This window comes from Dendrobium catenatum, unplaced genomic scaffold, assembly GCF_001605985.2.
Source record: "Dendrobium catenatum unplaced genomic scaffold, ASM160598v2 fragScaff_scaffold_161, whole genome shotgun sequence".
NCBI classification, from domain to species: Eukaryota; Viridiplantae; Streptophyta; class Magnoliopsida; order Asparagales; family Orchidaceae; genus Dendrobium; species Dendrobium catenatum.
In genome coordinates, this window is record NW_021318623.1 from 145,842 (window position 1) to 217,930 (window position 72,089).

Sequence of the window (72,089 nt, forward strand, 5' to 3'; positions counted from 1 at the left end):
AGATTCTTAGCACATAAAAATGAGTCTTTTGAGGAATTTAAGGTTTTATCCACATGGATTCAACGGAAATTAGGTTTTAAAATCTCAACGATTCATAGCGATCATGGTGGAGAATTTCAAAATGATAGTTTTTAATCATTCTGTCAAGAGCTAGGAATATAACATAACTTCTCAGCCCTAGAACTCTACAACAAAATGGTATAGAAGAAAGGAAGAATATAACCTTGGTAGAAGCCTCTAGGCAATGTTAGCGGAGTACACCCTTCCTAGATACTTTTGGGCAGAAGCAGTCAACACAGCATGTTATGTTTTAAATAGGGTAAACATTAGATCTAAGCTGAAAAAAACTTTTTATGAACTCCTTAAGGGTAGGACATCAAACCTTTCACACTTACATGTCTTTGAGTGTAAGTACTTCATCTTGAATAATGGTAAACATCCCTTAGGAAAATTCGATCTCAAGTCTGATGAGGGTATCTTCTTAGGTTATTCATCTGTTGGTAAGGCCTATAGAATTTTTAATAAGAGAACTCTTGTAGTATAAGAGTCCACCCATGTAGTATTTGATGAATCAGATAAGCCCCCTGAATCTAAAATTGAAGATGATGAAATAGAGGCAATTCAAGTAGAGACTATGACCCTAGGAGAAAGGGTAGAACCTCAGGAAGATTTGCCTAAAGAATGGAGATATTCTTCTAGTCATCCTAAAGAGTTAATTTTAAGAGACCCTTCAGAAGGTGTAAGAATTAGGCATGGACTTAGGAAGGAGGTTAGTCATTCAGCATTCATCTCTATGATAGAACCTACAATTATAGATCAAGCCTTAGGAGATGAATTTTGGATTCTAGCAATGCAAGAAGATGCTGACATTACCAGAATGATGTTTGGGGTAGTCAAGAGACTAAAAGACAAAGTGTTGTTGGGACAAATGGGTTTATGAATAAGGTAATGATTCAGGATATAATAAGGAATAAAGCAGGACGTAGCTATGGGGTCAACCAAATTGAGGAATAGACTTTGAAGACCTTTGCCCTATTGATAATAGAGCAAGAGTGCTCTTAGCTTTTGCTTGCTTCAAAACTTTAAAGTTATAAATGGATGTAAAGAGTGCATTTTGAATGGGTGATTAAGGAAGATGTTATGTTGAGCAACCCAGATTTGAAAGTTACAATTTCAAATTACGTTTCAATTAAAAAAAGCACTCTATGGATTAAAGAAGCACTAGAGCTGGTATGAAAGATTAGCTCATTCTATTGGATAGAGGATTTGAGAAGGGTAGTGTAGATACACATCTTTTTACAAAAGGTCAAAGAAGAAATTCTCATTGTTCAAATTACGTGGATGACATTCTATTTTGGATCTTCAGATAAAAATGTTATGTGATGAATTTTCAAAAAATAGAAGTAATGAGTTTGAAATGAGATGAATGGGAGAACTTAATTACTTTCTGTCTTTAGTGTAAAATAAATGGATAACGGAACTTTTCTTAGCAAACAAAGTAATTAAGGATATCTTGAAAAATATGAATGGATAGTGGTAAAACCATGAACACTCCAATGAGCTCAATAATTCAATAGACAAAGATTCAGTGGAAAATCAGTAGATCAGAAAAATATAGAGGATGATTGGGTCCTTCTGTACTATACAGTAGACGGACATAATTTTTTGATGTGGCCTCTGTGTCGTTTTCAGGCTGATCTAAAGAGTCTCACTTAACTGCTATCAAAGAATCTTTATATATCTACTAGGCACCAACTTAGGAATTTGGTATTCTAGCGCACAACACTTCCTTTGAAATTTAGCTGCTTCTGCCAAAAGTATCTAGGAAGGTGTTACTCCGCTAACATTGTCTAGAGGCTTTCTTAAGTTTTTAAATAGGTAAACATTAGATCTAAGCTGAAAAAAACTCTTATGAACTCCTAAGGGTAGGACATAACCTTTCACACTTACATGTCTTTGGGTGTAAGTACTTCATCTTGAATATGGTACATCTAGGAAAATTCGATCTCAAGTTGATGAGGGATCTTCTTAGGTTATTCATCTGTTGGTAGGCCTATAGAATTTTTAATAGAGACTCTTGTAGTATAAGAGTCCACCATGTAGTATTTGATGAATCAATAAGCCCCTGAATCTAAAATTGAAGATGATGAATAGAGGTTTCAAGGAGTAGAGACTATGACCCTAGAAGAAAGGTAGAACCTCAGGAAGATTTGCTAAAGAATGAAGATATTCTTCTAGTCATCCTAAAGAGTTAATTTTAGAGACCTTTCAGAAGGTGTAAAATAGGCATGGACTTAGGAGGAGGTTAGTCATTCAGCATTCATCTCTATGATAGAACCTACAATTATAGATAAAGCCTTAGGAGATGGAATTTTGGATTCTAGCAATGCAAGAAGAGTGAACCAATTCACAGTAATGATGTTTGGGAGTTAGTCAAGAGACCTAAAGAACAAAGTGTTGTTGGGAAAATGGGTCTTTAAGAATAAGGTGAATGATTCAGGAACAATAATAAGGAATAAAGCAAGACTAGTAGCTAAGGGTACAAAAATTGAGGGAATAGACTTTGAGAAACCTTTGCCCCTATTGCTAGATTAGAAGCCATAAGAGTGCTCTTAGCTTTTGCTTGTTCAAGAACTTTAAGTTCTATAAAATGGATGTAAAGAGTGCATTTATGAATGGGGTGTTAAGGAAGATGTCTATGTTGAGCAACCCCTAGATTTGAAAGTCACAATTTCCAATTACGTATTCAAATTAAAAAAGACTCTATGGATTAAGCAAGCACTAGAGCCTGGTTAAAGACTTAGCTCATTCCTATTGGATAGAGGATTGAAAAGGTAGTGTAGATACTAAAACTCTTTTTAAAAAGGTCAAAGAAGAATTCTCATTGTTCAAATTTACGTGGATGACATTCTATTTGGATCTTCAGATAAAATGTTATGTGATAGATTTTCAAAGTAATGAGTATGAGTTTTGAAATGAGCATGATGGGAGAATTATTACTTTCTTGTGTTAGTGAAAATAAATGGATAACGAAACTTTTCTTGCCAAACAAATATATTAAGGATATTTGAAAAAATATGAAATGGATAGTGGTAAAACATGAACACTCAATGAGCTAATAATTAATTAGCAAAGATCCTAGGGAAAATCAGTAGATCAGAAAAAAATATAGAGGAATGATTGGGTCCTTCTGTACTAACTGCCAGTAGACGGACATAATTTTTGATGTGTGCCTCTGCGTTCGTTTTCAAGCTGATCCTAAAGAGTCTCACTTAACTGCTATCAAGAGAATTCTTATATATCTACTAGGCACCCCAAACTTAGGAATTTGTATCTAGCAAACACTTCTTTGATAATCTAGGTTACTCTATGATTCTGACTTTACAGGATGTAGGATAGAAAAAGAATCTCTGGTACCTGCCAATTCATAGGACAATAATTAGTTTTTTGGTCTAGTAAGAAGCAAAACTCAGTTGGACTTTCCACAGCCGAGGCAAAATATATTGCAGTAGGAAGTTGTGTTGCACAAGTACTATGGCTAAAACAACAAATTCTTGATCTTGGACTATCTGTAGGATCAATTTCAATTATGTGTGACAACATAAGTACAATTTGCATCTCTAAAAACCCAATTCAGCACTCTCGAACAAAACACATAGACATTAGACATCACTTCATTAGAGATCACGTTGCTAAGGGAGATATAGAATTGCATCACATCACTACAGGAGATCAATTGGCTGACATATTCACAAAACCTCTAGCATTCAACACCTTTAGCACCTTGAGGAGTAGATTAAGTGTTATAGATTTCTGTAGTTTGCGTACTGTGCATCATTTCTTATAGATATTGTAATAAAAATTGAAGGAGAAGAATCATTGTAGCAGAAAATAATCACCAATAAACAAAAATTTAATACCTAAAACTTCTAGGTAGAACTATTGAAGAAGGGTAATGGAAAATAAACTTATAGGCATGTGTAAATAAGGGCTGGAGATGTACTTATAAGACAAGAAAAAATTAATATAGAAGGATTGTTAGGATAAAAAAGGGAATAGGTTTAATTCACTAGTAATTTTTGCAAAAGATGTCAACAAAAAAGAAATAATATGTTATACAACTCTAAACATCATGAACGGAGAATGATGATTCATGAATTATGCTTCATAAAAAGGACAAGTAGTTTAGTGTGCAAAAAAATGCCCTACAGTCACTAAAGCATGTTAATGTTATACATGTTCAATAGGCCAATGGTCAGTTTGAAATTACTCGATGCATCAAGAGGAGGTGAATTAGAGGATTAAAAACTTCTTTAATGAAAAGAAATATCTTTCTATGACTTTGTGCGGAAGTGAATTTCTTTCACAATAAAAAGATAGATAATCAATTTCATCCACACAATTAATTACAATAAAAATCAATGCGGAAATAAAGTGTAAAAAAATAAAGGAAAGAATGCACCAATTTATAGTGGTTCGGTTAAACCATGACCTATGTCCACTCCCCGGAGGCACCCTCCGAGTATTACACTAAACCTTTAGTAATTCTCCTTTAGCCCCCATAGCTAGGCGGAGAAGCCCTTACACAATCACTTCCACCTTCCCCGGTGCGGTAGAGGAGCCGGGTCCTTTGACACCAATGAGATCTTCTTCTTCCCAAAACTTCCTTCAAGACGAACCATGAATCCAATGGTACTAAGGTGCAAGCTCGCCGGAGCAACCGTGTGAAATCTCCTTCACACTCCCTTGAAACCCCCTCCAAGGTTCTTCTTCCTCTCTCAAACTCCATCCTTTCCTCTCTCCCTTTCAAGTCCTCTCTTCAAGTTTTCTCTAGAAAAATGAAGCCACAATGACTGCTAAAAGACTCTTACAAAGTCTTATAAGAGTGATTAAATAGAGGGCTCAAAAAACCCTAAAAATACTCAATTCAACCGTCAAATATCATATCGTACGATCACAAGATCGTCTAATACGATGTGCAGAAATTGACCTGTTAGTACTGTACGATCCAGTTAGTACAGTACGATATAGTTCGTACAGTACGATCCAAATGACAAATTTTAGCCGTTTTGATTGCTTAATCTCACGTTTAACTTAGGCAATATTTTAAACATCGTACATTATGATTATGATCGTATAGTACGATTATACAACTTTTCAAATTCAAATTTTTGCCTAATTTAGTGGACGGCGGGCTTTCTAATTATAACAGATCGTATAGTACGATGTGATGATTGTACCGTACAATTAGTTATATTCAAAAACAAATTTTCCAGGAAAAATAAAATATTTTAATTTATTTCTGTTACACCAGATCATACAGTACGAAATAAATTTGTATAATACAATTAACAGAAAAGTTAAAATATTTATAATCATTTTTTGCTCCCTCTATGTGTGTGCATGATCAACATACTAACATAAATCATTACAAGACTTCACTCAGTAAATAAAAATTACAGACTCATTTAATACAACCAATTCTACACAATCTTGAGCCTTCAATCTTCAAAGAACGGTGCCTGATGTACCTGAAATATTAGTCAACATAGAAAGAAATATGCACTGCAAATACCAGGAGAAATAAAAGATTAATAAATATTATTTGGTATCATCAAAATCATAAACTCGGAAGTCCGAGTTGCAACACGGTTTAGTATGGTCTTCCCCATACATAACATGATCCAGGTTTTGATCTCGGTTGCATAGAAACTTCAAAGAACAGTATGTCTGTGCCAATGACATAGAAGCATCTAACACATCCCGACATTATCAGACATATTTGATATTTTTTTTTAAAATTAGAGTCATGCATAGTCAAAAAACAACCCAACATGGTTTGGGCACGCATTGACATGGATAGAAGGATAAGCACAAGTCATTTTTGGTCTAGTGAATTTGCATTTAAGGTTGAATGATATAATGTTAAAATTGATATTGATAAAATCATTTATGTTGATTGCTTTTAATATTGGTGTGTGTTTTGACAATCAAGTACAATAGAATTTTTTAAAAAATTAATTGTAATTAAATCTGTTAAATTCAGAAAATTGGAGAGGGAAAAGGATTATTATTTTTGCACAAAACTATCATTATTTATAGATCTATACAATATATCTTAACTAAGAAACAAATAATTACAAAATCATGCATAATTTCTCTAATATAATCCTTCTTAAAGTAGCCAACTAAATATGGAAGGAGATCGGTGAAATTCAGGTGAGCTTCCCACAGATTCCCATCCTAGCCGTGGGATTAAAATGCTAAGGGATGATTGGGATTTAACAGGTAAGCCTCCCACAGATTTCCCGTCCTAGCCGAGGGATCTAAATACTAAGGGATAGCTAGGATTTAACACTCCCCCTCAAGTTGAGAATACATATCTGTCATTCCCAGCTTGATAATCAGTCCCAAAAAGATAAAGTTATTGAATCCCTTGGTAAAAATATCTGCAAGCTGATCTTTTGATGAGACTTCATCGATACATATAAGACTACTGTCTAATTTCTCCTTTATGAAATGTTTGTCCACATCTACATCCTTGATCCTATCATGATGAACCGGATTATGAGCTATGATGATTGTTGATTTGTTGTCACAATGTAGCTTCATGGGTCCTTCCAACTTAATACTTAGGTCTTCTAGAATCATCTTGATCCATAGTAGCTCACATATTCCTAAGGCCATAGCTCTGTATTTTGCTTCTACACTAGACCTTCTCACTACATTCTATTTCTCGCTCCTCCATATAATAAGGTTTCCTCTAATGAATATGTAGTATCCTGAGGTAGATCATCTATCAAATGGTGATCCTATATAATCTGCATCAGTATATGCTTCTGGGATTATTCCACAGTCTCTTTCAAAGAGAATCCCTTTACCTCTATTCCACTTACGGTGGTGTAGTATTCTGTCTAGAGCTTGCATGTGAGTCTACTTTGGATTTTTCATGAACTGGCTTACCATGCTTATAGCAAATGCTATATCTAGTCTGGAGTGGGAAAGGTAGATTAATTTCCCCACAAGTCTCTCCTTTATCAAATTTTAGATCTTTTTTAGCTTCCCCCAATTTGTGAGTTGGCTAAACTACAAGATCTTTGATCTCAAATTCCTTGGCAAGATATTTTTTTAAGATCACTTTCTCCTTTTCATCATTTCCAGTCAAGATGATATCATTCACATGAACTAATAGAATTGAGACTTCCCCTGTGTCTGAGTGCTTAAATAATAATGTATGGTCCCCTTGGCTTTGTCGATAACCATTAAGTAGTATAACTTTTGAGAAACTTCCAAACCAAGCTCTAGGTGACTGCTTTAGCCCATATAGATGTTGAGTCTAGTAATTAGGTTGTTAAGCCTAAGTTAATGTCCCAAGGCTACCAAGAGGGGGGGTGAATTGGTAGTTTAAAAATTTTAAGCCTTCTTTTAAAAATATGTTGAACCGAAATGAAAATGTTTCTTTTAAGTTTTTATAGAAAATGTTTTTCAACCACAGAGTTTTAAAACTAAAAATTAAATGCGAAAACATAAAAACAGTAAAGTAAATGACACCAGATTTATAGTGGTTCGGTCTAAAACCAGACATACATTCACTCCCTAGAGGCACCCTCTGAGTATTGCACTAATACCAATAGTGACTCTCCTTTTGCACCCACAGTAAGGCGGAGAAGCCTTTACAACACACTCTTTTCACCACTCTCCAGTGCGGCAGAGAACCATCGTCCTTTTACACAATCCCAGTGTTGGCAAAGAACTGTCCGTCCTTTCACACAATCCCAAGTGTTGGCAAAGAACCGTCCGTCCTTTCACACTATCCCCAGTGTTGGTAGAGAACCGTCATCCTTTCACACTCTCCTAGTATGGGCAGAGAACCCTTCGGCTGTTCACACTCTCCAAGTGTAGGCAGAGAACCCTTCATCTATTCACACTCTCCAAGTGTAGGCAGCGAACCCTTCGGATATTCACACTCTCCAAGTGTAGGAAGCGAACCCTTCGGCTATTCACACTCTCCAAGTGTAGGCAGCGAACCCTTCGGCTATTCACACTCTCCAAGTGTAGGCATCGAACCCTTCATCTATTCACACTTTCCAAGTGTCGGCAGAGAACCGGATCTCCTTGACAGATCTTCTCACAAGAATCTAAAAAGGAAGAAGGAAAAGAGTGAAGTAATCCCAATTCACAAGTAGAGATTCTTACCTTTGAACTTCCAAGTGAAGCCTTCACGCTCCAGTGGAACGATTACTATAAGGTCGGTTCTAGAAACTAATAAAAACCGTTCTAAGTCGGTTAATCGTTTGGACGAAAATTTGTTCGTCTGGACGAAATTTTTACAGAGGATCGATTGCCCTGGATGATTTTTAATTTCGTCTGGACGAAAATTTTACAGAGGACCAATCGTCATGAACGATAATTTAATTTCGTCTAGACGGAAATTTTATAGAGACCAGATCATCCTGGATGATATTTAATTTTGTCTGGACAAAAATTTTATAGAGGACCAATCGTCATGAATGATAATTTAATTTCGTCTAGATGAAAATTTTACAGAGGCCAGATCATCCTGGACGATAATTAATTTCATCCTAGACGAATAGGACTAAGAAAATTTTTTCAAGCTATTTCCTATTCGTTCCATGTGCTCAATAGGAGATAACTGTCTGATCGTCCAGTACGAACTGATATCTTCTCGTACGATCAGTATAAATTTTATATGATCTCCTTATGTGTGTGTGTATGTTTTTATTCACTCAAATTACAATCACTCCCTTTCAATTTAATTTCAAAGAAAAGTGCAAGTTTCAAATTTCACAAAGTATCTCATGCTGAATTTGATTTGAAGTCTTCGTAGTCTGGAGTTTGATTTTCCTGAAATGTTAGTACACACAAGAGCAAATACAAATCTTCTAAAATTGTTAGGAGATAACTACACATTTGAACAATAATGTTTGGAATCATCAAAACTATATAAGTTGCAAAAATATAAAGCATGCAAATAGCAACTATCTTAACAACAGAGTCTTTTTTAACCTGCACACTTCGTTACCCCTAGATTTCTCCTTGAATCCTAGTGGAATCTCCATAAATATTTATTCCTCCAAGTTCCCTAGTTGTTTTAGATGCTAGTTAGAATTAGCTGCTAGTGAGAGCAGGATCCTTATGGTGTAACTATTAGCCACATGTGAAAAAATTTCTTGGTAGTCAATGTTGAACGTCTGAGTGTACTCTTTTGCCACTAGTCTTATCATATACCTCTCCAATGTACCATTAGCTTTGTATTTCACAGAGAACACCCAATTGCAGCCGACTATTTTTTTTTCTATTAATAGGTCAGTGATCTCACATGTGTTGTTCTTCTCCAGGGCCTGCATTTCATCTTTCATGGCAGTTTTCCAATTTTTATTAGATAATGCTTAAAAAATATCATTAAGAATATGAATATTATTTTATGTAACCAAAAAAAAAATCTATGAGAAGGTGAAAGTTATGGTTGGATACAAAATTGGTTATAGGAAATAATGGAGATTTTTTTTGTGAACTTGTGTTTACCTCAATTTCAGGTGACGATCTAGATTCTTGGATCTACTCTGGAGCAAATTTTGAATTTGTACGTCTGAAATATACTTGCCCAAACCTCCTGCTATCCATAATAACTTTGTTCTCCATTTCTCTAGCTTTGATTTTAGGTTTTTGTGGATTGATTTGAGGAGCTAGAAGGTCAAGAGGGGCAATCTCAGTTTCCTCAGTCTTCCTCAATTTCAGTCTTCCTCTGAAATTGAGGTTTGGTGAAATCTAATTTTTATTCATTAATAGTAATGTCAACATATACAAGAGTTTTCTTGGTGGAGGGATGATAACACTTACAACCTTTGGGGTGGATGAATATCAAACAAAGATACATTTGAGTGCTCTTAGATATAATTTTTCTCTATTATGGTTATGAATGTGAACATAGGTAGTACACCCAAAGATTCTTGGTATAAAGTTATTACGGGTTAGGAATTTCAGGTAAAAAGATGATAGAATATCTATTGATGTTTTTAGTCCCAAGATTTTTAAAGGTAGACGATTTATGAGATATGTGGCAGTCGGATGAGCTTCCCCACTAGTAGGATTTGGGTACATTATGGTGGAATAAAATTTCACTGGTGGAGGCTAGAAGGTGACCTTTTTTTTTCTGCAACCCCATTTTGTTATGTGGTGAGAATGCAAGAAGACTCGTGAAAGATACCTTCATTTTAAAAGTAGGAGGATAGGATTTGGTTAAAGTAATCTTTAGCATTGTCTGAATGAAATTTTCTTATTTTTACCCCAAATTGGTTCTGGATCATGATATTGGAAATAGGGAGAATAGTGCTAACATGGGATTTATTTAAAGGATAATGATCCAAGAGATTCAAGTGCAGTCATCAATGAAGGATACAAACCATTGGGTTTCTGAGATGTTAGGGATTTTTTAGGGTCCCTAATTATCATTATGAATAAGGTAAAAGGGAGTACTACATCTCTCATGTTTGTTTGAAAAAGAAACTTGTTTATGTTTGCCTAACTCATAGGTTTCACAATGAAAAGATTCATTTTCCAACTTATAAAAAAGTTTTTCTGTACATATTTATTAAGAGATCAAAAGGTAGATGTCCTAATCTAAATTGGTGAAGCCATATAGTAGATTTTTTGATCAAATAGTGATAACATAGAATAATTATTATTGATAATATTAGATTACTTTAGCTCTTCTAAGTAGTGCAGTCAATCTCTCTTCTTAGCAAATCCAATCTTCTTCCCTGATCTTTGGTCCTGAAATAAGCAACAAGTAGGGTTAAAAAAGACTTGACAATTTTGGTCAGTTGTATGTTTTTGTATAGAGATTAGGTTTGTGGATAATTGAGGTCACTACAACAAATCAGCCCAAGTGCCGATATATCTCCTTGGCTTGTTACTGAACCATACGAGAGGGTGAAGAATCATTTTACGTCCTTCCACCTTGAGGACAAGGTGGCTCTTTGGAATGGGAGTATTGATAAACCCGTCCAAAGACCAGTCTAATTTTATAAGAGGCAGAATAGAGAAGTTCTGCCGCCCATGCTTGTCGCCCTTGATGGTGGGGGTCCAATTGCTTGATTAAGAGGAAATTAATGAGGATTTAGGCAGGAAAATTCAATTATAAGGGGTTATTTTGAGATTTGACCAAATTTTGTATGCTTAAGTATGTTTGGAGGCTAAGATTAGGTTTTTTTATCCATGTTTTGTTGTAATTTCCTGGATCTTAGTTTTCATTTGAGCTCTAGCAGTGTCTAGAGATTTGTGAGAGCTGAATCTTCTTCTCCAATAGAAGATCCATTGCATCTTGTTGTGTTCCTTCATCTATTATCAATTAAAGAAGTTTGATTCTAGTTTTCCTTCCAAGTTCTTCTCAAGTTCTATTTTGCAAAGTGCTGAAATTAAATTTCAGCAATGGTGACTCTTGTTTCCTACAATTGTATCATAACAGATTATTTTCCTATTATTTCTACAATAGAAATTATTGATGTTTATGCGAGATTTATTCAATAATTTACAGGTCATTCTTAAAACATAATTCATATTAATAATCCTAAAAGTGCAATATTTTTAGGCTAAAATAGTACCAAAGTCGAATCTTATACTAATGCAATATATTCTTGCTATCACCTGCACTTATTCTTAACTTGTTCTTGCTATCACGTTTGTTGAATTGGACCTATAAGGTTCTACTGTCAAACATTCTAAGTTTATAATTCAATTAATAATGAACAATAAAGAAAAGGGGTTAAAAAAAAACCCAATTCTTCTATTCAGCTACTATTCATCCACAAAGAAAAAAGGATTAGGAAAAATAACCCAATTGTTTTGTTAGCAAGAAAATGAACATTTCATGCCAATAATAGTCAATTTCTCACCTTCAAATCACCCTGAAATTTCTTATAAACTAAGCAATACAGAGTAGTCTACTTGTTTCAAAAATGGTAGCAAAGATTTGATAAGTTTCTTCTCCAGTTTCATCTCTTAATAATATCTTTAAAGGCAATTTGTGATGGGAGATGTACTATTTAATGAAAGAATTGATTATTAGGTATGAAATAATTTTAGCTCTACTCTTGTAAAAGTGTGTTTGCAATAACTTTCCCAAGCTATTTTGTGTTGCCAAAGCTATTCATATTGAGCATTGAATGTAGTATAAATGTTATTTTGTACAATTCTATATGGACAACTTCTATGAATGCCAAAGTAGGTCTAATGGGCGAATTATTTCTCATTATATATGTATGCCTAAACTACCTAACTTGAAATGAGAAATGACACCAAAGGCAATAATAATGCTCTACAAATACAAAAATATCATGCAGGTATGTAGGGCCAAGAATTAAAAATTTAAAATCATTGAATAAAAAAAAACAAAGTGAAATCCTATTGATATTGATAGTAAAGAACAAAGAATAGAATATCACCCACATTTGACATTGCCTTTGCCAATCTGCTATTTCAATTGAAATATAACTCGAGGCTCATTTGTTCCCTGATGTTAATAGCACAAAGTAAATTTAATTATTAAACAACAATTATAAATGAAATTGCTTCTTGGAATTAAGATGTTTACTTATCAATTTCACCAAACTCAAAAGAACAAATTTTAATCAATAAATAAAATGTTCAAAAGCCAAGAATAATTTAAATGATAAATAAAAAAATATAATGTTTAAGCTTAATAATATGCTTATTACAAAACACTACTTTGGGTTCATCATCTCGTATCTCAAATACAAGATTAGGTAGCAAAAATCAATTTTAATTTTCTAAACACATCAAAATTAAGGTGTTCCCAGTGAAGCAATCAATTCCCAATATTCGATCAACGGGTGTGGTGATTCCACAAATACAATAATAACAAGGTGCAAATGTGGGATCCAAAAATTCAGTTTTGGCCTCCCCTGTTGCTTTTCGGGAGAGTTTTAATGGATTAAGTTCTTGGTAAATTTTAGAAAGGCATATTCAGATTGTAGATAAAACAATACCCAGAGATTTTGCCCTCATTTTGTGAGGACTTTTTTATCTGAGTTCTGGTTTCCTATAGGCGCAAGCCCCTATAGTTATTTACCCCTCTTGATCACAAGAGAACTTTTGATTAAGGCTAGTCATCAATCTATACATAGAAATACATGTTATCTGGCACATAGTAGCAGCATGAGTTTAGGCATATGGAAATTGATATTTAAAATTTGAAATTTTCACCATCTTGCACTTAAAGTGCATGGTGGGGGAATGGATGATGGACCTGATCAAGATTCCATGGTTCCTTCATCCAAGGCCATCAGGGTCCCTGGTCTACTTAGTCAGAAGAGGTAGTCGACCCAACTTGACAGAAGGATCCTTGTAGGCATCCATGGGATGCTTCGTCCAAGGGTACCTTGTAGACCTGGGGTGAGTATTTGTCTAAGGGGGTAAATTTAAATCCACCTTAGCTAATAGAGGGATTTGTGCCTTATCAATCATATCCTATTGATTCATATCTTAAGAATTTGATGCCACTAAGGAACATATTATCTCTGGCCATAATTATAATTTAGTGGTGTCATTTGGCATCAAAACCACTAGGTTCAGAGAACCCCGGGTCATAATTGTTTATCCTGCGGTGCCATTTGGCAGCAAAATTACCGGTCAGATGTGTAACTCCCCAAGATCTAACTTGAAAAAAATTATTCAATCAATCCTTTAAGTCAATCTTCTGCCAGAGCTATTTATAGTCCTCAATAAGTGATAAACAGACTAACAAAATCTATAATTTAAAACATCATGTAAACATTTATATTCATTCCCAAAAGTTTATTTACAATACTCAGGATCTACACATTAATCACATATAATCCATCCTGTCTTGAGTACAAAAAGAATCACTATAACAAAAGGATAAAAACTTGAAGATTCCTGATCAACCTCAATCTCCTGCTCCCTTACCCTAACCTGAAAATATTAACCACATATAATGAGCTTCAAAAAGCCCAACAGGTCACCAAAAACCTATAATTGAAATCAAAGCATGATACAGAAGTAATATACATGTCAATCAGTCATATCATAGCAGTCACTTACACATGATCATTGAGTCAATGCATAAACAGAAATCAATACGTAAGTAGTAATCCGTAAAATAACAAGAATCAATACATGAACGTGTGAAACTATCACTATTAGTTGAAGAATCAATAAACGGTATAAAAGTTTGTAAAGCTCAATGAATCATTACGTGTGTCAAATTATACAGTAGTAGTCGTATCAATAACACCAGTCAATTCCGTAGACAAAACTTCATATCTAAAATCTCAGTTAAATCATTAAAGAAATCTTCGCATCGGTAATATCAATTCAATCAGTCAATAATATTAATCATATAAAAAGAACTCATTGATTCAATAATATCAGTCGGTATAAAATATCAAATCAAAACTATTGTTCGTGACTATTGAAATCAAATCAAAGAAATAAAATCATAACATCGTTTAAAACAGTTGGAATCAATCAATGTCGTAGAATCATATCAAGATGTACGCTTGCAATTCAGTTATCTATATTACGTGTTCAGTGAATCACATGTCACTTACACAGTATATCACGTTCATAATATTAATAAAGTGAATCAGTAGTATCAGTGCCTGTATTAGTATGAGTAACAATCCAGTGACATGAACAGTAATGCTATAATAGTAAAATGATGCATTAACTATAAAGTCTTACAGTAACGATAAATTCGTACAATAACGATAAGAACAATGATTAAACACATGTATTTCAATAATTAATAATCATACTCACAACATACTCAACAAGTAAAAGCCCTGGCTATTACGATGTTTTTCAGTCTTATATCATATATCTTGTATATTATCCGTTAGCTCAATGAAAAGAGTCATCACTCTTTGCCCGTCACTACAGTAATCATCTCCTTATAACTGCCTTCAGTAATCACGTGATCAGTAGAGGATAACACCAAACCATATTTAAAGGAAAGCCCATCAGCCCACCATCCTGTACAGGTCGATCAGTCTCTAACCAACAGTTCAACCAATCTTTACTTGTCTTTCACACACACAGTAGTATCACAGTAACATCATAATAATTTCAATTATATAACCACGTTCATCATTATCATCAATGCATTACAACCAATCAACATGATTTGGCTTAATTTAGAAAACCCCTTAAAATATCATATAGTTGGCACAGGTTGTTGTATAATGCACAGTTTTAGAAAATTATCAAATTATTAAAAATCGTGTAAAACAGCGTTTCAAGACTTTACTTGTACTGAATCAATATTTTTCAACATCTGGATAATTTTCTATTCGATAAAAAATTACACATAACTCAAAATATTCGGTAAAACTTTCCAGACAATATTCAATTCGTACAAAAATATCATTTCTATAACATACCAAAAGTTACGCGGTAAAAGTTTCGTTAATACAAAGATATTCACATTTTTCGATAACGGAAACATAAAATTGAGCAGAAAAATACCAAAACTCAAAATCTTCAAAATCAGAAATAGGATTTGGATTCCTTACTGCGAGATAAATAATTTTTCTAATAGTGGCTATAGATGAAAAGTGCTCCGCAGCCTCCGAATAAAGCCTTCCTCTTCTCTTTCCTTCTCTTTCTCTCTCCAGCTTTCTCTCTCTTCACAAAAATATCTCAATCCAATATCAATCCAATATATACACATGCAGATCATCCTGGACGAAGTGTATTCGTCCCAGGTTGATTTTCCCTCTTGACGAATTTCATATAGACGAACCAAATTTTGTACTAGGACGAATTGCTCTTTGGACAAATTTCATCCCGACGGTTTGTACAAGGTCATACAGGTTCGTACAGATGAACCATACAAATTTTCATAATTTTCTTCAGTTCATCCCGTACTAAAGTCAGTTCGTACGGACTAACAGCACTAAAAAAAATTGAAAACCTGAGGGGTTTTACAAGATGACACATACAATATCCTTACTGGCAGAAGATTATTTGAGAATGGATCCTAGTGATATTTTTGATTAGGCATTAGAAGTAAATTTTAATTTGTCCACCAAGGCAAACTGTTACAGAGGGTGGATAGGTTTTGCTTTAAGTGGTTGATGGTTGAATTTGAATTTAAAATTTTTAATCCTAGGATTTTGGGATTTTTGTGGTCTTCGAATTTTGTGGGTATTTAAGAGGTATTTTTATTGTAGAGTATTTGGAATTGACCCCTTCGCTTGAGATATACGTTCAACATGGCCATCATCGGAGTGTGAGTGGTCATTCATGTTTTTATGTTTTGTAGAAATTTAAGAGCATTTGAGAAGGTAGGATCCCCTCCGGTTGAGATATACGTGCAGCACAACCATCATTGTGTGATTACGAGCCGTGTCAACTTCTTTCTACCCATAAAGAAGGATTGGGCTCGAACTTGAGTTTATTGTTTGACCCTTACATCATCCCTAGAAATCACATGTATACTCATAACACGCTCGTCGGGGCCCATATGGGTGTTTGATTGCATATACATTTCTTTGTATTTGTGATTACACATTATGGTGCATATGCGGGGGTGTCTATGTAATATTTAATTTTGATCAGCTTTATGGTCAACTGTCATTTGAATGTTGCACTTGATTTGGGGGCTTGTGCACACCTTTTGTTCGCTCGTATGAAAGTTGCAAATTCGGTGACATGGCGTAACAGCTTGTAGTTATTTGTCTGTTTCATTATACAGGTATACTATCGTGTACTACTTGTCGCTTTGTGCATGTAGATTATTGTGCACTAATGAATCTCTTGCTAGTTATTCGTAGGTAACTGCATTCGCCACAGGCTTGATGCCTCTCTTTTTGTTGGTAGGTTGCTTTGCATAGAAATCTTTTAGCGTTGCCCGTAAGCATTTGGATTTGCTACAGTTCATCTGCATTTTCTTGTAGGTAGCATCTAGTGTATATGATGGACCTTCTACAATGACTTGAATGAGTTATCATTTATTATATATCAAATTCCTTTATTTTTATGAAACTTACACATTTACTGGATATTTATTTCGCATTGGTCATGAAGGTACTACAGTATTCATCACCTCCTGTTTCAATAGTCTATAGGTATTTTGCATATTCGAATGGTTTCATACAATGACTCGTAGGATCTCGCATCTATCATCTATCTCTCCCTATATATTGAATGTAAGAACATTTATGTAGGTATTGCATGCTACTATTTCTTTATTTGTACGAAACTTACACATTTACTGGATATTTATTTGGCATTGGTCATGAAGGTACTGCAATATTCATCACCTCCTGTTATAATAGTCTATAGGTATTTTGCATATGCGAGAGGTTACCTACAATAGCTCATAGGAGCTCGCACCTATCATTTATCTCTCCCTACATGTTGAATGTAAGAACATTTATATAGTTATTGCATGCTACCATTGCTGAGGATTGGAGTATTTGCTTGTGCCTCTTCTAATTCATGTTGCAACTACCACTTGTATTTTCAAGATACTACAAGTTTCTGTCAGTGCTACCAAGTGAATGTATATTCTTATATTTTTGACGTTGTATACAGTGTATTGTTATGTTCGTCACTAACTTTCCCATGCAAACTAGTCAGTGGGCTATTATATCTTTTGTACATTGACTCTTAATATTTGTAAAGAATTGTGATCTTCAATTGCTAATCAATCACAACCATTTGAATGGATATTATAATATTCACTATGTGTCAACTTCCTTCACCCATAAGGAACTTGTAGACTTGCTAAACCCCACTTGGTTGGTAAGGACATCTTTGCAGTCATTGTATGCCTACCATCGTCACTTGCAAGTGCTTATTGCACTTGCATGTAGCTGAGTGGCATTGTCTGTTTGTAGACTACTACATTTGCTACACATCTTCCACATTCTATATATAAGCATATCACAGTGTACTCTCTTATTACTACTCACATGCAACTTGTTGTATATCATCCTGTATTTGTTGTGATCTCTAGTCCTTGCTTATGAACGACATGCTATATGTTCACGAGGGATCTCTCATCCTTGTAGTATATCTATTACTTCTACTTGCAAGTTAGCCACATTTGTCGTGCTCCTTTTTGTATTGTATTTGTAAATAGACGGTCTCTTGCAGCAACTCATGTGTAGATGCATTTGCCACAAATCATCAGCCATTATACATAAGTAGTTCATGTTCATTATAACTCTCTTATTTATGGCTATCACAACAAGTCATTAAATTCCATGAACATTCTTCATGACTTCCCAAAGATGATTCATTACACTCTTGTTATGGGTCTTTCGTCGTCTCCATGGGTTCTCATTCGTTTCAATAATAGACTGTGCATAAGTTTTTAGTTCACCACAAGTCTCACATTCATCCATTAGTGTTCATTTGCATGCTTTAGACCATCACTTAGCTTTTTGTATTTCCAAACTTTTTTGTATGTTTGCTGAATCAAAGTCTGATTCATTGCTTTAAATTTTTTCCCCTGTGGTTCGAATCATATACAAGTTTAATTCATTCAATTTTTGGCTTCTTGCATTTTAGTTTAGATTCAATTCACATTCACTTGAGTCCACTCTGTTCAATCAAGTTCAAGTTCCCTGTTGTTCAAAATTTTGTAAGTTTGGTGCCTTGTTTTTTTTTTTCGTCAAAGTCCTGTACATTTTTAGATGGAATTTCAACAGCCTCCCGGCATCTTCTCTATTCAGGGGAAATTTCAGGAGTCTGGGCCTCCCGCAATGCTAGAGAAAAGAGTGCACGGTCGGTGTCGGATAACACCACGGCCAAAAATCTTTAATCCCACCACGTCAGAGAAAGGTGTGTATGGGTCTTTAGACACTTGTTGAAAATGTGTAGTTTTATATTCATCCCTGTCATGCTAGAAAAAAGCATGTACGGGGTTTACCCGCCTTGCCGTAGGTGTCGCATAGGGTTCCCTTCCCAGTAGGCTAAAAAAAGTGTGCATGGGAAATTTTCCAGTGTCTCACTAACGGCGAAAAGGAGGTTTTGAGTTAGAAAGGTTATACCAGCACGTAAAGAATTGGCGACGATGGCGACGAAAATGATATGAAAAAATTCTTTTCCAATTCTCTTTTTTTTTTTTGAAACCTACTCTTCTCTTTTTTTTTTGAGTTCTTCTCATCTCTCTCTATCCTTTTTATTTATTTTCTTCTCTTTCCCCTTCTTTCTATTTTTTTTTTTGTTTTGAATCTCCCCCATCTTCTTCCTCTTCTTTTTTAAATATATCTTATATATATATATATATAATGGAATTATTATTATCATTATTATTGATAATGCTAATATTGTCATTAATAAGAATATTATTGTTAACAATAATATTAATAGTAATAAATAACTAATGTTAAAATTAAAATCAATGGTAATAACTATAATAATAATATAACAATAACAATAATAAATCATAATCATTAGTATCAATAGTAATACATATAATAAGAAAAAAAGTTCTAATATACTCTAGGGGTGTAAACGAGTCGAGTTGAGTCGAGTCGAGTATCTAGCTTATCAAGCCTGGCTCGTTTAACCTCAATGAGCTCGAACTCGAGCTCGAATTTGAGCTCGATTAATAAGCTCGAGCTCGACTCGTTTAAAAAACACGAAGCTCGAGATCGACTCAAAAACTCGAGCTCGAATCAAAAGCTCGAGCTCGTTTGAAAAGCTCGAGCTCGAATCAAAATTTTAGTTTTCTTTTAAATTTATAACAGTTAATTAAAATTTATTTTAAAATGTGAAATAAATAAATATATAATGTAGATGAAATAAATATATAATGAAGAAATTTATTTCTTACACAACTTTAACTTTTAATTTCTTAAAAAAAAATAATTGTAGAAGAAATAAATATATAATGAGCAATCATCAAATTTCATAACCTCCATTTTTTCACTTATTTTTTCCTTATAAATGTAATAATATATTAACATAATTTTCTCAAAGACCATATTCTCCTTTATTTTAAAAAAAAAAATCTTTAAAAAAAGATTAATATCAAGTACAATTTTTATGTAATTAAATACAATTAAAACTTGATAAAAATGAAAAAAAGCATTAATATCAAAGTTAAACCAAACTGCTTATCATCAGTCATCACATCATTACAAATAAAATGATAAACTAAAAAAAGGCGGAACTATTTTTTAGCTCCAAAAGAAGTTTCAAGATATAATAAAAATTAAAACTCAACAAAAGGTAGAACTATTTTTCCTTTTTCTATCTGATAATCCAAATGCTTCAAACTCTTCCATATCTACTCTTTAGTAAAAATATAATGCAGCAAACCTGAAAAATAAATGCTTCAAAATCTTTAAACTCTTCCAACTCAGCACGGTTCTCTGCGCTTCAGCAACACATTTAAGAGAGGAAAAGGTATGATGAAAATAGGAGACATGAAGATTCATGACCGGGTCTATCCGAAGCCGTGATTATGAAAAAATGCTTACAGGTTAGAATTATATTCACCCATCTGAAGACCCTATGCAAACAGGAGACATGAAGATGCATGAAGAATATTGAACATTATAAAAAGAAAGACATAATATGAAGATACATCAGTAATCATAAAGAGACATGAAGATGCATGAAGAATATTGAACATTATAAAAATAAAGACATAATATGAAGAGACATGAAGATACATCAGTAATTATGAAAAAAAGGCTTATAGGTCATTACTTTTAAATGCAGGATTGCAGATACATCAGTAACTATGAAAAAATACAAACAGGTCTAATGCAGAATAAAGAGCCATGAAGAATATATTTCTAACCTCAAATTTTCTCATGTAATCGGTAGGACAATCTCCACCTCTTCATCATCTTCCTCCTCCTACAAAAGCAAAGATAATTGAATATTCATATGTAAGTATTTGGGATACAAAACATATGTGTTCTATCTTGTATATAACATCATTACCTTAACCTTTCCCTTCAAGCCATAGTGGCAGCAAACCCAGTTGGAGCCACAAAGGAGAGCTTGCATAGTGTCAACCCCTAATTTTGATCGGTATGTATCAACTACTCTTTCTCCAGCACTGAAAGTGGATTCTGAAGCAACTGTACTAACAGGGATGGATAAAATATCCACTGCCATTCTCAAAAGTATGCGGTATTTGGCTTGATTGTTTTTCCACCATGCTATCACATCAAACTTCTATCCTTCACTACAAAGTTCTAAGCCATCTTCCAAGTAGTTGTCTAAATCTGATTTTATAGGCCTGGTGCTTGTTTTGGATGAGACAAATGAGGTGAAATCATGCCAACCACTATATTTTTTAGAATTAGATTGATGATCTACACTTTGCAATGAATTGGTTGTGCTCCTTGAACTCCCTCCTGCAATACCACCATCACCATCCAATTCGGCTTCAGAACTTCTAACTTATTCCTCATACATTTCATAGAGAAGACATCTAACATGCCGCACATTTCTCATGCTTTCATCTCCATGATATATCTTACTTAATTACAACAAACTTCATTCTTGGATCCATAACTGCGCCAAAAGCCATGAGGAGATTACATTCGCCCCAATATTTATCAAATTTAGCTTTCATCTTCTTAGTCATATCCACTATAAAATTATTAATAGAAATTGCCCCATCATCCAACACTTTCTTAATAGTACAGATTTGTGAAAGAAATAAATTTGTTGTAGGATAGTCTGTTCCTGAAATAATATCAGTTGCTTCATTGAAGAATCCCAAAATATCACATACCTTTTTAATTTTATCCCACTCCTCTGTTGGACATGCAACATATGCAACTTCTCTTTCGTTATATGAAAAAAATGCTTCCCTTAACCTTAATGCTACTGTCAACATTGAATAAGTTGAGTTCCAATGAGTTGGGCAATCCATTACTAGCTTTTTAGTAGGTAACTGTAACTGTTGGACAACTTCAGAAAATCTGACTAACCTTGCTTCAGATGCATTAACAAAACTCACAGTATCTCTAATTTTATCAATAATATACTCCACACTTTTAACGCCATCCTTAACCATAAGGTTTAGTATGTGAGCACAACAACGGACATGAAATAACCTTCCTCCAAAGAATAGTTTTTTCTTAACTCTAAAACTATCTTTTAAAAGTTTCATTGCCCTATCATTATTTAATGCATTATCAACTGAGATAGTAAAAACTTTATCCTCAACACCCCATTCACAAAGTGCCTTGTAGAATGTATCAACAATTTTAGTAGTCGTATGTGGTGGTGGCAAATGCAAAAAACTCAATACTCATTTCTGTAACTTCCACTGCGAATCAATATAATGAGCTGTGACTGCCATATATGAAATTCTCTGATTTTTTTACTTCCATAAATCTGTTGTAAAACTTATTTTGTTAATGCTCTTTAAAGCATTCTTCAAATTTTTTTCTCTCTTTCATACACTTGTATGACATCATTGCGTGTTGTTGCCCATGAGTACTTCACAAAAAAGGGTGACATAGACTTTAAAATTAAGTTGAATCCAAATTCTTCAACAATAGAAAATGGCTTCTCATTAATTAAAATGTAATGTGCTATCATCTCCCTAACTTTTTGATGATCGTATTTAAATGTTGTCAACATTCCACCATCTTGACTGCTTTGAGAGAATGAGTTTTCTATATCTGATGGCAAGATGTGTAAGATTTTTTGCTTTTTTATGGCACAAATTCTAGCACCACATCGGTCCAAATGTCTTTTAAATTGTGTAGTTGCACCAGTAACTCCAATAAGTAATTGTTTTTTACAATGCACACATTCTCCTTTTTTTGCCCAGTAGGAAGAATTACTTCCTTGAACTCATCCCAAACTTTAGATCTTTTTTTTCTTTTATTACTTCCAATAACATCTTCAACTTCTTCAATATCATCCACTTGATTTTCATTAGTCCACTTTTCAACCTCTTCATCAATCTCATTGTTAGCATTCTGTGTATTATTCTCATTCAAAGGTTGACTACCAACATAGGAGTGAAGATGGTCATCATGTCTTTCAGTCTCAATATTTGCAGGCTCAATATTATCCCCTTCCATACTAATAGGCGTTGACATTCTAAAAAAAATCATAATAACATGAGAATTGAAAATATATTTTTAGAGAATTAAAATACAACCTATACTTCAAAACCCACAAAACTAATGAACTCAAACTTTTGTTATTAATTATAACAAAAGTAGCCATTTAAAACACAGAAAGGACTCAACTATACAATAGCACTATAACAATAATACAGCACATTGAACTAAATCTAGGCACATGCATGATTTGTAAAATTTTATATACAGACTATAACAACAAGTTGGATAAAGAATAACAACACATTAACAGCACATTGGATAAAGAATAACAGCACATACAAACTATAAAAGCACACTACTACAGTGAATGATAAGAACCAACATGACACTACAATAATGAATGACAAGAAACAACAGGAATAAACGACATGAAGGGAAAACAGGCCTAAATGATAGCATCAGAAGAAGAAAAAAAATTCATCTACAATGATAAGAAACCCCCAAATCAAATAAAGAAGAAAAAAAACCCCAAATTATTCGGACATAAAGGGAAAACTCACGCAGACGAGATGCCGAATGTCCGACGTCGGAGTGAGCCGACTAATCAAGCAGGATCCCTAAGCTGAGATGCCGAAAATCGAAGCCGTCCAACGAACTTCGTGGAAGAAGAATGCTCGAACTCCCGTGACACCGTCCAATGCTCGCAGGCTCGCAGATAAAAACTGAAGCCGTCCAACGAACTTTGTGGAAGAAGAAAGCCCGAAATCCCGAATCTCGTCCAACGATCGCAGGCTCGCAGACAAGAAACGAAGCCGCTCTGGACACTAGAGAGAAAATAAAAACAAATGCAAAAAGATTTAGGGTTTAGGGTAACATATGCGGCTGGTTTAGGCCAAAAACCGGGGAGGCGGGGATGTCTAATTTTTTAATCAAAACATCAAATATTTAAATATGATATCTAATTATCTATATTATATAAATTAATCGAGTAGCTTATCAAGCTTACGAGTTGAGTCGGATTGAGCTCGAACTCGAGCTCGTTAATTAAACGAGCTTGATTGTAAGCTCGAGCTCGAGCTCAAAGCTCGATAAGCTCGGCTCGCGAGATCGTTAACGAGTCGATTTCAAGCCGGCTCGCGAGTCCGCTCGGCTCACTTACACCCCTAATATACCCTGTTCTGTGACTATGAGGGAGATCGGGTGAGGAGGCTGACTGGTGGTCGGTTACTTGGCTTGGAGAGGTGAAGAAGTTGTTGGCAAGGTCGGGTATTCGCCTTGGGTTAGGCATTCGGTCGCAGGGAGTTTGATAAGATGGGGATCGGTCAGCTATGACAGAGGAAGGAGGTTTGAATTCGGCTATGGAAGAGCTATTCGTGAGGAAGAAGGTCAGATCTATGCGGCGGAAGCAGTTTGGAGGTCAACGGGATAGAGGATTCGGCTAGTGCAGGAAGTTTCGGCTATAGGTTGAAAGGCTTGGTTGGGTTCTCACGTGCGGTAGGAGTCGAAGAGGGAGATAGGTCGATTGAAGCCTTCGGTTTGGTGTGGATATGCTCGATTGGGGCTGTTTGTGTGAGGGTCGGTGTTTGTAGTTGTGGAGGTCGAGATTCGATGGAGTTGGAGTGGGGCCTGCGTTCGAACTACAGAGGATTCGGGCGTCGAGATGTTTACGAAAGTTGGAGGAGGCGTCAGATGCGGGAAGAAGAATGGGATATCGGAAGAGGAGACGGAGTTTAGTCGTGGGTTTGTAAGGCTCGATGGGATGGGAGAAAGGGTCGAAAGTATGGACCGGAGCTACAGAACTTTGACTTGTAGCTTGTGGCAGGGAAATCGGATGAGTCTTATGAAGCTTCGGGTGTGGGAGATGTCGCTTAGGTTTGCCTGGAAGAAGTGGTCGAACAAGGTAGTGGTCGGGGTCGATTTCGAAGTGCGGAATCTTGTGCATAAGGCAAAGAAGCTGAAGACTTCACCTGATTCTCATTTTAACGACGCAAATAGGTGTGCTTTCGAGGCGGGATTTAAGAAGACATGATAGGAGAAGCGATGCTTTGGTGCCGTTTTGTAGAGGAAATGACTACTATAGCTAAGGCGAGATTTCTGGCAGGATTTGCGCACAGAATATGTCTAGCAAGCTATGGCAGGTAATGAGTAGAGCAAATTTTTTTTATTATATCTCTCTTTTTATTTGTGTCAGAGATCAATAGCCAATGACCCATTATTGCCACTCATGGATACAGTGCTAGAAGGTCCACCCCTTTTCATAAATTAATAAAAAGTTGATCATCATACACCTCACGAAGAAATGAACAGCATGGATCATAAAAGTGGCGTACTCAGTTTAACTGTGAATCAAAAAAATGAATGCCACTAAAGGAAATTTCAACGAATCAGTTAGAATAACAACCAATTTAATAGATTATCAAACATATCATTTTTTTAATATCGACAAAGTCAATGCATTTTGAACATATTTTATAAGATATTATGAATAAGAGTAATGTGATTGACATACAAGAAAAATTTGGGCATTATATATTTATAATGATATATATAATATAGATCATGTACAAAATTCAATGATTTGATCGAGTATAGAGTGTAATTCTCATTCAAAAAATAGAGTTGCTTCATCTATTGTTATAAATTAATAAACAAAATTTTCATTACCACAATCGAGGATAGCTCCAGTTGGTCTAGAGTTAAGAGAGAAGAAATGAAAATGAAATGGAAAAGGAAATATTAAAGAACATGAATTCAAAATAGCTTTCCCCTTTTGTTTGATGGAGGAGAAAGTGAACAACCATGTAATTCATGCTTCAGGTTTTACTTTAGCTTTTTCATAGGTTTCAGCAAAAGCACATAAAAAGTAATACATAAGTTAGAATTTCATTCATAAAATCAATTTTTTATGTATCACAATTAAACCAAAAGTCTACAGTTTTTTAATGACATATCCAATATCTTAAGTCTTCATCAGCTTGTGTTCATCGTGGCTATACTTATTTGCTTGGCTCCTAAAAAGATGATCAAATAATTTAACAAAAAGATCAACAAAACAAAAAAAAAAATTAAAAGTTGAAAAATTAAGATAAAATAATGTGTTGATGGTTTATTACTTTGGTTTATGTGCTCCATCAATCACTCTCAAACTTATCATCTTGAAATATAACTTATCTGGGTTCTTGGACATGGCTTACTCTCCAAGTCTCTATAAAACCAAAATATCCTCAAATCTCATTAGAACCCTTTCTGATACATATGTGGCCATTATACTATAGGATATTACTAAAAAAACCCTACATGAAGAGTCTCTTCTTTCTTATGAAATGACTTAGCTCTCTCCACATAATCATTGTGCTTCTCACGAAATCCAAACTTCTTTCTCACCTGACTGAAGATATAATTCACACAAGGAAAAAAAACACTTCACGCTTATTTACATAATTTACAAGAACTAATAAACAAGTAAATAAATAATTTAGTGGGCATTGTAAGGCTTATGATCGTGCCATTTCTTATATACTCGTATCAAAGTTGTTTTCCTAAGTGAAGATATCATCACCACCACACCATGAAATTCCTCACAAAACACCTCTTCTCCCAATTTTAACAAATTAATGTTGTTTGGTAGTAGGATTTAAGCAAAGATTTAACTTAAGTATCACCGAATAGTAAGAAGCAATTAAGCTTTTCAATGAATTTAAAAAAAAGAAAAAAAAACATAGAATTTCCATTCCTGAAGAAGCACACAAGGAGAAAAAGGAGAAAACAATCTTTACCTTCTCAGTGAAGTCTCATCATGACTTCCAATCCCGTAATGAGTTTCAATTTCAACAACTCAGTTTGTTTTCTTCTTTCCACCATGAGAAGAGGAATCTGACGTAACCTCCGATCCAAAAGAAGAAGAAGGCGAAGAAAGTCCTTTTACCGACTCTATCAAAACTCCTTACGTGAAGCCTGACTTCCTATGAGAGAGGAGAAGAAGGCTAAGAAGGTCCTTTTAGGGACTCCTTCAAAACTCCCATGCAAAGTTGAAAAAAGCAATGGTTTCAAAACTCCTCACACGAAGCCGAAGAAAGAAATGGATAGACGGGAGCGGAATTTGAAGAGGCACAAATCAAACAATGTAGAATAATTTTAATTAAAAAAATAATAATGAGGATCGCTTAATGGCAAAATCATAATCCACATTTTACAGTAGTATAGATATATTCAATTTTTCCTCTTAAATGAGTAAATCAAATTTTTTTCTACATGCATTTTACCTTTGAGGTGGGTGCTAGTTTAATTGATGCAACGAGTAAACACAAAAAAAGGAGTAATAAAGTTATATATGAAGGGTTATCTCAGAAGGAATCCATATTTTGTGGCTTTTAATGGCCTTCCTAGAGATTTTGAGGATGTTCTTATTTTTATGTTTTTTAAGGATCCAAAAATTTTCATATTCTTACATACCTATAATTCTACCCAACTACATTATTATCTTGTGTCATTTTTTTAATGGAGCTTCATATCAACACTAATGATAAAGAATTGTCCATCCCATGACCTAGAGTTGGCTACAATAGTGTTAGCTTTGAAAATCTGGAGGCATTATTTATATAGTGTAAGATGTGAAGTATTTTCTAATCACAAAAAATTTAAAATATATTTTTACAATAAGGAATTAAATTTGAGACAGCATAGATGATTAGAATTAATCAAGGATTATGATCTTGATATCCAATACAGCCCAATGTGGTGGCTAAGGAATTAAATAGGAAATTTAGTGGACATGCCAATTGGATGCTAATTTACAACAATAAATTGATCAAACATTTGACAGTATTACATTTAAAAGTGACTAGCTAGAAGGATCAAATCCCTAATAACTTATATCAAATGATAATACATCTGACTTTGTATTAAAGAGTTTAATAGGCAGATGAATCCAGTGGGGAATATCATAAGCTAATGAATCAAATTCAATCATGTTAAAGGCAAGATCTTATCCTTGATGACAAGCATCAATCAGAAGTAAGGGGACATCTTTGGATACCAAATTAGGTGTATTAGTTGTCGATCATAAGTAAGTGACAACTTTGGCTCATCATCTTATTAAGTGTATATTCTAACTATTATTCCTACACATGTAAAGCAAGGCAATAAATTAGCCAATCTTAATGGTTATAACATGAAACAAACAAACTAGGTCAAAATACTGATGCTAGGTGACATCTACATTCATAAATAGATGCAAATACATGGATTCAAATGTATCTGAAAAAAATAATATACAATGTACTAATTAAATTATACCTATTAGTTTGATATCCATTTCTTTGTTACTCAAATACTCAATACGATCATCTTTCCTCTTTCATATGCTTATATTAAATATTATAAATATTGGTGGCCACAAAATAAGATTTATCGATGGACAAAGAAAAAAATACTTTTTCTTTGTTTCAGCATAATAAAAAGAGAATAAATATGCATCAGTGTGAGATGAGCTGCAATAAAAAATACTACTCGGAGTTGCAATGACATTTAGCTTTGATGCCAAGATGCTGATTAGGTAGCTAGCTGGATATTGGATCTGTTAAAGAAATGAGGGAGAAAAAGTAATTGAGATAGAGACAAAAAGTTGGATATAGTTAGAAAGAGGTCAACCTTAGAGTCTAAAGATTTTTGCTTGAGTAGATCTAAAATTGAATATATGGAGTGTAATTTTAGTAGTGATAGACCTAGTGGTGGATTGTGACTTTGGGTGATCAAGTTATAAATAAGAGTACATGTTTTACATATCTTGGATCTATTATTCAGAGTGATGGCGAAATAGATGGGGATATTATAAGTAGAATTGAAGTTGGATGGTTGAAGTGGAGGAATGCATCAGGCTTGTTGTGTGATAGAAAAGTCCCCTTCAAACTTAAGGGAAGGTTCTATAAGAGGGTTGTGAGACCTGCATTGCTTTATGGTGCAGAATGCTGGCCATTAAAAGAGAAGCATAATACTAAGTTAAGTGTTGCAGAGATGAGGATGCTCAGGTGGATAAATGGTTTTACCCTTATAGACAAGATGCAAAATAAGCATATACGTGAAAAGGTTGGAGTAGCTCCAGTGGAAGATAAGATTAGAGAGAGTCATCTTGGATGGTTTGGTCACATAAAAAGGCGGCCGTCCGATGACCCAGTTAGGAAAGTAGAGGTATTAGATTCGACTTATGTTAAGAAAGGTAGAGGTAGACCTAAAAAGACTTGGTTAGAAAATATTAGAAATGATCTTTCTTTAATAGACTTAAACGAGAGTTTGACTTTTAATTGGACACAATGGAGACAAATGATTCATGTAGCCGACCCCACATAGTGGGACAAAGGCTTGTTGTTGTTGTTGTTTGTTGTTGTATTCTGCTTTCTCAAAGAATTGAGTTTTCACATCCTCAAAAAAAATTTTTTTTTGAACATTAGTACGGATTCAAATTGAGTTTTCTTAAGTGGTTGATATATAATAGAATAAATTGATCAAACATTTGTTAGTATTAAAATTAGAAGTGATTAGCTAAAAGGATCAAATCCCTAAAACCTACATCAAATGATAGTATAACTTATTTTGTGCGAAAGTGTTTGATAGGTGGATAAATTTAGTGGGGAATAACATCAGATAATGAATCAAATTCAATCAAGATAAAGGCAAGATCTTAACCTTGATGACCAAGCATGGATAAGAAGTGAGGGACATCTTTGGATACCAAAGGATTTTCATTTGATTTAAAAGATTTTAGTTGAAGCTAACTTTTCAAGCTACTCCATTCACACTTGTAGTATAAAAATGTATAAAGATTTGAAGTCACTATTCTGGTGGCCTAGAATAAAAAAATATATAATTGATTTTGTGTTTAAGTGTAACGCATGTCAAGTAATAAAAGCTGCACGTTAAAAACCCCATAGAATGTCATAGTCATTACATATGCTCGACCATTGCACATACATTTTGGTTGACTTCAAGTTTTTTTATTCAATTGTCATGATACCCCACACACTCGATAATTGCAATGCGAGACTCTTGATTTGGATCATACTCTAGACACATACAAATATTTTTGATTAATTTGATCGTGCATCTCGCATGATCGCGATCAATATTTCATCTCAAATCTCACTGTGATCACGATTTTTGTTTGATGAGTCTTGCTGTAATCACGATCGTGAATGCCTCATTTGATCAATTATAATTTTTGTTGTCCAAATCAGGTGGATTAGTTGTCGATATGCGTGCATATTATTTTGAAAATTTTGGTATAATTATCCTATTAGGATACACATATGAAACACTATATCTATGAACATTTTTAAGGAAATAATAGTTGAAGTGATTTAAAAAATAATATAAATTTTGAAGGTCATAAACGAGTTTTATTACTTTGTAAATTCTAAATAATATTTTTTATTGTTAGGAAACCACATCTACCTTCTCGTAAAAACTTCCTATTACCGATGTAAATTAGCCATGTGTGAATATGTATGTGCATATATATACATATACATATAAATATAATTATATGTATATATACATGCTATATATTTATAAATACATTTATATGTACTAGTAAAAATGCCCGTGCATTAAATGCACGTGACTAAAAATTTAAAAATAAAAATTCATATTATAAATATTTCAATTATATTATCATTATAAAGTTGAAAAAAATTTATTACTATAAATAATTATAATTATTATGATAAATTTTATATAATTAGGTAAATAGTTTTATATGACATGGATTTTCTATTATTCATGAATAATCTTGATATTAAATAATGTTATTAGTTAATAAACAGAATATTTATTTTTTGAACCGGATATCCATGAAGTTATAAGTTTTTTTTTAATTGTACGTTAATAAAATTTCAAACATTAATAATAAATAAAAAAATTAACAAAATAAATTTGAGTGGGTTGACTGGAGCATGGAGTGAACCAAAGCACTCAAAATGACTCATCGATTAACTTTAGGCGGCAACAGAGAAGTCGGCCTTTAGGCTAATTGGTTTTGATGGTAGTAATTCGAGTCTGCATTCGCCTAATTATGCAGTCAAAGTTTTAGTGGTAGGTTTGTTGGATAGATTTATGACTTTACCTTGAATATCTTTAAAAAGCACAAACAAATATAAGAACTTTTCCACTATATATTTGTGATTAACAAAATCAAGTTCAACTCAATGTGGCCTTATGGGGCCAACAATTGTGTTATCTTTTGTCGGTGATACATGATCTCCAACTCCATTTGAATAGTTAAGGATTAATGATCTTCAACAAATGTTATATATCAGTGTTGCACATCTTTGACCACTGATCTAATTCAATCTCAATATGTTTAGAAAAATAGGACCTCTGGTATTTGTAATTGCCTTGCCTTGTAACATCAATCTTAGTTGTACTTTCAAGTGATTACAAGCTTCTTTTTTGTATTTTACAACAAGAGAAGTATGGTCAATTTCTAGAGTTGTTTCCATAGAAAATCTATGCAAATTTCAAATCTGTAAACTTGTGATAATAAGAAAATTCTTATTCCATGGAGATATCCCCAACTAATTAGCAATTAGCTACATGATGAACACTGGCTTCAAATAGTTCTTGTTCTTCTTAAAACAACTCAAGCTCTATAGTAATTTTTTTACATCTCAACATGTCTTTTCTCCAGTATTTCTCATTTTGTCTAATGAAATCCTTTCGTTCAAGCTAAGAAAGACACATAGTGGCAAGAGGTGATGCATTCAAAGATTTGATCTCTACAAGAAAATAATATATGGTCACCTACTACTACCCCTCAAGGTAAAGAAACCCATATGTTGTAAAAGATTTTATAAGATCATGTATAAATCAGATGGGATTATGAGCATTACAAGGCTTAGTTGGTTACCAAAGGCTACAAAGAGACTTAAGGGATGGACTATAATGAAGTTTTTTCTTCCTACTTATATTTAGCAAGGGAAGAACTTTGTATGACAACTAAAAAAATTGTTGTATTACTTGAAGATAGCGTATTGCAATTGATTTCATAAATTCTCCTTTAGGAATGATAACTATTATTTCTTGCTTACAATTGTTATCTCTCTTGCAAGACAAATTTTGACATCTTTTTAAAAGAAAATTGGGCCTTAGGAGAAAGAATGTGCGCTCCTGAAACTCAAAAAGGATTTATAGGAGGAAGAGACAAATGTTTTTAGATTTTTTTTTTAAAAAAAAAATTACTATATTTTTGAAATTTTCAAAGTATGAGATTGATTATTTTCCTTCTTTAAATATTTAAAATGGTAAATAATTTTTAAAACTGCAAAATTATGGACAAAAATTTGCCCCCTAAGGCTAGTGAGTGATGTGGGCAGCACAAGGCTATGACCTAGGCATACCAACACTTAGTTTGGGCCATTCAAGTTTGTTTTCGGACTCGAATATGCCTTTTAAGTTGTTTTAGGATCTCTTGAAACCATTGTTAGCATTACATACTCAATTTGAAATTTTTGAAGCCTAAAGAACCCTTCAAAGTGACTTTTCAGGCTAAACAAGTGAAATCAAATACTAATACTTAAAATTGTAGACTTCCTAAACCTATTATGGCCTTAAACAACAAGTATTCAGGTAAATGCAGTTACCGAGAAGTCATAAATAACAAGAGACCAATTTGAATGAATAGATATAGAGTTCATGGCCATATATGCCAAAGAAAAAATGGGTTTGCAAGAACTCCTAAAGACGCTGCTAATCAGTCTTCAGGTACAGAATTCAAAGCATTAAAGGAAAGGAAAGAGAGCAACTGCAAATTTTAACTTTCTTCATCCTTGATTCCATCTTGATCATCAACCCCAAAGAGGTGTGAGCAAGCATAAACTATGCTGCACTGATCAGGCTTTTTCAAAAGCTTTGCAGAATATTGCCAAGGAAAAAGGAAGAAATGAACTCTGAAGTTTATAATAAATAGAATTAAAAATGAATGAGCATGGGTAAAAAACTCACCCCTGTGGCTTTATGGGTTAGCGTATCTCTATTCTCAACTCCCAATACGTTCATCCTCTGTAGAGGTCCAATAATTATGAATTGCTGTCACTTGAGCTTTTGAATCCTACATAGATTATAGGGACAGAAAATAAAAGATGGTAACTAAATGAAAAATAGTACTAACAACAAAATACTTCAATGGGCAAATAACCATTGATAAAATAATAACACCTAATTAGGCTTGAATAATTATATTCTAGTTTCTTACTACAACTTCTTCTTCATATAATTTAAATGCTTGAGTAAAAAACTCATACGCAATGTGTTTAAGATCACAATCATTGGCAGCCTGAGAAAATATCAAATAAAAAACAATGGCTACTGTTGAAGGCAGAATTGAGATATAACCTCAATTGAAAGTCTACAAACCTTTGCACATTGTAAGTACAACCTCAAGGCAAGTTTGGGTGAAGAAACACATGATAGTGCCTCAATGGTCTGAAAAATATCGACAATAGAAAAATAATGAATAAAAAACATTCAGATGAAGGAGATTAGCAGATGAAAGGATTCAAACTCAAGCTCTATCACTGCCAATAGAAAGCACTGAATTGCAACTCTGCATTATATCCCATTCCGTTTTCCAACCCATTAACAACATTGATTTGTAATCTTTTAAATATAAAAAATCAGCATTCAAAGTACATACATTATAATATTTAAGGATGGAATTTAGTGATTGAGGTACCTCAATAGATTTATGGCTAGTTAAAATTTAAAAAGGCTTATGAGGTACCTCAACTCATAAGTGCAAAAGAACAATAGTCTTCAAAGCAATGCAACATTCAATAATGTTACCAGACATAAAAAAGGTGAAAAAAAGCAGCAACTGTAGTGTTTCCTTGTTTTTCTACTTATCTTCTTGCATGATCTTTAGTGTTAACTAATAAGTGAATTTGTCTCAACTGATGTTGATCTACTAAAACTGCAAATCATATTACAAATAAAACTCAGATGAATTTCTATGGCTAGTTAAAATTTAAAAGGGCTTGTTCGAGAAAAATTAATGATGACTTTGATCGCTAAAATCACTTAAACTATCTGTAAAAAAAAAAAGGTATATGAACAAAATATAGTGTAATCTTTATCGAGTCTTCATAACAAATGTATGTCAACATGTAGACTATCAAAATAAAAAATTACAAATTAAATGAACTCTACAGCATCATCTATATCTAGACACCATTATTCTACTCATAAAAGCATGACTATGTTTAGATTGATGTCTCTTAATGATGTACTTAGGTACAATGATGGCTCAAATTATCTTTAATAGAAAAATCACAAGGAATTACTTGTTTATATAATTATAGTGAAATTAAAAAAAATCAATTGCATAATTTATAAACAATTTGGGGATATTCAAAATCAGCAAACAGAAATTTAGGTGACCACGATGATCACAAGTGCAATGTTATAGAGAACAGAAACATTTTCATCTCAGAGTGGTAATATGAGCTCAAACCTCCAACTTTACCTTAAAAGAAGCAGCTTTGTTAGATTGTACAAGCATAAGTGCAAAGAAAAAAGGTTTGAATAGATTGAAAAAATAGCACATATAACTAAAGGAAAGAACTATTTTTTTGCACCAAGCAACCAGGCACTTCTCTAGCCCATTGTTTAGAATTGCGCAACATGAGGCTCGCCTTGAGGCCCACCTCAGCACAATTCCAGTGAAAAAAACCTTACGCCTTAGTTTGGCTGAGGCCCACCTTGAGGCATGTCTCAACTCACTAGCGTGAGGAGTACGCCTCAACCGATATATATATATATATATATATATATATATATATATTAAAACTTACCTAAATCCTTAAATAAATCCCCTAACAAATCATGCCTTCATGCACCCCAAAGCCACAACAACTTCCTCTCAACAGCCTCAACCTCTAGCCCACCACCTTGGCCGTATCCTCCAACATCATAGCCACCATCAAGAACCACTTGAAAGCCGCAGACCGCCATCACCTCCTCTAAAAATTTTGGAGTATTTATTCTCATCTTTATATTAATGACAAATATTTATGAAAGGAAAAGATGATTGAAATAAAAAAAGAAGAAACATATTGAGAGGCATTGAACTCCACAGGATTAGATAGGGGAGAGATCAATTTGTTATGATTAAGACTCAAATAAAGACCCCCTCATTGATGACAATGTAGATGATTTCTAAGTTGTTGCCAATCATGTAAGCTTTTTTTCAGGAATTGAATATGGATGAGTAGGGAACTAAGAAAGAAGGAATTTGGAGCTAAACTTAATGTTATAGGATACTTTATATGATTTCTAATCATGTAAGCTTTTTGCCATCGCCCTCTGCTTCCAGCTTGGGCATTTCCTACTAAACATCACTGCTGATTTCCCGCAATTAATATGCTTCCCAGTCCAGCTACAATAAACCTCCAGTAACGTCAAGATCCGTTTAGCATTACAACAGGATGCCTCGACAAAAATCAGGATGTCGTCAGCATATAAGAGGTGAGAAACCCGCTCCGAATTCCTGGCAACTTGGATCCCATGATCCGCACCCCTATGTCTAAACCCCTTAGTAAGCAACTCTGAACACAGGATGAAGAGGTAGGGTGACAAGGGGCAGCCTTGTCGGAACCCGCTATCCGCCCGGATCTAATGTGTCCTCTGCCCGTTGATCATTAACGAAAACTTAGGCCAAGTGATACATTGAATAATCCAATGAGTAAATTTCTCGCTGAATCCCATAATTCTCATAACCTTGTCCAGAGTATTCCAAGCCATGCAGTCGTACGCTTGCTCCATATCTACCTTTAGCGCCATCAGACTAGTTTTTTTAGACGAGTGCTTGAGTTTCTCCATGACCTCTTGGGCAATCAAACCAAGACTAGTGATGCTCCTGCTTGGGACAAACGCCCCCTACTCCTCTCCCACAATGCTGCTAAGCACAGGCTTCAAACGGTTAATCAGCACTTTGGCCACCACCTTGTAGAAGCTTTGACACAAGCTAATGGGACGAAATTTGGCCGGCTGATTGGCATTAGCTGACTTCGGGATAAGAACAATCAAAGTTTCCTTCCAGCTCTCACACATAGTATTAGTCCAGAAAAATGGGAGATAGCCCGAGAGACATCTCCCTTAATAATTTCCCAATAAAATTTCAAAAAGGAAGCATTAATTCCGTCGGTGCCAGGTGAGCGATTGTTCCCGAGACTGAAGACCGCCTGACGAATCTCCAGTTCTGTAACCTCCGGCCTCCAACATGATTTGGAAATGATCAGGGACTCTATCCTCTTCTTTAAATTATGGCCAATCTTCAAAATTCACCTGCCTATCTCTCCATTTCAGCGAGAAAAAAATCCAGAACTCATCCTGGATGAGCTGCGGGTCCAGGATCCGTTCCCCATTGCTGTCGGACAATTCTTTGATCATGTTGCCACGCCTTCGAGCTGAAGCATTAGCATGAAAGAAGTGGGAATTGGCATCCCCCTCCTCAATCCATCTGGTCTTAGCACGCTGTCTCCACCACGTAGTCAGACGAGCCAACATGGTGATCAACTCCCCGGCCTTCAGTCGAAGCTCAGCATCTTGTTCAGCCGTCAAGCCTTCCGACGAGCCTTCAGCCATCTGCAGAATCTCAATTCGAGCTTCCAAGGAGGACTTTAATTCACCCAGCTCCTTCAGACGATTCCGACTCCAGTGGTACAAAGCCCGCAAAGTTCTGGAGCATTTGCGGTTCAGAATATCATCTGGAGGACCGTAGTCCGATTTGGTCCAATTTTTCCATACCAGCTTCCAGGTCGCCGGATACCTCATCCAAATATCTTCAAACCGCAACCATTTGGATCCCTTGGGGCGGGAAATCGACTCCAACGACACCAAAAAAGGGCAATGGTCCGAAGCAATTCGGACAAGGTGCCAAACATTAGCCAATGGGGCCAGCCGCAACCCTTCAGAGTTCATCAAAACACGATCAAGTCTAACCCAAATTTTACTGTTGCCACGTTTGTTATTAGACCAAGTAAAATTAGGTCCCGAAAACCCCAGATCATGGAGATCATTAACACTCATAAATTCCACCATTTCTTGGGCTCCCGCCGTGTAGGTAAACCGCCGACCGCCCTTTTTCTCCTCTTGGGCCAAGCAGCAGTTGAAGTCCCCTCCCACAATGACCGGGAAGTCCGAATTAATCCAACCGCCTATGTCATTCCACAAGACCCTTTTGGAATGATAATCCTTGCTGGCATACACAACAGCAACCAAGCACCTTTGAAGATTGGGGAGGACCAGCCACCCAATCAGAGCCTGATTCAAAGCCAAGCAAATGTCAAACTGAGCAACATCCCGTTTCCAAAGGGCAAGAAGACCCCCCGAATGACCAGTAGCCGGAAAGTGAAAGAAATCCCAGTTCTTACCAATAATTCTATCCACATCAGCATGATTGACATCTTCAATCATAGTTTCAGTAAGCCCAACGAAGTACACCTCGTTATTGCTAACGAGGCTACACAGATAGTAACCCGTCTGCTTCTTACGGGCACCCCTGCAATTCCAAAAAAGGGCCGTAGTCATTGATTAACCGAAGGGGATGCGTCCCCGCCGCAGTCGGTGTCACCCACCTCTTTCTTACACTTCCGAGGGATCTCAATAGGCGATTCAGACATACTCAATTCCTTATCAAAGGAGAACCGGTTAGCCAAGGGGATCTCCCTCCAAATGCCAGCCATAAAAGGAAGGGGTTTTTTGAACCCCTCCGTTTCTGCACTTCGGTAGGCCTCAGCTTGCTCTGTGGCACACCCACCTTACTTAGATCAACTTGCTTCCACACGATCACTTTCCCCTTAGATGCACTCTTGGGCCAGCATTGCCTGGCACGCGAGAATTCCTCCTTCTCCTAGGAGGGACCTGGATCCAAGGTACCACCTCATCCTCATTATCACCAACACGTTCCCGACATTCCTGGCTCGCCATGGAAGAGTCAGGTCTTGACTCCAAGCTCCCACTGTCGTCGGGGCCTCCACTAGATAGAGGGGGAGCAGAACCTTCTAATGAGGCCAGCACAGGCCCAGCCTTCGGGGAAATATCCTGTTCAACCCCAGCCTTCGGGGAAATACCTTGTTCAACCCCACCCGGGGGGGGGGGCCCGGGGGGGGGGGGGGGGAGTAACCGGGCTCCTTACTGCCGAATTACGAAGAGGCAGCTGCCCCCCAAAACTACTCAGGTCCCAGCCCCCCGAGCAATTCTGCCTACTGGGGCATTGTTCCCTACGGTGACCCACTCTACCACAGCCATAACACATAAGTCTAATCCCCTCATACTCAACTGGTTGAAAGAATTTCCCGTTCCACCCGTTGATCCAAACACCAGCAAGCATTTTTGTTGCTAAGTTCATCCTCACAGAAACACGGGCGTATTCTCTACGACCCCAACACCCTGTCTGTGCATCAATCCACAAAGGAGTGCCAAATTTTGACGCAATCCTAGATATGTTACATTCATCCCAATACTGCAGAGGCAAATTGGGCAAATGAATCCACACCGGGGAAGTCAGCCCTTCCATTGAGGCCGGGGAGAAGTCCGGTGACCACCTGTCAAGACCCACCAAGCTACCGTCGATAAACCACGGCCCACCACTTAGCACCGCATCCCTTGCCTCCAACGAGACAAAAATACAAGCAAAACAACCATGGACAAGCATAGTGATTTGTAAATCCCCAAATCGGCTCTATTGACGTTGGAGTTCCGCCTTCAGAGTAAAAAAAGAAGAGCTTCTGCCAATAATCTTTCCCACCACCGCTCGATCCAACATTTCCATGTTGGCCTTCACCCGTTCCAGGTTGAGGTTGATAGTAGTACCATCCTCAGCTAAGGCATTTATCGATTCGAGGTTTGATATCGGGATATGCTCCGGCTTATTCTAGGGATTCCCAACCACAAACGTGAAAGGGTTACCCATTCTCTGGTAATTCCCATTAGAAATTTCGTCTCCATTAGTCACGCCATTCGCCTTGGCATTACCACAAACAGGTTGGCTGCAAACTGCCCGGTCATCCGCCTGCGTTGGGGAGGCATGAGCCCCGACATCCCCCACACCATTGTTCACTGTCTCATCAACCTTCATAGCCATCTCATCTGCCATGCTACCACCATTACGCACTAAGTCATTACATCAGTCGTTTAGCTCCGGGCTAACCGCCAGCAAACCCGAGCGTCCTGGCATTCCAGCATTCATGTCAAACGCTTCTTCCATTTCATCCCACTCCACCACCTGAGCAGCCTCCTCGACCTCCATGGAAGTCTCGACCGCCACCACCACCGGCTGGGATACCGACCCGCACACATCCGCCAGCTGATCCGCTAACTGAACCAACTGCGAGGACGGGATTTCCTCCTTAGAAACCACCTCAGGAGACTGAACCGAAACCCCCCTTGGAGGCGACAGCGCTCCCTTAGCATCAATGTTTTGAACCTTAGCTTCCCAGCGACTCTCGTGCACTCCATCCGTTCCAGGCGTACCACCATCTCGGGCCTTACCTTTGCACTTACCGCCCGTCGTTTTGCTCGGATAACGCTCTCCAAGCTTCTTACCATACCCTCCACCACCAATGCTCCGCCGTCGATCCTCTCCTGCCGTACCGTCACCTCCACCCTCGCTTAAGCGGAAAGGTGACCTTCGGTCACCTCCCGCCATACCCAGCGCTTCTCTCCCTAAAAAAAATAGGAGAGAGAAAAGAGCGGGAAGATAGATAGAGAGAGAGAGAGAGGTAAATAGAGAGAAATTGAGAGAGGGAAGGAAAGAGCAAGAGTGAGGGAGAGGGAAAGATAAACAATGAGAGAGGGAGAAGGGAGAGAGATAAAGAGAGAAAAAACATAGTTAGTTGGAGAAGAAAAACAAGAAATAATTAGTTAATAAAAGAAGTAAGAGAGTGAGATAGAAAGTGAGTGAGAAAGAGGGTAAGAGAAAGATAGTAGGTATATAGGGATAGAGGAAGCAAGAGAGTGAGAGTGATAATGTGTGTGTGTGTGTGTGTGTGAGAGAGAGAGAGAGAGAGAGAAGAAAATTTAGAGAGGGAGGAAGAGAGAAAGAGCGAGGGAGAGGGAAAGATAAATAAAGAGAGGTGGGAAGGGAGAGAGAGATAAAGAAAAAGAATAGAGTTAGTGGGAGAAGAAAAACAAGCAAAATGTAGTTAATCAAAAGAGTAAGAGAGAGAGAGAGAGTGAATGAGACATAAAGAGAGAGAGAGAGAAAGAGAGAGAGAGAGAGAGAGAGAGAGAGAGAGAGAGAGAGAGAGAGAGAGAGAGAGGGAGGGAGGGAGAGGGTAAGAGAGTGATAGGAGGGATACCTAAGAGAGATTTCAAATTTCAGCCAAATTCAAGATTCCTTAATCCTAGAAAAACAAACTATTTAATGCATACAATCTAAAAGGAAATATCTAAACAGTCTCTACTTTCAAATTTCCCTCCTAAACTCCTCCTAAATCCTTCCTAATCAGAGCTTTTGGCCTCAATGGTTTGAGCGGCATAAGCGGAAGGCGAACTTCTCAACTTTCAATCAACCTTCAAATTATATTCAATCAATTTCAATTATGCATTTTATTGTCATTAATTTGGATAATCCAAACTCAACCATTCAACTCCAAAATCCAATCCAAATCCAAGATTTCAAACCAAATCCTAAGGTTAAGGACTCAGGCCCTGAAACCCTTTCTGGGTGATTTTTGTACCACCTTGAAACCAAGTCTACCATAGCCTTCCTTATGACATGTTGACCAGTAACCTACACTTTTCAAAACCCAGTTTGACTCATTGTTGACCTGGGGTCAAAATGGCCAAAATACCTTTTAAGGGGATTTTTTGTCTTTCCCCCAAAACTCAACTTAGTTAAACCATATCAAACTTTAGAACCTATCCCAATCGATCCTAAATATCATTTGGAACACATTGGATCCAAACTCTCCCTTTGGTTTGACCTGGTTGATCAAAATGCCTCTTAAGGGTTTAAACACCTATTTAAGACCAAATGAACTCCCCTTGACTTAGGACCACTTCCATTGAGTTCATATGATCAACTTGAACTCAATGGACCCAACCCTTGACCCTAAGTCAACTTAGTTGACCAAGTCAACTAAGTTTAACCAAATACATATACCTTCATCCTATTCAAACCCTTTGACCAAGGATTTCCCAAGCCAATTCAAACCCTTAAAACCACCCATTGAACCCTTAGGGATGACCCTCTTGAGACCCCAAGACTTGGGCCCACTTGGGTTAGCCATTTGGCTTGACCCAAGTGACCAAAGAGTTGCCTCTCTTAAGTCAAACTCCATCCTAAACCAAATTGGATCAAACTAATGGTTGAATTGGGTTCCATATAAACCTATGCACCTACCCTAGTTCACTTAGTGCTTTGGTCAACTTAGGTTTAAAATTGGGCTAACTTAAAGTCGTCAAAACCACTAATGGTTGAACCATTTCCCAACCTAGGCCTCACCATGCCAAATCAACACTTCCACTATATGGCCCTAGGTTCAACACACCTACCCTAGTCAGCCCAACACTTAAATTGACTTGGGTCAACCTCTAGGCTAGCCTAAAGTGGTCAAAATTACATTGACCTGAGCCATCTTCCTCCACATACCCAATTAAGCCCAATTGACACTTACATTGAGTGCCCCATTACCCAATGTATCTCCCCCATCAATCCCAAGACCTGGCTTGACCTAGGTTGCACCCAAGTTGACCCAATCCGTACAGGTTTTGGTTGACCCGTGCTCATTCCAGCAATTGTGATTTCTTCTACCCAATTGAGCTCATGGATGAGTTCGCATGATCCTTAGAGACCTTTCTTGCTCAATCCAACCCATTCTATGGCTGGTGATGGCAGGACCAAGCGGATTGGAGCTTTGGTGGTCCCCCCTTCCTTGGGCCGTTCGCCCGTGCAATTATAGCCATCGATGGCCGTGGGAGGCAGCTGAATAATGCATTTTGATTCATCCCACCTCAATTGATTCCAACACTTCGAAATCACTTCCTAGAACTCCCAGAGCATTCCTCTGAACTCTACCAGCTTCCCAATCTCTTCCAACCAGGGTCTCGAGCGAGCTCCGATGAAATTCATCCATGTCCCGCTCGAAGTCGTACCTCCGGCCACCCTTCAGTCTCAGTGTCTGAAGGAGAATTGATCGTCGTCATCCCTTGAAGTTTCCTATGAAGAAGCTCATTCGTTTTATTTATTTATTTTTAAATTTTGGATTTCTAAGTTTGTAGGAGAATTATTAAATTTTGAGGTGTAGATGGATAGTTAGGTTTCGTTTGAGACAATTTTCTTACAGTTTTATAAAGCAATTTTTTAATTTTATTTGAAAGTTTTTGTACTAGAAAGCTGCTTTAGAAAAATAGTAAGAAAGTTTTCCTAAATGACATCATAATTAAAATATGTACTTAGTTTGCTGTACGTTATTGTTTCATGTGTTTATGAAAAAAATTTTAAGGTATTTTTTATTAGATTTTTAATAGATTTTCCGATGTCCAGGTTTATTCATTATCATTATTATCTTTATTTCTCTCTTTCTAATATCATTTTAAACTTGTCTTTTATCTTTATGTTTAAATTTGACTTCATTAAATTTTAGATTAGATTATATTAGTTCAATTTATGTCATTTAATTTTATTTATTGGTTTAGGTTAGCTTTATATTTTATCTTGTGTTGAGAGTTATTTGAATTTGATGTTAGTTGTCTTGATTTCTAGCTTTAAGTGTAAAATTCAATTTATTATGTTTCTCTCTTAGATATATGTATCGATGTGTATATTACTTGGTTTATTTCTTATTAATGGTTCTAATGTTGATTTGGCTCTTTGAAATAATTTATGCAGGTCAGATGAGCTAAGCGTCCAAATGGGTAAATGATTCTGAAATAGAAACTAACCTATCAAGTGGGTATGACGCTCCCGATTAAGATTCCATAGTTTCATCATTTTGGGTTCGTCGTTGCCCTTAGCACTGAAATTTAAGTTAAGTTATATCAAATATTAGTATTAAGTTGGCATCATTTGGGAGGTGCTTATTGACATATTAAGAGATAGCATCTTCTTGCACATTATTTCAGATAACCTAAATGTTTTTAGTAAAATATTTTTTAAAGTAAAAATTTGAAAGTAGGAATATTTAAAATTAAGAAAGCCTATGATTAGTTGAACAAAGACTCATGGTACATGTCTACAAGATATACTGAATATGTGAAATTATAACTTGTCAATGAATAGTATTGGAAGATTAAGTGGTAAAAACTAATAAATGTTAAGTACATTAGATGTGTTAAATTAAAAAAAAAAATAGAAATATACATGAGGAGAACTTCTAGCATTAAAACTAGGTGGGTATAGTAAAGACATGTCTTTAAAATATTGTGTAAACTGTAGATTTTATGTAGATTTAAAAGAAATTTTTTAATGATTGTAAGTAAACTAGCAAAGTTATGTTTGATTTTGGCGATGAAAACAAATACATTACTAATGCACAAATAGAGCACCCTAAAATAACAAATTTGGAGTAAAACTTTGCAGAATAGAGTTGGAAATCATTATAGCAAAAATAGTCATCAACTATCAAATTATTTGAAAAGAAATGAAAATTTTCATCAGAAAAATAGGTCATTTGATCTCTAACTCAGACAACCTATTTGAACAAGGGTGAAGGGCTTCAATAAAAAAATGTTACCTCTGGCTCATACACATTACCACTAGCATTCTATGCATTGATTTCATACAATAAAGAATATGCTGAAGATGATAACTCTTGGCCATCATCTGGAGAAGTTAGCTTTACCCCACCCATATGAGCTTCCACAACCATCAAATGAATAATTGCCACAAAATCAATTAGAACTTAAGATGACCATGTATCTACCCAACTCTCAATAACAGTGTCACTCTAGAAATCATCAGAATCCAAACTATCTAATTTCTAAAACTAAAATCCAAAGGTAAATTAAAATACAATAATAAAAAAAAATATGATGGAAGCATAGACAATGATACCTGATTAAATGTTAGAGTTCCAGTTTTATCGTTGCAGCTGGTAGTGGTAGATCCAATCGTTTCACAAGTTGATACACTCCGAAGATGTAACGTAGCAACTTAATAATAGTTGAACGTATAGAATTCTAGTTTGATAAGAAGAGAAGCATACCAATGCTTTGTCTGTCATCATCTTCTTCATTGAGTAGGCAAGACTGAAATTGGAAAAATCAATTAACCATGAGAATCATGAAAAAATTGACATCATATCATCAAGAAAGGAATACAATCAACACTTGCATCAATGTAACAGCCAATGGAAGACTTTTAGGTATAACAACAACCATAATACTCACCTATTTATAATTCACAGGCTAATTAGTAACTAGAATAACAAGATCCAAGTCTTGCATATGGCTACGTTACAGCTTCGGAGGCTATTAACTTGTGAAACGATAAGAAGAGAAGCATACCAATGCTTTGTTTGCCATCATCTTCTTCATTGAGTAGTCAAGACTAAAATTGGGAAAATCAATTAACCATGAGAATCATGAAGAACTTGACATCATATCATCAAGAAAGGAATACAATCAACACTTACATCAATGTAATAGCCAATGGAAGACCTTTAGGTACAACAACAACCATAATAGTCACCTATTTATAATTAACAGGCTAATTAGTAACTAGAATAACAAGATCCAAGTCTTTCATATGGATACATATCGCAACAATCAAAATCTTAAGAGCTCCATCTACAACATATTTCACACTTCTATGCCCCTTGACAAATTGAACACTTCCATCAAAATTCTTTGTATGACCAGTGAAGAGTTTGTAAATTATATCTCAAAGTTTTCAGTTTGCAGTATCTAAAACTAAACACATGTAAATTATATATTGGGTTCATTTGTCCTTATGATTATAAGGACAACAAGAATAAACGCAGCAACAGAGAGCCCTACTATGCCAGTTAAAGCAGCAACACCATTCAAGCGCACCTTTTCATAGGAACCATAAATGAATCACATAGGAAAATCAGTATAATCATAAGCAAATCATTAATAAAATGGGCCACAAAAAACCTATAATGGAGTTTGTTCACCACTGCCTTCCGATATACTGGCCATCAATAATCCCCATTCAGTATCGATCCTCACAGCAGTCACCTGCACACAAAATAATTTAGAAGAGACACATTAGCAAGAAAAAATAATAACAAAAAAATATATTAAGGATCAATACAGGTAATACAACTTCCAAGGCATAATTACATCTAACTTTGCTTTATGTAACTTTGAGTGAGAGTAAGGTAGAAAAAACAAGAAGCAACCATGCCCCTAGAAAATGAAATCAACATTCAACGCCATTACAATTATCATCGTTATACTAATGTGCACTATTTGAGGCAAATGAATCAATATAATGGCAAAAATCCATCCATGTTCATTATAGAGAAAAGAAGATTTCAACTCCAAAAAATGAAATCTTCTCATGAAATTTTCTAAACCCAACCTACATTACTGAACCACCATAGGGTTATCCAATTAAATAGCACTCAGATAATGCTAACAATGAGCCCTTCTAGAATTACCTGCTGCACATTTGAAATAAATTTCCTGGTTCAAGTAAATTTGAGATACCAACCACTAATTCTTATAAATCTATTGTAAAAAAATTACAGCTATGGCTCCTTAAAATAATGACAAGTTCCTAGAATGCTTATAAAAAAATTGGCTAAAAATTACTTGTGGTTTATCCAGAACATTTTGTTCCAATCATAAATACTCAAGTGACAAAGCTAGTTTAAAATATTGATCAATAGTCTGCTGCAGCAAGCAATAATAATACTATAGATATTTAATAATACCCACACTACTATTCTACAAGATACAAAAGAAAACAACTCACAAGCATAATCCCATAATCGTCAGCGACTTTGTACCCAGGCATCAAAAATGGTGTTTTGAGATCCTTGTGCGCCGACAACAAAGAATTGAAACAATCTTGTTAGTCTAAATGATGAGAAATATATAACAACAACATCAATGACCCATTATTACCAATGACCCACTATAACTCTTACTCTCTAAAAAACTACAATTGTATGAGAAAAAAAACAGACTCATGGATACATTGTTGGAAGGTCCACCACTTTTCATAAATTAATATAAATTTGATAATCATACACCTCATGAAGAAATGAACTGCAAGGATCATAAAAGTAGCATACTTAGTTTATTAGTGAATCAAAAAAATGAATGCCACTCAAGGAAATTTTGATGAATCAGTCAGGATCACTAACCAATTTAATCGATTCTCAAACATATCATTTTTTTAATATCAACAAAGTCAATGCATTTTGAACGCATTTTATATGATATTATAAATAAGAGTGACGTGATTGACATACAAGAATACATTGGGCATTATATATTAATAACTATATATATAATATAGATTATGTTAAAAATTTAATGATATGATCGGGTATAGAGTGTAATTCTCATTCAAAAAATAGAGTTGCTTTTTCTATTGTTACATATTAATAAATAAAATTTTCATTGCCACAACCGAGGATAGCTCCATTTGGTTTGGAGTTGAGAGAGAGGAAATAAAAATGAAATGGAAAAGGAGATATTAAAGAACATGAATTTAAAATAGCTTTTCACATTTGTTTGATGGATGAGAAAGTGAATAACCATTTAATTCATGCTTCGGGTTTTACTTTAGCTTTTCCTTGGGTTTCAGCAAAAGCACATAAGAAGTACATAAGTTAGAATTTCATTCATAAAATCAATTTTTTATGTATGACAATTAAATCAAAATGATCAAATTTAACTGTGATGTAAAAAATATTTCTTATCAATTTTCTCCAAAGCAAATGCAACCTATGTAAAAAAAGAAAGAAAGAAATAAGTAAATGAAATGACAGTGTTTCATCTAGCTAGAAAAAGGGTGTTACCCTAATACTAACCTTCTTCTCAGTATAAAGTTTTTGAATTACATATCCAATATCTTAAGTCCTCATTAGCATGGGTTCATCGTGGCTATACTTATTTGCTTGACTCCTAAAAAGATGTGTAAATAATTAAGCAAGAAGCTCAACAAAACAAAACAAAAATTAAAAGTTGAAAAAATAAAAATAAATAATGTTTTAATGGTTTATTACTTTGATTTATGTGCTCCATCAATCACTCTCAAACTTATCATCTTGAAATATAACTCATCTGGGTTCCTGGACATGGCTTACTCTCCAAGTATCTATAAAACCAAGATATCCTCAAATCTCATTAGTACCCTTTCTGATAAATATGTGGCCACTATACTATAGAATATTACTACAAAAATCCTACATGAAGAGTCTCTTCTTTATTATGGATTGACTTAGCTCTCACCACATAATCGTTGTGCTTCTCAGGAAGTCCAAACTTCTTTCTCGCTTGACTGAAGATATAGTTCACACAAGGGAAAAAAACACTTCAAGCTTTTTTTATATAATTTACACGAACTAATAAATAAATAAATAATCAAGTGGTTGTTGCAAGGCTTACGATTGTGCCCAAATCTGATATACTCGTATCAAAGTTGTAGCCCTATGTGAAGATATCATCACAACCACACCAAGAAATTCCACACAAAACACCTCTTCTCTGAATTGTAACAAATTAATGTTGTTTGGTAGTAGAATTTAAGCAAGATTTAACTTAAATATCACCGAATAGTAAGAATTAATTAAGCGTTTCAATGAATTAAAAAAAAAACATAGAATTTACAATCCTGAAAAAACATTCAAGGAGAAAAAGGAGAAAACAATCTTTACCTTCTTAGTGAATTCTCATCGTGACTTCCAATCCCATCATGACTTTCGATTTCAACAACTCAGTTTGTTATCTCCTTCCCACCATGAGAGGAGGAATTTGTCGTAACCTCCATTCCAAAATAGAGGAAGGAGAAGAAAGTCCTTTTACCGACTCTATCAAAACTCATGACATGAAGCCTGACTTCCTATCAGAGAGGAGAAGGCCAAGATGGTCCTTTTAGGGACTCATTCAAAACTCCTCATGCGAAGCTGAAAAAAGAAATGGTTTCAAAATTCCTCACGGGAGAGGAAAATGAAGAGGCACAAAATCAAACAGTGCAGATTAATTTTAATTAAAAAAAAAAAGAGGATCGCTTAATGGCAGAATCACAATTCACATTTTACAGTAGTATAGATATATTCAATTTTTCCTCTTAAATGAGTAAATCAATTTTTTTTTTACAACATTTTACCTTTGAGGTGGGTGCTACTTTTAAATTGATGTAACGAGTAAACACGATAAAGGAGTAATAAAGTTATATATGAAGGGTTATCTCAGAAGGAATCCATATTTCGTGGCTTGAATTTGCCTTGCTAGAGATTTTAAGGATATTCTTATTTTTATGTTTTTTAAGGATCCAAAAAATTTTATATTCTTACATACCTATACTTCTGCCCAACTACATTATTATCTTGTGTCATAGTTTAATAGAGCTCAATATCAACACCGATGATGAAGAATTGTCCAGCACATGACCTAGAGTTGGGTACAATAGTGTTAGCTTTGAAAATCTAGAGGTATTATTTATATAGTGTGAGGTGTGAAATATTTACTGATCACAAAAATTTTAAATATATTTTTATAATAAGAAATTAAATTTTAATAAGGACTTAAATTTGAGGCAATAAAGATGATTTGAATTAATCAAGGATTATGAACTTGATATCTAATACAGCCCAATCTGGTGGCTAATGCATTGAATAGGAAATTTAGGGACATGCCAATTGGATGCTAATTTACAACAATAAATTGATCAAACATTTGATAGTATTACAATTAAATGTGATTAGCTAGAATGATCAAATCCCTAATAACTTATATAAAATGATAGTACATCTGACTTTGTATGAAAGATTTCGATAGGTGGATGAATCCAGTGGGTAATATCATAAGCTAATGAATCAAATTCAATTAAGATAAAGGCAAGATCTCATCCTTGATGACAAAGCATCGATCAAAAGGGACATTTTTGGATACTAAATTAGGTGGATTAGTTATCGATATGCTTGCTTATTGGTTTGAAATTTTTGGCATAATTAAAATATTAGCTTATATATATGCATCCTTATATTAGTTGAAATTTTGAAAGAAATAATAATTGAAGTGATGTAAAAAATAATCTAAATTTTAAAGTTCATAAACAAATTTTGTTTTTTAGTAAATTCTATAATTCGCACAATCTTAAGTGATGCTCAAGATTGTGCGAATTATAGAAGAATTAAGTTAATGTGTCATGCTTTAAAACTATGGGAGCGAGTTATGGAGTGTAGGTTGCGGTGTAATACTAATGTTTCTCAAAATCAATTTGGATTCATGTCGGGTAGGTCTACAATGGAAGTCATACATGTATTGAGAGGTTTGATGGAGAAATATAGAGAGAATAAGGAGGACCTACATATGATTTAGAGAAAGCATATGATAAATTCCTAAGAGAAGTGCTTTGGAGAGTTCTTGAAACAATAGTAAAACTCAAAAGAATAGATAATATTTTGATAAACAAAAAAGTAATGCTTATCCTATTTTATGAGTTGTCTTGAATATCCCTATAACATTAGCAAGTTCTGCCTCCAATTCATTTTTCTTCAACTAAAAAGGAAAAGTTGAAGTTAAATAGAAATATAAAAATATATAAGGAGATTTTCACATAATAAGAGGAGAAATATTGGAATATCAACTAAATACAATAATTAGCATTACTTTAATATCACACCTTTTTTTCAAAAAGAATATTTCACTGGGCCTTTTCTAACTAAAGGCACGATTTGAATATCAAGCTTTTGAAGATGCATGAATATTCTAATATTGATGATCAAAGAGTTCAATAAGCGTTTTCAAATTCTCTTTTTTGGGGAATAACTTATGCATCAAAATTATTAAATAAATAAAATATGTTAAAATTTAATAAATTAAACAAAAGACAACCTACATAAAAAATAATACAAAAACAACTTAGCAGTAATAATAAACCTGAAAGATTGTAACATGGCATCTATAGCAACCACAACTATTTTAAAAATATTATTTTTAATTGCTTTTACCATAGATTCTTGGAAATGATCACAAAAATCAAAAAAATATTTTATCAATAAAATTTACAAAAATTTTAGTATAACAAAATGAATGATAAAAAAATGATCAGAGAAAGAAAACAAACTGCTACTACAACATCTAAAAATGCAATGAACTATACGAAAAAAAAAGGAATTTGAAAAAACATAACATTAAGAAAAATGGATGTAAATAAAGGTTATTGAAAAAACAAGTATATCCTAAAGAAGACCAAAATCTAAAATGGAAATGACCTTAAATCATCATAAAAATGATTTTGAATATTCTATGAAAATAAATTTAGTTGTATTTTAATTGGTCATTTCATCATCATTCACTTTATTCCAATTATCTATGAATCAACATTTTCTATTCACTCCAGCAAAGTTTTGCCTAAAGTACTAAATCTACTCTTCACAAACTATTTTAAAACAACTTCTATCCATGTCACATTGTCAACTCCTTCACATTCTAAATCCTCAAATATAATACTCTTCTAATTGATATATTTTCTATCTTTTATTGTACATTCCTAACTACACAAGTTTATTTTCAATAACCTTATCTTGAATAGATATCCATTATGTTAATACAATCATTTCTTAATTTATCCCACTCACGCTTTTCATAGATGGACCTTAATATTATTAGAGCTTTATTCCAATTATCTATAAATAAGCATTTTTTATTCACTCCAACTAAGTGTTGCTTGAAGCATTAAATCTAGTCTTCGCAAATCATTTTAAACAACTTCTATCTATGTTAAGGTCAACCCTTTCACATTCATAATCCTCAAATATAATTTATATACTTATCTAATGGGTGTATATTTTATATTTTATTGTACATATACTAAGTGTACAAGTTTATGTTCAATAACATTATATTTAATATATATCACTAATCATTTCTTTAATATAATAATTTCTTAATTTATCCCTCTTAATGTTTTACATGTACATACATTAACATTCTCATTTTTTGTCAATCTTCTTTTAATTATCAATACTTTTTTACTATTCAATAATCAAATCCCTACATCTTTAAACTTTTTATCACTTGGCTACATTATATTTCATTTTCCTTCTTCTTTATAATTATATTTGCTATAAATAAAAATATTGAATATTTCTATTTTGCACACTATACCTATTTCAAAATTTAAAATATTATTATTATCATCATTATCCTATAGTAAAATTCAATTTTTAACACATTCTAAAAGCATTGTTATTTTTCATGAAGATCTTAAAAATCTTCTCACTCACATCACCAAACACCCTTTTAGTCTACCATCTATTTATTAAAAATCTTTAAACCTTCTCACTCCCATCACCAATCTCCCTTTTAGTCTATCATCTATTTATTGCATAATAAGTATGGTTCAATTAAAGAATATCAATTTGCCTCGCTAAGTAATAAGTCTTCAAAATTTAACAATATTGCACATTTCAAATTCAACCAGGTTATCCTAGAGCAATTAATTCTTTTGATTATTTTCTTAATACTAAGATATACATTCATAACTACTCTTATATATTTATTGTTTAAATCCTCCTAAAAGTATCATATAATCTTTATAAGAAAAACACTCTCTAAGAGAATTTGATCTATGATTTGGTGGCTCTAATTAGTAAAACTAGTTGAAAATAAAGTATTTTAAGATCATAGATTATTGTGATATCAAATATAATTTCTCCCATTGCATTTCTATGCCTTAATCAATATCCATAATGAATTCTATTATAGTTTATCTTACTAGAATACCTATATTCATTTTAAGTCAAACAAAACTCTTTCTTCCTTAAGCATATACATATTAGTAATTCATCCAACTCTTCCCCAAACTAATATTTGAAAATTTTTTTCTAATAGAACATAAGTATAAGCACTAACCATATTATAATATTATTAAGATAATTATCTTAAAAGCAATCACCATATCAATAATTTTATTCACTGAACAATTTTAAATTTCAAGGATCTATATAATACTATCATTGCTCAAATTTTATTATCAACCTTTCCACCATACAATAACTTCTAACTTTTGTTTGAATTTTATACCATATCCATTTAGTTGCTTGTAAATAAATAACATTTTCTTATTCTTCCATTAATTGTGTACAACATTATATCAACTCCTAAAAAAGTATGTCAATAACAATGATCATTTTGGGTCAAGCACATTCCAAACTAAAAGAATCTGAACAAGATTAAAATCACTTCCTAATGAATATGAATAGGATTCATCATGGCTTCGATACTAAAAGCTAAAAACTATCTTTGCAATCTCAAATAAACCTATGACATTTCTTGCAAATCAAATAATAAAATTGTTCTTAAATTAACTCTTTAAGCACCAAGTTAACCTTTCTTCAATATTATATTTTAATGATTTAAAGTTTTAAATATATGACTCAATATAGTTAAAATGTCAAAGTTAATTAAAAAATTGGATCAAGTATTATAAATCTATTGCATTAAATAAAAAAATAAAAATTAGAAAATAACTTCTAGAGTTAAAACCAATTTAAGTTATGAAAGCATAACCTAATTTGTATTGAGTTATAATAGATTCTCAGAAAAACATAAACCAAATGCTATAGAACTACAATTAGCTCAACTATGTCATATAGATTTGAGTATTAGGTGACAAAGAGTCACCAATAGGCAAAGATGATTGTGAAGAAATAAAAAAATTAAAGTACTTACATGATAAATTAATAAAAATATAATAACACATGATTTTATATATTGGGCAAGCAAGTGTGTCTAAAATTACACTAATATGCAAGAAGATAGAATTCACTATGGAAGGATATGAAAGAAAATAACAATATATAGTAAAAAATTATAATCACACAAAAAAGCAAAAAAATAGATCTGACACTTAATGCTACATACAAAAAGAATAATTGGAAGAGGTTTCATAAAGTTGGTCAAAATAATAAAGGAAAAGCTATTGATTATGATTAATAATTCAAAATTATGGCAAGAATTCCTTATCGTAGAGTAAAATATCACATCAAATAAATTCAAGAAATCAATACTTTTCTACACTAGATCCATTAATATAGAGTAAATAGTGAATAAATTAGATTAATAGAAATCATACTCAACAACCTACAAAGATCAACCTCTAAAGAGTAAATTATACATATCGCGTCAATCAATGTCAACAACTATCTCAGCTCTCATCAGGCTACTTGGTAGATTGCAACCCCTAGTTGAAGCACTATAAATAGAAAATAACTTCAAATGTTAAAACCAATTTAAGTTATGAAAACACAGCCTAATTTGTATTGAGTTTTAATAGATTTTCAGAAAAACATAAACCAAATGCTACATAACTACAATTAGCCCAACTATTTCATATAGATTTGAGTATTAGGTGATATAGAGTTAACCAATAGGCAAAGATGATATGATAAATTAATAAAAATATAATAACAAATGATTTTATATATTGGGCAAGCAAGTGTGTCTAAAATCACACTAATATGCAAGAAGATAGAATCACTATGGAAAGATAATGAAAGAAAATAACAGCATATAGTATAAAATAAAAATAAAAAAAATACAAAAAAAATAGACTTGACTCTCAATGCTACCTACAAAAAGAATAAAGAGAAGAGGTTTCATAAAATTGGTTAAAATAATAAAGAAAAAGCTACTGATTTTGATTAATAATTCAAATTTATGGTGAGAATTTATTATCGTATAGTAAAATATCACATCAAATAAACTAAAGAAATCAGTACTTTCCTACACTAGGTCCATTAATATAGACTAAATAGTTAGTAAAATAAGATTAATGAAAATCATACTCAGCAACCTACAAAGATCTACCACTAAAGAGTAAACTATACATATCGCATCAATCAATGTCAACAACTATCTCAGCTCCCATCAGGCAACTTGGTTGATTGTGACCCCTAGTTGATGCACTAAACATAACTAATTGGCAACAAAAAGAGTAGGGAAGAACAATCATATGCGTTCATGCTCCATTATGGAGGAGGCTAATAAAAGTTGCATGATGATCAGTATCCCTTATTCAAGAATTGGAAATCTATTTCATTAAATAATGAAAATATAAAATAGAAAATAAATTCTAGAGTAAACAAATTAGGTTATGAAAACACAATCTTATTTGTATTAGCCTATAATAGATTATCATAAAACCATAAATCAAATACTATAGAACTACAATTAGCCCAACTATGCATATAGATTTGAGTATTAGGCAACAAAGTTTCACCAATAGACAAAGTTGATTGTGAAGAAATAAAAAAGATAAAAGTACTTATATGATGCATTAACAAAAAATATAATAACAAACGATTTTATATATTTGGCAAGCAAGTTTGTTTAAAAATACACCACTATGCAAGAAGATAAAATCTTTATGGAAACATTATGAAAGAAAAATAACAACATATAGTAAAAAATTAAAAAATAAAATCAAGAAAAAAAAAACACAAAATAGACTTCACACTTAATGTTGCATACAAAACGAACGTCATGCTTGTTTGCTTCAATGCTCAAAAATCAACACTAATATGAATAGTTTTGTCATGCTTTCTTTCTTACATTTGTCGGCTTATCATTCTATTTGATTCATTTTTGTCACCATGTTATTTATTTTGAATATCTATTGAAATTTGCATATCCAATCATAATGAGAATTACAATATTACCAACTGCATTTGCAATGCTTTTTTAACAGAATCAGCTTTGTATTATCATGATAATGTTTTCTATTCAAAAACGTAGTTTGTCTCAACCCTATTCCTACTTTGAGATCAACCTTAATTCTTTAGCATTTATGATCTCTATAAGGAAACCTCGAATAATATGTTAACTTAATAAACCCTGTTGGATTCATGCAATTGTAATAGGTTAATTATGTCACTTAAAAAGTATTAATAATAAACATAATAAAATGAATAACAATAGGAATAATAAAAAAAATAGAAAAAAAATAATTATTAAATATATGCTTCATAATTAATTCAAATTTTCATTAAGGAACAATAATTAGCATTCGACTGGCTACACAAAAAATATTTTCTCTATTTATATCAGCACAAGTAAAGTTGAATTCTGCCTACTAAATATCAAAATAATGTCAATAAAGCTCCAACACACTTTCCTATCTTATCTAATCTAGATATGACATGAAACAACTATATGGACATTCATAAGATAGATGGACTAACATGTTTTATAATAAATCTCAATGAGCTCAAAGACATTATATACATCACATTAGTTCAAAATCTTTGATGCTAATAAGAAATACCATCGAAGCAAAATAAACAAGATGCATTAAAATCTTATGTTCTAATAAAACAACATAAAGTTTTAAATAATGCTAAAAATATCCTTCATGTTAATTTGGTATGCTAACTTCTTTTGGATTAAAAAATTTTCTTTAAGAAAAGGGCTCTTTAGAATAAGCAAAATATATTAAAGCATAGCCAATTAAAAATGAAAATATATGCCCAACAAAATGAACACCTACTTTTTTTAAGTACCTTGAAAAATGAGTTTAAACAATAATATTGGATGCTTGTCCAATTATGGAAGAAACTTATACTTCGTTTGAGGTATAGACTCAATGCATTCATGGTATTTAAAAATAAAAAAAAAGCATAAGCTTCTTAAACTTTAAAAGCTTCAAACTTAAGTGAAAAGTGTGAGCTTAAAAGGTCAAAGAAAAAGCTCCAATCGCATTAACATTCATGCTCATAACTTCAAATTATTTTAGAAAAGCTTCAATTGGATGAAAAAAAATAAGCATTAGAGTGATTGTTCTTAAAAAAAAAACCCACCCATTAAAAAGTGTCAGCTAAAGTTGCAAGAAACTTATGTATTTATGGCATCTTGTTAGCATGAATCTGTATAAGTATTGTTGTAGTATCTCTAAACATTCCTTGAAAATTTTTGAGACTAGGTGGCTACCTTCTATAGACTTCTTCTATCAAATAATATCTGCAATTACATAACATAAGGAAATACATGATAAAAAATATAAATAACATCAGAACATAACTATGAGGACACAAACATAATCAACAAAGAAATAAGCATACACATCTGGCTGAAACTAATGAAAAAAGTAGAGCAAGAGAACAACATCAATTTTTCAAATAATGAAGAAATATTTTTAGATAAGCAAATATGCTACACACCATTTACTAAAATATTTTTTTACCTCTAATCAAAACAAGTAAAAAGTGTGAAAATCCATAACATTATATGCTATGAATGCGTCTTAATAAAAATCTGGTAGAAAAATCCATTTCAGGAACATACCTTCTTATGAGCAACAAAATCACCATATTGTAAAGCAAATGTATCACAGCTTTTCTTATAGGTCCATCACATCATCAGATAAAGGAGAACCCGAACCAATAATTGGAACATCCCAAAAGATGCAGCTGCTGGCAAAGGGAAGCTAAACCATAGGCAAAGTGGGATACAATTTTTTGGTTGAGACAATCAATACAATTTGAATGAAGTAGACCATTTTGAAGCATAGATTTTTTTCCAGAAAACAAGTTTATTCCATAATGCTTTCTAATGTCTCTCTCGTAGAGAAAGTAGATTTCCCCTCATTAACTTTCTAGCACCGATCTCCAATGATGATAGAAACACAATCTTTTTTATAATTATTTATTGATCGATAGCAACCATCTCCACTCTTGTGATGCATGATATCTAAGACCAAGACTTCATTAGAACATTAAATTCATTGTCCCTAATCTCGCAAAGCTTAAAATGTGAAGTAGAATAAAAATATTTATATTTTTCTCCTCAATAAATGATGCTTTTATCATCTTCACGAAGCTGACAAATACCTCAAAGATATGCCAGAGTAGTCACTAGTCATGCCAGCTCTATCACTTTCTAGTATGCAAAACTTTATACTGTAAAATGCAACAAAATATGTGTTCATACATCAGAAAAAATTATTAGGTAAACGTAGATGAGTGTAGATCTTTCAATACCCCATCTTTAGATATATCATTGCAAAATTGTGTTGTGCTTAAACAGTTCAAGCATGCATAAATATATGCTCCAAAGAATAAGAGATTGCTTTTCTTGTTCACAATGGCATCTGAAAAAATCATGAAATTACAAGATATTCCTATAATATCAATTATAATTAAAAAAACAACTTTTATTGAAAAGTAATTTGCAACCTTCAGCAACTTGAGGTGTCCAGGCAAAGATATGCCAAAAAAAATGATTACCATATGCAATTGTAGAACAGGATGGATTACGCATTATGAAATAAATTGAGGAATTCTAAAATAAAAATGCATAAAACAACTATCAACAAAACAAGTGTTAAATAATTACCCATAGCCTTGAGAGATTAAATTTGATGTGTTAATAAGTCTTATAGCCATCAAAGATCCCAAAGAAGTGTGATGGAAAAGACGTTCCTCATACCATGATATGCTGGGAAGCATCTAGAAATTAGAAAAATTTTAGAAACAAAGAAATCATTTAAATGCAAAGAATTAAGAAATCAAGAAGAATTAATGCATGTGTATAAAATTCTTGTATAATTATTTAGTATTTTTATTTTCTTGGATAGTACGTAGTATGTTATTTATGTCGTACTAACATGAATTAAGGTCATTGTATGAGAAAGGGAAAATAGCAAGATCTTCTAAATATAGAGAAACAACTTATAAAAATAAAGTCAAGCTAAATGCATAAGAAAATACATATCAGCTTATTCAAATCAGTTCGTACTAAAATGTTTCCTAGATAAGCATTATTTTCATTCACCAAAGAATAGAGCAAAAAGACAACACTCTCATAGGCCAAAAATCTATAAATGAGACAAGAGTTAGTAACTTAATAAATCAGCTAGTTATTACTAAAAAGAAATTCTTGAAAGCACCAGTAATAATTCAACATCATTTTATCAAAGCTTAATACATAAAAGGTTAGCATGTATTGTTATATGACTTTAAGTACAACAAAACAATTAAGTAATGTGAGGACTAAGAGAGTTTTGGTTTAAGTACATCATTTCATCAAGCTTAATACAAAATGGTCATGTAATGTTATATATGACTTCAAGTACAACAAAAACAATTACGTAATAGGAGGACGAAGAGTTTGAGAGAAAACCCCAAACCTAGGCTCGACCCACCTTGATTTCTCACCGCAGACACACTATGGATTCCAGTGTGATTTGAGCGTGCATTAACCCTTTGGCGAGCACTGAAAGAGTTTGGGAGAAAACCCTAACCCAAGGCCCCACCCACCTTCGATTTCTCACCGCAGCCACACCATCGTTTGTGGCGTGATTTGAGCGCAGAGAGAAAGAGTGAGACGCTTCTTTGATTCCTTGGCCTTAAGCCTAAACCCTTCGGCTTTGAGACCTTCGACGATGACACAGAGAGTTTGAGAGAAAACACCAACCCTAGGCCCCACCCACCTTCGATTCCTCACCGCAGCCACACCATCATTTCCGCCATGACTTGAGCGCAGACAGAAAGACCGAGTCGCTTCTTTGATTACTTGGCAAGGCCTAAACCCTTCGGCTTCAAGAAGAAAGGAAAGAAAGAGAGTCCGTTCGTTCGTCTCAGTTGTCTTTTCTTCTCCCGTGTTTGACCTAAATGCAGTTATAGCCGTTAATTACATCTATAATATTCGAATATGTTGAAAAAATAAAAATTATTTTATTTTTTACATTTCCCAAAAAAAATATCTTCTACTGTACATTTTAAAAAGTGAACTATTAATTAGATAAATAATAAATTAATATGAATTCATATTTTAGAATTCTAAATTAAAAAAGAAATTTTTATTTTATTATTGAATTCAATGTTATAGGTGTAAATATTAATAAAAGAATTTGGATTGACACCATTAAATATAAATAAGAAAGATATTAATCCCCAATTGAATTGAACCAATCTAATTTCGCTTGTCATGTTCGATAGTTAAAATATTAGTTCGATTATTTTGTTCTAACTTTGAATTTCTTTGATTTAATATTTTAGTTCCTTTTTTTTTTAATTCCAAACTCGTTCTATAAACCCTTATTGACATCATCATACTAAATAGAATAAAATAAAAACCCCACAAAATATGTCATGATTAACGATGAACAAATTATTCAAACAAAGTCAACCTAAAAATTTAAATATCAGTGGTGATAATTTACAAACATTTATATTTGACCAAATTTTAGCATTCAAGTTTATTTTATGACATTTATTATTAAAAAATTCTTCAAAAATTTTATGTAAATTTATTTTCTCCCCAAGCCTTGTTTATGTGTTTTTATATTGTTAAAGAACCAACATCAAAAATTGAAATTAATTTTAGTTTTATCCCTATGAATTATTTCAATCGAACTTTCCATAAATAGTTGACTCTTCTTATTCAATTTATTTATTACTGATATGTCATCTAAACTCGGCTTGATCGGGAATGAATCTCGATGCATATCTTAATTGAAACTTTCAAAATTAAATATAAGACCACATAAACTTAAATTTCAGCAAACTTATAATCAAACTAAACATCTTGATGAGGCGAACCCAGCGTCACCAACATTTCTCCAAATCAAGCCCAAATGGGCTCAAATTGATGACTTGAAACATATTTGAAAGCTTTAGAATATTAATTGGGCGATCAAATGATATTCAAATATGACATGCTTATTGTTGAATCAAGCGAGTCAATGAAACAAATCTAATTAGCCCAAAAATTCTTAATTTTGATGTCATTAAGGCACTTAAATACTTGACGAATGCTCTATGATTGAGGAAATCAATATTAGTCTGATGGAGCACTTCGAATTTTCTTCGGATCTTCTCCATATTGATGGAGCATGCCACTCTAAAAATTGATAAATAGATCTCCTCTCCCTACATAAAAGGGACCTTTGGGGGCTTGGACCTTAGGCTAGAGATTCAAGAGAGCTCTAAGGCATAAATCCTAGAATATCACTACTGGTAAACCCTTTCTACTTGGTCACCGCCACAAAACTTTCAAAAGAAGATCGTCGACGAATGTCCAACTAGATGCCACCATCAGACCTTAGCTAGGTTGTTGTCGATGGACCATTCCCCTATCATCGCCACCAAACCTCAATCCAGCCTCCACCATCAGGTCTCCACTCTAACCTTTCTCTCCTACTAACTATGGTCCACAGACCACCGTCACCCAACTATAGTCCCTCCAACCTTCATCGTATGTTGAATGCAGTTTCTTAAACCTTTATTACCGATCGACTATGGTCCCCCCAACTTCTTTCATATGAAAGCAATCCATTTGACCTTAGTAGCCAAACTACAGTCTCCCCAACCTCCATCATTTAACTATGGTACCTTTGACCACTATCGCACAATAATAGTCCTTCCAATATTCATCGTTTCTTAACTACAGTTCCTCTGATCTTCATTGCTTGATAACTATCGTCGCACCAACCTCTTTAACCTAATAATGATCCCTCTGACCACCATCGCTTGACTATAGTCCCTTCGACCTTCGTCGCCCCACTATGGTCCCTTTAATCTCTATCACTTGCAATCAGGGAGCCCGAGCTTATGTTTTGATGATAACAAAAATTATTAAGCTTCATCTAGTTTCTTCTATTTATTTTATTTCATATTGTTTTGTTTGTACTAGCATTTTAGGTACAATATGCACCAAGCACCACCAATAGATCAAGGCTCAAGATTGGATAATATAGGATTGATTTCTATAAGAGTCTGTATTTTTATCCTTCTTGAGTTAAATTTTGAACTAATTGAAAAAGGTGTATGTTAGCATAGCAACCGTACAAACACACAGGAGAAATGAAAATTAATTATTTAATTTTTTTAATATCATATTATATGATTTGGATTATATTAAATGATATAAGTAATAGAAATTAAATAAAATATTTAAATTAAGTGAATTAAATTTTGAACTAATTGTACTATATGAATTGAAGCATACAAGATTATCCGTCGTAATCACGAAACCCCGTTGCCAATTAAATTTAGGCAATATTTTAAAATTAACAAATTTTTTTATTCGTATTGTATGAATATGTTTATATTGTATGATATTTAAAAATCTTTCTCAAATTAATCTTGAAAATTAATCAATTGAATCAAGCTTAATTAACTGTTAAGATCAAATGGTATGATTCATATTATAAGCTAGAGTACGATAAGGGTAGAGGGATTTTTTAGTGGAGTGGTGAAATATGTAGAGATCAAAAAGAACACCAGCGGTGAAAGCACTCTACTAGGCCGACATGACATTGAGAGATGAAAGTTATGGGAACAAATGGGATTTGATTTCTCAGTACTCCTAGCCATAAATGATGCATTTTTCCTGGCTATTCATGAAACCTAAGAAGAGGATGAATCATCATCTAGTTTTGAAAGAAATCGAAGAATTTCTGAGAATCTAGAAAGATCAATTCATTCTTTTTTCTCTAATAGATGGTCATAACTTCATCTGGATTTGAATCCTATTGAGAGGTCCACAAACACTAACCTCCAAGAGAGACATACCAACATATAAGGGTAAAACCCTAGGATGCATTATCAACCTATCATATAATTAATACATGGAACTATAACTCGAGACTAAACGGTCCTTGACGTTACATTTCACAGTATAAAATATGACAAGAGCACATAGAGAATGTCGGTAAGACAATAATTGACATATCAAATATGCTTCAGCATACCAGCAAAGGTCAATTAACAAAGATGATGTTTGGTCATCAAGGAGTTCATCCTGGATGTGAACTATGATTCAAATGAACTAATCATATTATATAGCCCTATGATCATACTTGACAATCAGTAGAAAATTTTGAACTGATTGTATAGTGCAACATTCATTACATAGTACTAAGGGAGAATCAAACTAATTATATATTATGATCTTCATATACTATTTTACTAACAGAGACTGTTATATTAAAAATTGGGTTTTTTTTCATCCTTGTATTTAAACAACTCTTATTTCATTTAAAAAGGTCTTTGGCAGTCAAGGGGCTTGCTTGAGTCTTTTGTGAGAGAGAGTTTGAAAGGTGTTGTTGAGAGAGAGGGAGAATAACCTTGTGGGATCAGAGTATGTGAGAGAGGGTCTACACATTGTTACTTCAGCCAATATTCATCTTCTTCCTCCATAGGTCAAAGTTTTACTTGAGGAAATCTCTGGGAAGAACCTCTTAGAGTCAAAGGGCCACCAGCAACTCCGTCACACTGTTTGTGAAAAGGATTTGACTTCTCCGCCGCATTGTTGGTGAAAGGGATTCGGCTACTTCATGACACCATTGGTGAAAGGGATTCAAATACTCCACCACCAGTTTGGTGGAAGAGATTCTTGTAAAGGTTTCTCTATCTTCTATGGGGGTAAAAGGAGAGACTCTAAAAGATTTAGTGCAGTACCTGAAGATGAGGACTACGGGGAGTGGACATAGGTCAAGTTTGACCAAACCACTATAAATCAAGTGTGTTTATTCTAGTTTTTAGTACTTTATTTTTTGCATTTTTATTTTCATACATGTTTACCTTCTTGCAAATCTGAGTTAAAAACTTTGTGATTATTTTTAGATTTAAGTTTTATTAGCAAACAAAAGAAATAAAAATTAAAAAATAAAAAAAAGAAAAAAATTACTATTTAGTTTGCTATAAAATCAAAGCAAAAAAATTAGTATTTGATTTTTCTTATTATTTGCTTCCACTTGAGAAAATCTATTTTAACATGTTATAGCTATGAAATTGGTTTAAGATTTTCAAAGAAGAGATTTTTGAAAAAGAAAATCTTAAAACACCAATTTGCCCCTCTCTTGGTATGCTATTATAGTTCAACTAGTCTAATAATCATAAATTGAACTTTTAATTAGTATTAGATTGGGTTCTCCAAATTAGTGGTTTAAAAACCCTGAGAAAAGATCTATGGCACAATTTGAGAATAAAAATACTATGGAGGAGTATTCGATAAACCATCCACCATTTTATGATAATATCTCGTTTGATTTTTGGAAATTTTGTATGTCTACATTTTTATAATCGATTGACTATAAAATGTGACATATGATTCAATTTAGATATTCTACTCTTTTTTGCATTGTTAATGGTGTTAAAACTGAAATCCTATTTACGTGATGGAGTATAAAAGATAGGGATTTTATACAATTAAATGTGAAATGTTTGAATTATTTTTTCTTTGCTTTAAAATTTGAGGATCATATGCATATTTCTACCTGTACTACTGGTAAAGAGATATGAGATAGACTTTGTATTACTTATGAAGGTACAAATGTATTGAAGCAAACCCATCTAAATTTATTGCATGAATATAAACTCTTCCACATGAAACCTAGCAAAATTATATTTGACATGTACACTATATTTATGAAAATAGTGACATATTTGTATGCTTTAAGAAGGGAACTATTTAATTTTTAAAAAGTTAATAAGATTTTACATTATTTTTCTGATAGTTTTGATGCTAAAATGTAATATCCTGTACTTTAACCCAATCAAATAAATTTTTTTAGGAGTTAGTATAGTCCAAATCACAAACTATTTTTGCAATAATATAGATATTATTATATTTAAATTTTAATAAATTTTTTATAATTTTTGAACATTAGTGCAAATTTTTAAGAAATTGATACCTATCGATATAAGTGAGGAGAGAGAAAAGAGAATTTAGGATTTGGAAGACATAAAGCAATTTTCGTCATTAGACCCTGTTGGGAGATTTACTTGTCTCATTATAAGGAATAATTAACCTATCTATGTTTTTAATGATTTTGGGTATGTTATATTTTATGCACTTTTATTTAACAAAAGTTGTGATATCTTCATTTTTAGCAAATTTTCACAACATAACTTTTGGTATGTGATAAATATCATCAATATGAGCATTTTGACTCAAATATATTAAATTTTTAATAGGTAAATTAAAAGCTATGATTTTTTTTAGTAAATACATAGTATATAGATTTGATAGATTTCCCTGTATTTATAAATTTGTATATTTCATACATGATATTGACTTATATTATATAAAAATGTTATAAAAGCTCTGGTTGATTATTTAAAAAGATAAAATAGTTAATTCTTTCAAATTTGATTCTAGGGTGTTACATAAAGTCACTATAATTTATGAATCTAAATATTTAAATATATACTTTATTGATAATTTGTTGAGCTCTCTTATTGCTTATGAGCAAAATGAGAGCTAAAGACTACTTCATGCAGGTGACAAAAGAAAGGAGAAAATTATGGCACTGAAGGCCGATGACATGGATAGCAATAAAACTGGATCTGATAAGAACAATGACAGCCTTGATGACCAGGTAATGTAAAAGCTTCCTTAAGCAAAAGCAAAAGCTCTACCTTGATAAAAGTAAAAATTAAAAAAAAATAATAATAAAGTATCTTCTGATGTTGTGAACTTTGAATGTAGGAAGACTTGACATCTGAGGTTTGATTACCCCAATCTTAAGAGCCACCCTACGAAGGAGAAGGGTAAGGATAAGCCAAATATAAAAAGAGGAAAATAAAGGCCACAAAAAGCCTTATAGGCAAACTCAACCTTGGACTCATTTGAGCAAGAACTAGAATAGGAGGTAACTAATCTATGTTTAATGGATAATGATACAATTGTTAACTCCAATTAGGAAGAGGTATATGAGTTATCTTATAATGATTTATTTTCAATTTTTGAGCAAATGCATGATTCATATAGAAAACTCAAAAAACAACATGCATATTTAAAGAAAGAACTTTCTGATTTGGAATGTGATCATGACATGTTTGTTAGAGAGCATGCTAATCTTAAATATTAACATATCGATCACATTAGATTATGAGCATGCTTCATTATTAGATAAGTTTGATGAGTTAAATATGAAGCATATTGAGATAACCAAGTTTCACGATTCTTTAAAAAGTGAGCATATTGAGTTAAAGGAGACATTCAAGGAATTAGAGACTTGTAATATAACTAGACAATAATGAGCATGCATTAAAATTTGAAGTTGCTAGCTAGTTATAAAAATGCTAATGATCATTTTCAAGAAAAAATAAAAGAGCTGCAAAATAACACTTGAGGGTCTACACTTTTCCTAAAGCCACAACCTAGGACACAACATGCACCATATATCCTAAGGAAGAGTCACTATCCCCCACATAAGTTAGTGAACCCATTTCCAGGGGTTAGGTGCTATTCTTATGGCATGCTAGGACACACAGCATGCACTTGCACTATACACCATATAGTCTGGAGGCCCAAAGGTTCATCACTCCATATAATGCATAACATTTATTTATTAAAGCATAAGGTGGAACCCAAGTGATTGGGTTGGGTTACCAAATCTAACCTTTGATTCACTTTGTATGGATGCTCTCACAAGAAGTTAAGTGAGAGCATGTGGTACCTGAATAACGACTGCTCAAAACACATGACTAGAGATATAAAGTATTTATCACGCTAGAGACTAAAGCAGAGACAAGGTGACTTTATGAGATAACACCACTAGGTAAGTGGTTGGTTCATATATAATTGGTAAGACCAATAATTTTATTATTAAAAGTGTACTTTTAGTTGAAGGTTTAAAGCATAATCTACTTAGCATTAGTCAATTATATGATAGGGAATTTGATATAAAATTTCTTTCAAATAAGTGTTCAATAATTCTAAATTGAAAGATTATAATAAAAGGAAAGAGAATTAACAATGTTTATATACTTGATTTTACTTGCATTAATATTTCTGATAATTTTTGTTACTTGAAAAACTATTATAGATGATTCATGGTTATGGCATAAACAATTATACCATGCTAGTATGAAAATATTTAGGAAGATTACCTAGTTGGACCTAGTTAGAGGTATTCCCATGCTAGATTTCTCTAAGGATCATCTCTATGATGCTTGTTAATTAGGAAAGCAAACTAGGTCATCATTTCATTTTGTTAAGGATATCACAGCCACTAGACCATTAGAGATCCTATATAGGAACTTATTTGGACCCATTAGTATAGTTAGTCTAGGTGGTAAAAGTTTTGGTTTTATGATCGTAGATGATTTCTCGAGATTCACTTGGTTTAGATTCTTAATACATAAGAGTGAGTCTTTTTATGAGTTTAAGATTTTCACTAATTGAATTCAAGGGAAGTTAGGTTGCTTGATATCTACAATTCATAGTGATCATGATGGAGAGTTTTATAATGAAAGGTTTGAATTATTTTGCCAAGAATCTAGGATTGATCATGACTTCTCTACTTCTAGGACCCCTATAGCTGAAAGGAAGAATAAGACACTAGTGGAGGCTATTAGATCTATATTAGTTGAGTATACCCTACATAAATATTTTTGGGTAGAAGCAGTGAAATTCTACCTATTATGTGCTAAATAGGGTGAATATTTGATCCAAGCTGAATAAGATATCTTATGAGCTTAGGGTTTAGGATAGGGTACCTAACCTTTCATATTTGAATGTCTTTGGGTGTAAGTATTTAGTGCTTATAAATGATAAATTACGTTTGATTCTAAGGCAGATGAAGGAGTTTTCTTAGGTTATTTTGCTTAGTAAGTAAAGCCTATAGGGTCTTCAACAAAAGAACCTTAGTTGTAAGGGAATCCACCCATATTGTATTTGATGAATCAGACAGAGCTATTGATCCTAGATTTGAAGATGAAGAGGAAGTAGAAATTACCCATGAAGTAGATGTTATTACTTAAGAGATAGAGAAGAACCTCATGACCCTTTTCCTAGAGAGTGAAGATACTCCTCTAGTCACCCTAGAGAGCTTATCCTAGGAGATCCATAAGTAAGGGTTTGGACTATAAAATGTCTTAGAAAAGAGGTTAGCTATAATGCATTCATTTCAATTATAAAACCAACTAGTGTAGATCAAGCTTTCAATGATGAATTTTGGATCTTAGCCATGCATGAGAAGTTAATTCAATTTGTTAGAAATGATGTATGGGAGTTAGTTAGTAGACTCACTGATCAAAGTAGTGTTGGAACTAAATGGGTATTTAAAAATAAGTTGAATGTCTCTAGGTCAGTGATTAGAAATATGGCTGGATTAGTAGTTAAGGGGTACAATCAGATAGAAGTGATTGATTTTGAGGAGACATTTGTCCCTGTAGCTAGATTATAAGCCATTAGAGTTCTCTTAGCATTTATATGTTTAGAGGCTTCAAATTATATCAAATGGATGTTAAGAGTGCTTTTCTTAATGGGGTTACTAAGAAAGGTGTTTATGTAGAACAACTCATAGGTTTTAAAAATTCCTTTTTTCTCAATCTTGTCTATAAATTGCATAAAGTTTTATATGGATTAAAACAGATATCTAGGATATGATATGAGAGACTTATCACTTTTCTCCTACATAAATTATTTGTTAATAGTCTAGACACCAACTTATTCCTTAAGAAAATAGGAGAAGATATACCCAGAGTTCAAATCTATTTTGATGATATACTTTTTGGATTTACTAATGAAAAATTTTATAATGAAATTTTAGGTACTATGAGTATAGAGTTTGAAATGAGTATGATGGGAGAGCTGACCTATTTTTTAGGATTTAGTATAAAGTAGAGAGAGGATGGTACCTTCCTTAGTCAGACTAAATATATTAATAAGATCTTGAAAAGAATTTATATGAAAGATTCTAAAAGTATAAATACACCAATGAGCTCATCTATCCAGCTTGATAGAGATATAAATATAAAGTTAGTATATCAGAAGAAATATAGAGGAATCATAGGATCACTACTTTATTTGTCTACTAGTATACTTAATATTATATTTAGTGTATGCTTATATGCTAGATTTTAAGTTGATCCAAAAGAATCCCATATAATAGCTATGAAAAGAATTCTTATATATCTTATCGACATGTAAGACTTAGGCATATGGTAACCTCGATGTAGCTCCACCTTTAAAATTGTCGGATATTCAGACTCAAACTTTATAGGCTGTAGAATAGATATAAAAAGTACTTATGGTACTTCTCAATTCATAGGATAATCCTTAGTTTTTTTGGTCTAGTAAAAAATAGAATTTGTAGCCCTGTCCATCGCTATAGCGAAATACATAGCTAGAGGAAGCTGTGTTGCTTAGGTCTTATGGCTAGAACAATAAAGTCTTTACCTTAAAATTTTTGTAGGCACTATCCATATCATAGGTAATAACACTAGTGCAATATGTATCTCAAGGAATCCAATCCAACATTCTCTCATTAAGCACATTGGCATTAGATATCATTTTATTAGAGATCATATAACAAAGAGAGACATAAAATTGTATCATGTGGCTACCAAGAATTAATTAGCATATATCTTTATAAAACCTCTCAATTATGATACTTTTAATTCATTTAGAACTAGACTAGGTGTCATAGATATTCATGGATAGAAATTGGGATTAAGGCAAGTTGAAGTGAGTTTGCTTCTATTTTATTACATGTTTGTGTATATATTTGGTGTAAGTTTATGTTATATTTTTTATTTTTATCAAATTTGTTTATCTCTATTGTGAATGGTGATTATTATGTGTATGTTGTCTCTTGTGGAGATTTCCCTGATCATCACTAACAAATTCTTTTTTTGTTCACATCATATTTGTACGATCCACTTTGTATTGTATTATCTACACATAACATCACATCAGCGTTGTTTAGTTAATCTAATGGTTCAGATTAACTCAATTATTGGTCATTGTACTGTACAAACTTTTTCTTCATACTGTATGATACATGTAGCAGTGGTCGTTGGCATTTCAATTTAGCTAGTATGATATTTAATTAGCCATTATACTGTACGAACACCCATTCGAACTGTGTGATATATTTGTTCAAAGATCGTACAAGCAGACACTTCGAGATGAACAATTTAACCAAGATCATCTAGTATTATCCTAATTGTACTATATGATACATGTGAATATCGTACTGTATGATCTAGATCATACTGCATGATATGAATGATAAAAAATTAATTAAAATGTTTAAATTAATGAATTAAGTTTTGAACTAATAGTGTTATATGATTGAATCGTATAGGGTGATCTGTTGTAATTAGGAAACTCTACTGCCAATTAAATTTAGATAATATTTTGAAATTTACAAATTATCCAATTCATACTATGCGAACATGTTCATACTATACGATATTTGAAAATCTTACCCAAATTAATCCCAAAAATTAATCAATTGAATTAAGCTTAATTAACCATTATGATCATATCATAAAATTTATATCATACTGGATGATCGAGATGATGTTTGGTCATTCAAGAGTTTATCCTGGATAAAATACAATTCAATTAAACTAATTGTACTGTATGACCCATCTACAGTCCTCTAACCTTCGTCAGTTGACTATGGTTCCTTCGACCATCACTTGACAACAATCCTTTCAACTACCATCACTTGACTACAGTACCTCCAAACATCATTTGAATATGGTCACTCCGACCTCCTTCACTTTATTATGGTCCCTCTGATCGCAGTTGCCCACCAACCACGGACCCTCCAACCATCGTCGCCTAACTACGGTCCTACCGACCAAATGAAAGGGCCGACATTCTCTTAAGAATACCTCTCAGGACCCTTCCAACTGAAATCATGTAATATGCTATATACAAAAACTATATTTACACATTGTACAACGCCTTTCCCTGATGAAGAGCATCACTTATAAATCAACGAAAAACATTAGTTAAGTCATTTTAATTGGGTCAGGCCCTATGATTTTTCCCTTTCCTAGGTTTTCCATGTGAAAAATATGGGGGTCCCTTATGATTGCCACACCCCTCTCTCATATTTGTGTGTGTTAGATCTTCATATAAAGCTAGGACGTTAAATTTAAAATATCTCTCTACCATCGTGATTCTTCTAACACACAACAATTATCATTGACTTGCATAATTTTTTTTTTACTTTTAGTTTTATGCTTATTAGACTCATTTATTGTAATATGTTTATTTTTTTCATTTGTATACATTGGATTTACTTTATCAATCTGATCAATTACTTTCGAACTACAAAGAGTTCTAAAGTTCAATTTTGCGTTTTGGGCCAACTTATAATGAACTATGATGCAAAAACTAGCAACAACCAATACAAACCTCTACTAATTGTCGACCACCTCCAATCAACTATTCTTCCAAATGCACTATTATTTCATTTTACAATCCTTTACTTCAAACCAAATAAAAAAAATTAAACTCCTGCATTCCTAATGTACTCAGCCAAATAGCTCAAATGTATTTTTAATGCACTAACATTTACTCAACATTGCATTCCTTTTACACTGCATTTCTTTTTTAGCAAAACATAACACCTCCAATCTTTATAGTTTGAATGACGTATGTTTTTTGGCTTCTGAGATCATAAGAAATTTGATGTTAATTTTTCATTCATATTTTAATGTTTTAATGATGAACTTTTGTATAGACCTCTCAACCAAATACATGACTATCAAATTCTAAATCAATTCTTTATGTAGATTTTGGAATTAGAAAATGAAATGATTGTTGACTTTGTTTTTTAAATTTATTTCAATTTTTTTAGTAATATATGATTTCTTAACCCTATTTTTATATATAAATATTATAAAATTTAAATTCAAAGGGTTATGCCCCCATGTCTTCCTAGAGCACCGCCTTTTAAAATATTTATGGGGAAGAAAAATTAAGAAAATGATAAAAAGATTTACTTTAAGCAAGTTAAAATCAAGATTGCACTATCAGGAAAGTCTAAATTTTGCTCCTACATTCAATAGGAGGTAAAACCTTGAAGCATTTTTATGTTGGATCGACAATTTTCTTTGAGTAATACCTTACAACACTCAAACATATAAGCTAAGATACAAAGTTAAGTTGAAAATAGAGATAAAATTTTTATCCCTAAATTTTTGCATCTCTTAAAAATGATTAAAAATTAAGTTTATAAAATCAATCATTTGATATTTATTGATTTAGAGAAGGCATATGATAAAGTTCCAAGAGAAGTGCTATGGAGAGTTCTAAAAAAGAATATATATATATATATATATATATATATATATATATATGCAAGATCTATTACTTGTGTCCAGACACAAGGTGGTTTAACCAAGTATTTTTTTTATTTGAGTTAGATTAAATCAAGGATCACCCTTAAGACCATATCTTTTTGCTTTAGTCATAGATTTTATCACTAGACATTTGCAAGAGGATGTACCCTGGTGTATGCTTTTTGCTAATAATATTCATCTTATTGGTAAGAGTAGAGAGGGAGTTGAAGGTAAACTTGAATTATGGAGGTCAATCTTAGAGTCTAAAGGCTTTCATTTGTGTAGATTTAAAATCGAATATGTGGAATGTAATTTTAGTAATAATAGGTCTAGTGGGGGGATTGTGACTTTGGGTGATCAAGTCATTAATAAGAGTTCACATTTTAGATATCTTAGATCTATTATTCATAGTGATGGTGAAATAGATGAGGATATTATTAGTAAATTCAAGTTGGATGGTTGAAGTGGAGGAATGCATTGGGCTTGTTGTGTGATAGAAAATATCCCCTCAAACTTAAGGAAAATTCTATAAGATGGTGGTTAGACCTGCAATGTTTTATGGTGCAGAATGTTGGCTATTAAAAGAAATGAATAATATTAAGTTAAGTGTAGCAGAGATGAGGATGCTCAGGTGGATGAGTGGCTTTACTCTTAGAGACTTGATATGAAATGAGCATATACGTGGAAAGGTTGGAGTAGCTCCTGTGTAAGATAAGATTAAAGAGAGTCATCATAGATGGTTTAGTCACATAAAACGACGGTCTTCTAATGACCCGGTTAGGAAAGT

At 33.4% G+C, this 72,089-nt stretch overlaps 1 long non-coding RNA gene across 1 annotated transcript; it reads right to left on the reverse strand.

Moving 5' to 3' along the window:
• Positions 1-32,685: 32,685 nt before the first annotated feature.
• On the reverse strand, positions 32,686-46,440 carry LOC114579125. The gene is made up of 7 exons (XR_003699980.1): positions 46,003-46,440; positions 45,177-45,260; positions 44,693-44,748; positions 44,448-44,607; positions 44,113-44,306; positions 33,471-33,539; positions 32,686-33,165 (listed from the first exon to the last, which is right to left on the reverse strand). It is a non-coding gene; the product is annotated as an uncharacterized LOC114579125 (long non-coding RNA).
• Between the last annotated feature and the right edge of the window lie 25,649 nt (positions 46,441-72,089).